Here is a 62,856-nt window from a genome sequence, read left to right on the forward strand (position 1 = left end):
AGAACATTAGTCAGAGAAACTTATATATTAACAAACCATGTGATTATTTCAATGGATATAGAAAAGTTATTAGATGATGTGAATGTTAGTTTTGATGCCTCGACTTGGCTAGGCACAGCACCCAGTTATTTAATCTACACTAATCTAGGTGCAGCTGTGAAAGTATTTTGTAGGTGTGGTTAACATCTACAATCAATTGACTTTAAGTAAAGGAGACTGTCCTTGATAATGTGGGTGGGCCTCGTCGCAACAGTTGAAAGTCCTTCAGACCAAAATTTTCCAAATGAGAAATTCTGCCTCAACACTGCAGCATGAATTTCTGCCTGTGATCTGCCCTACAGATTTTGGATATGCAAGCCCTACAACTGCATGAGGCAATTCCTTGAAACAAATCTCTAGACAGATAGATAATTTATACATATATACATTTATTATTTAGTTAATATATTCATAAACATATATTATTTAAAATACTATAATAAACGTATATTTGTTATTTAAATTCTCTATATATGCAGGACATATATAAAGAGAGAGAGAAACAATCTTAAGTGTAAGTTTTCTGAATTGGTTTGGGATCTCTGGAATATGGTTCTCTAATCAGACTATATTTAAAGGCATTAATGACATCACTTCCAGTGGTAAAAAGCACTGATAGTCTGTGGTGTGATGTGGCAAAAAAATATACAAAATATCATCACTGGATACTCTAATCAAATACTTATAAAAAGCAAGGTGCTGGGTGACTGTATTTGATACCTAGTTTAGTTAAAATAACAAGGATAATGAGATTGGCTGGTTGCTCCTAAGTGCACTGGAGAAAGTAGGAAAAGAAAAGGAAGAGTTCAAGGCCTCAAGTTCCCAGCTCAAACGCAGCGTCAATTAACTGAAAGTGTCTATGCCATCCGTGAAGGAAAACTGCATCTCCTACAGCTGCAGAACTGAGATTTCTGAAAGCCTAACTCAGAGTCTCATCCTACGAGTAGCTGAATTACAAAGCAAACCGAGTTCTCAACTTCACAGGGTATATACTCTGTTAAACAGAGAGCACTGTCTGGGAAGGAACAGGATCCTGAAGATTGGAATGGGGACATAGGGACAGATCCTGATGCAGCTGGGGATACTAAACCCTTAAATCCTGCTGAGTCTTCTTTGCAGCCCTTCTCTCCCCGTCTGAAGAGGTTAGCCCAGCTTTGCCTGAGGAAACTGTAATGACCCGTCCTGAGTAGCTGCCTTGCAATATGCTGCTGGCTCTCCTCGGGGCCCACCCCCCAGGATGACCCATCTTTGTTTCTAGACCTACAGCAGGATTCAAATCCCAGCAGGCCCCCACTGGTGAGACACAAAGTGTGACCTGTTAGGAGGTGTACTACACTCGAAAAGAACTGCATGAGTTTTCCAATTTACACAGACAGAACTCTGGAGAATATGTGTAGTAATAAACATTAAGGGTGTGGGAAAAATGGTAGAACTGGATCAGGTCAAATTTATTGATATGGGCCCACTAAGCAGAGATTCAGGATTCAACGTTATAGGTTCAGGGGTTAGAAAGTTCCCTAACTGCTTGTTTGGTTGATTATCTGAAACACGGACAAAAAGTTCGCCAACACCACGTGAAAATGAAATGCCAGAACTGCTTGGTGTACTGTAGAGGAAAGTATCCAAAGGCTTATTAGGAAGATCAGAATGTTACAATGTATTTATCACATAAGACCTGCTCGCTCTGTGTGAGAGGGTCCAAGTGACATGCCTTTCGCCACAACCAGGGGAAATAAATGGTGAGGGGAGCCCTGGTAACCTTAACTGTGGTCACTCTTCTCTGTAGCCCAGAAACGACAGCAGGATCTACTGTCTCTGAGTAAGATACTTAAATGCAATAGAGATAATTGGATCCCATGGTAGCAGGGGTCACGTGGGGGCACTTAACCGTCAAAGACAAAGTGGGTGTGATTACCATAGGACAGCCAGGTCAAAGCAGTAGTCAGAATAATCTGACTTACAGGGTCCTATGGCACTGGCTAGTTGATCATCATCCCTAGAGGAGAAATAGATGGGCAATCTGCTAAATGAAGCGGAAGAGCTCTAGGTCAAGTGTATAGAAGTCTAACTTGAATCAACAAAACAGAAAGTGATGCCCCTTCAATCAATTCTCAGACCTGAACGTATTTCACCAGCGTGACTGTTCATTAGGTAAAAGGAAAATAATCAGACTGTGGGGGATTACTGAACACAGGTTCTGAACTGTCATTAATTCCAGGAGACCCAAAATGTCACTGTGGCCCATCAGTCAGAGTACGGGCTTGTGGAGGTGAGATGATCAATGGGGTTTTAGTTCAGGTCCATCTCACAGTGGGTCCGATGGGCCCATGAACCCATCCTGTGGTTATTTCCACAGTTCCAGAATGTGAAATTGGAGCAGACATACCGAGCAATTGGCAGGATCCCCACACTGCCTCCCTAGCCTGTAGAGTGAGAGCTATTATCATAGAAAAGGCCAAGTGGAAGCCACTAAAACTGCCTCTTCCTAGGAAAACAGTAAACCAAAAGCAACGCCATGTTCCTGGATGGATCAGAGATTGGCGCCACCATAAAGGACTTGAAGGATGCAGGGCCCGTGACTCCCACCACATCCGTGTTCAACTCCCCTATTTGGTCAGTGCAGAAACCAGATGGATCTTGGAGACTGGCAGTGGATTATCATAAACTTCATCAGGTGGGGACTCCAATTACATCTGCTGTTCCAGATGTAATTTCCAGATGTGATTTCACTGCTTGAACATATTAACACATCCCTCCTACCTGTTATGCAGCTGTTCATCTGGGAAAGGCTTTTTTCTTGATGGCTATTAGTAAAGACCACCAGAAGCAGTTAAGCTGGCAACATGCCTTCACTGTCCAAACTTAGGGGTACCTCCATGCTCCAGCCTTACGTCGTTAAGTTCGTCCACAGAGACTTGGCTGCCTTTACCTTCCACAGAACATCACGCTGTTTCATTCCACTGATAATATTAATGACATTGATGAGGTAGCAGGCTAGAACCGGCAACTATTCTAGACTTATTGGTAAGACATTTGCACATCAGAGGGTGGGAAATAAATACAAGAAAAATTCAGATGCCTTCCACCTCCGTGAAATTTCTAGAAATCCAGTGCTGTTGTGCATGTTGAGATATTCCTGTATATCCCAGGCACAATGCCTAGCGGCCCACTTTGGATTTTAGAGGCAACCTATTCCTCATTTGGGTCGTTACTCTGGCCCACTTCCAAGTGACATGAAAAGCTTCTAGTTTTGACTAGGGCCCAGAACAAGAGAAGGTTCTGCAACCGGTCCAGGCTGAAATGCATGCTGCTCTGCCACTTAGGCCACATGACCCAGCAGATCAATGGTGCTTGAATGTCAGTGATCAATAGGGACGCTGTTTGGAGTCTTCGGCAGCCCCCATAGGCATTTTTCTAAGAGAAATGAAAGGATATCTCCATACAAAGACTTGCACACAAAAGTTCACACCAGCTTCATCTGTAATAGTCATAAACTTCAAACAATCCAATGTCCACCAATAGGTTAATGAATAAACACGTTATCATATATCCATACAGTGGAATACACTTCTCAGGTATAAAAAGGAATAAACAATTGATCCACCTCAAAATAACTATGCTGGGTAAGAGAAGCCAGACACACCAAAATCCATTGTGTATGATTTCATATATGTGAAGTTCTGCAAAATTCAAACTATTCTAAAGTGAAAGAAAGCCTGGGGGAGGGGGCAGGGCAATGCTGACAGGGCAGGAGGGAACTTGTGAAGATGACGGATACGTTATCATGACTGTGGTGGTGGTTTCATAGGTGTATACATATGTCAGAGCTTATCAACTTGTGTGCTATTAGTATGTGCAATTTATTTTATGTCAATTAGACCTCAATAGACCTGTTAACATATTTAAATATAATAACTGCATGGAAAAAATGCTTTTATGTTTCCCATTCAGAATGATATTGTAAGTCAAGGAAATACCTTCCTATCAGGGTTTGCTATGAGGTTTCTTTGTTTTGCTTTTAGTTTAAAGTCATGAATGAATATTGAATATTATTACATGCTTTTTCTGCATCTGCTGAGATAATATGAATTTTCTCTTTTAACTGTTAATGTAGCTAATGACTATGGAATTTAATGGAGTGGGCCAAGACAGTGTACCTTGAACTCATCACATACTTCTCATCCTCTTAGGAGCCCAATGCATGAGAAAGTGTTTTCTATTCAGGACCTAGTTGTTCTGCCATGGGAGAGACTGTTAGAACACCTAGTATTTTGTACAGCCAGACGTAGAATTTAAGCCTAGGTCTCGTTAACTTGCAGGTCATTGTTATTTCCATTTTTATGTGCATGAAAACAAATCTTGAAAACTATTAATATTATCATTGTCGGGCTTCCCTGGTGGTGCAATGGTTGAGAATCTGCCTGCCAATGCAGGGGACACGGGTTCGAGCCTTGGTCTAGGAAGATCCCACATGCCGCGGAGCAACTAGGCCCGTGAGCCACAACTACTGAGCCTGTGCGTCTGGAGCCTGTGCTCCGCAACAAGAGAGGCCGCGATAGTGAGGGGCCCGCGCACCGCGATGAAGAGGGGCCCCCGCTTGCCGCAACTAGAGAAAGCCCTCACACAGAAACGAAGACCCAACACAGCCAAAAATAAATAAATTAATTTTTTAAAAAAAATTATCATTGTCTTTTTCAGTATCTTTATCATCAAAATGTGACCATTCAGAGAACCCACAGATAGAAAGGAACTGTTAGGGACTGAATTGTATCCCCCTAAAATTCCTATGTTGAAGTCCTAACCCCCGGTATACCTCAGAAGTGACCTGTATCTAGAAACAGGGCCTGGTAACAGTTAATTTTATGTTAACATGACTGGCTACAGGGCGCTCAAAGTAAACATGATTTCTGGGTGTGTCTGTGAGGTGTTGCTGGAAGAGATTAACATTTGAATCAGTGGACTCAGTAAAGTAAAGCATCCGCCCAAAAGTGGTGGGCCTCATCCAATCCCTTGAGGGTCTGAACAGAACAAGAGGCAGAGGAAGGAGGAAGAATTTACGCCTTTTCTCCTGCCTCACTGACCAAACTGAGACATCTCATCTCATCTTCTCTGGCTCCTGGACTGGGATTTATACCACAGCTCCCTGGTTCTCAGGTTTTCAGGCTCAGATTAAATTACACCACCAGCTTTCCTGGGCATCCAGCTCACCGATGGTACATCCTGGGACTTCTCAGCCTCACTGGCAACTCCTCGTAATAAATGTGCAGCTACATGTACCTATACGTATATGTGTATATGTTCTGTTTCCCTGGAGAACCCTGACTGATACAGGCCTTTAAAGGGTGACTAAGGTTAAATGAGGTTACATGGGTGGACCCTAATCCTACATGACTGGTGTCCTTAAAAGAGAGGGAGACACCAGGGAGGCACGACAAAGGAAAGGCACATGTGAAGACACAGCAAGACCGCCATCTGCAAGCCAAGGAGAGAGGTCTCCATAGAGGCCAGTCAACAGCTTAACCTTGGACTTCCATCCTCCAGAACTGTGAGACAATACATTTCTGTTGCTGAAGGTCTGTGGTATATATATTGTTATAAGACTCCCAGCAAACTAGTTCGGGAGCTTACTCAGTACTCCTTATTCCTGAAATGACCAGTTCCTCTCATCTTCATGGGAAATTTAGCCATCCTCCAAGGCCCACTCAAATGTCACCTCTTCCATGAAACATCCCCTAATTCTCTGCATTCCCATGTTCTGACACATTTTTTTTATAGAACTTTACACGTTGTGTCAGTGCCTATCACTAGACTGTGAATCCCTTAAGAAAAGCAACTGTATAAAATCCATCTTTAAATTCTCAATATCTGGTTAATGTCTGTTGGATGAATGGATGGATGGATTTATGAATAGAGAGTGAATGAATAAATAATAGGCAATTTTTCCCTGCTGCTTTCTGGTGGCTATTTATTTTTCAACACTGCATCTAAGGCAGGGTGTGAGATGTCACAGCAATGTCCCAGCCCCTGCATAGCTTCTTTCAGATGACTCATTTTCTAATTTATGCAAAATCTCCTCCTCCTTTTTTGGTATTTCCATACTTTACTCTTCTCATTACATCATCCATCAACCTCCTGGCCGTCCTTCTCATTTACTGAGAACATGTGTACCAAGGCCATGGTCCCTCTCCCTAGCTTAGCATTAGTGACTGCCAATCCTGTGTGGATCAGCCTCTAAAAAACAGATTCAGAGTTTCTTCCTCAGCCCTAATACGTTATCCATACCCTACTTCAGGAACCCATTACTTTGCCGCACCCAGACTTCACCATCACAGAAACGTTTTCATCTCTAGATACGAAGGTTCTGTAGAAAGTCAAATAATGGATTCCCAAAGATGTCCTCACCTTAATCCTCAGAACCTGTGACTATGTTACCATACATGGCAAAAGAGATTTTGCAGGTGGATTAAGGTAAGAATCTTGACATGGGAAGACTCTCCTTGGTTGTCTGGAAGGGCTCAATGCAATCACAACGGTCTTTGTAAGAGGAAGACAGGAAGGTCAGAGTGAAAGAGACGTGACAACAGACGCAGAGGATGATGTAACATGAGGCTGTGAGCCAGGGGATGCAGACAGCTGGAAAGGGCAAGAAAGCAGACCCTCCCTTAGAGCCTCCAAAAGGAATGCCGCCCTGCCAACTCAGCCTAGACTTCCGACCTCTCGCACTGTAGGAGAATAAATGTACTGAGTTTGTAGTAATTTGGTAGAGCACCATCAGCACACAAACCCAGGCTCCAAGAGACAAATCTATAACCACAGAACTCCCGTTCTTCTGGCTCGCTCCCTCTCTCCCAGGACCCCTAACCCTGTTCTCACAACTCATTTCCCTCTCCTATTGCATTTCCTTCCCTGGACACCCAGACACCGTTAATTTAAATCTGAACAGCTCTCTCCTCAGGATGTCAAGGTCTGAACACCTCATCCTTTCACTTCCTCTACCCAGACACCTCAAATATCACAGCAAACCAGCCTCCTTCCTTCTTCTCTCCTATACTGAGAGTGCTAAACACCTCGGGAGAAAATAGCTCAATAACACATACTGGCACCACTACAAAGTCGTGATATTTAACCTCAGCTTGGTCCTTGGTCCCCCTTCCTTTTTCTCCATGACCTTCATTACTTCCTTCTAATTCTTGTAGCAATAATTCCAAACTATCAACTCTTCCCAAGTCACCTGACCCGTCACTACCCCTCTTTTCCCTGCATTACCATGACTCCTCTTTTTGAGAGAAAATCGAGGTGGGACATGAGCTGCCTCCATCCTGTCCTCTTGCTACAGCACCCCTGCCTTGTCCCTGCTTATTTCTCACGGCTGCCTCTGCCTAAAAGACCCCCCCCATTCCCCTTGCTCTCTGTACCCTCCATTCACCTAAAATAACTTACTTCTTTTTCTTTTTCCAACTGAAGAGTAAACTTTCTATGAAGACTTTAATGACACCATCCAATTCTCCAGTTGACCACCCTCCTCTGAGTTCCCAGGTTATTGTACTTCTACTGCAACTAGCATACCCCACGGGATAACATTTAGTTATATTTATCTACTTACATGTCTGTTTTGTTTGGGGGGCAAAATTAAGCTCAGAGACTGAGCTTGTCTTTGCCAATAGTTTATTGAGCACAGGTTCACTGTGGGAATTGCACAAGCAAAGAGCACACGGGGTAATGTCTCTTAATAAGCCCATAAAGAAATAACAGACACCAAACAAATGATCAATTTCACTCTTGTTCCAGGCAAGGGGACATGAAAGAAATAAAGACCAAATGTAGTTCAAGCTGTACCTTTATACGAGCTGGTACCTGGGAAAGCCACCGAGAGATGACTTCCAGCTGCCAGCTCACAACTAGAGTTCGTTGTTGCTAGCGTACGTTGCTAGGGAACGAGGTGTGGGTGCTGGTGCCACTGCCCAGAGGAGCACCCCTCTGGCAGGAATGCTGTCCCCTCTCTGCCTGAGACCACTGTCCCCCCTTTGCCTGAGACCACTGCACAGTTTCCCACCACTGCCGGCCCAGAGCAGCCTGGCCACGGCAGGAGCAGGTGTCTCAGGATCTTCAGAGACCTAGATCAGCAAACGGTGGCTTTTGCCCACGCAGAAACTCTCAGATATTCCTCACAAACTCTCAGTATTTAGAGTCTCAGTGTCCCCTCCCAAGGGTTGCTTCCCCACATGTTCTTATCGATAAGCACCCAGGGGTCCCTCAGCAGCCGAGCTGCTAAGTGCTTATCAAGGTCAACTGATGAGATGACATCACAACATACTTTATTCTTATATCAAAACAACTTTACTTCTAAAAACAACTTTTTTGGGTCTTTTGTCATAAAGAAGTGGATTAAGTCAACTTAAGTCACAAACAAGTGGATTCGAAACCATACCAAAACAATACACATGAAAATGACTATACTACCCAAAGCAATCTACAGATTCAAAACAATCCCTATCAAATTACTAATGGCATTTTTCACAGAACTAGAACCAAAAATTTTCAATTGTATGGAAACACAAAAGACCCTGAATAGCCCAAGCAATTTGGGAAAGAAAAATGGAGCTGGAGGAATCAAACTCCTTGACTTCGGACTATACTACAAAGCTACAGTAATCAAGACGGCATGGTACTGGTACAAAAACAGAAATATAGATCAATGGAACAGGATAGAAAGCCCAGAGATAAACCCACACACATATGGTCACCTTATCTTTGACAAAGGAGGCAAGAATATACAATGGAGGAAAGTCAGCCTCTTCAATAAGTGGTGCTGGGAAAACTGGACAGATATACATAAAAGAATGAAATTAGAACACTCCCTAACACCATACACAAAAATAAACTCAAAATGGATTAGAGACCTAAATGTAAGGCCAGACACTATCAAACTCTTAGTGGAAAACATAGGCAGAACACTCTATGACATACATCACAGCAAGATCCTTTTTTACCAACCTCCCAAAGTAATGGAAATAAAAATGAAAATAAACAAATGGGACCTAATGAAACTTAAAAGCTTTTGCACAGCAAAGGAAACCATAAACAAGACAAAAAGACAACCCTCAGAATGGGAGAAAACATTTGCAAATGAAGCAACTGACAAAGGATAAATCTCCAAATTAATCTCCAAAATATACAAGCAGTTCATGCAGCTCAATATCAAAGAAACAAACAACCCAATCCAAAAATGGGCAGAAGACCTAATAGACATTTCTCCAAAGAAGACATACAGATTGCCAACAAACACATGAAAACATGCTCAACATCTCTAATCATTAGATCAAATCAAAACCACAATGAGATATCACCTCACACCAGTCAGAATGGCCATCATCAAAAACTCTACACACAATAAATGCTGGAGAGGGTGTGGAGAAAAGGGAACCCTCTTACACTGTTGGTGGGAATGTAAATTGATACAGCCACTAGGGAGAACAGTAAGGAGGTTCCTTAAAAAACTAACAATAGAACTACCATATGACCCATCAATCCCACTACTGGGCATATACCCTGAGAAAACCATAATTCAAAAAGAGTCATGTACCACAATGTTCATTGCAGCTCTATTTACAATAGCCAGGACATGGAAGCAATCTAAATGTCCATCGACAAAGGAATGGATAAAGAAGATATGGCACATATATACAATGGAATATTACTCAGCCATAAAAAGGAATGAAATTGAGTTATTTGTAGTGAGGTGGATAGACCTAGAGTTTGTCATACAGAGTGAAGTAAGTCAGAAAGAGAAAAACAAATACCATATGCTAAAGCATATATAGGAATCTAGAAAACAGTACTGATGAACCTAGTGGCAGGGCAGGAATAAAGACACAGATGTAGAGAATGGACTTAAGGACACCGGGGGGGGGGTGCTTCCCTGGTGGCACAGTGGTTGGGAGTCTGCCTGCCAATGCGGGGGACACGGGTTCGTGCCCCAGTCCGGGAGGATCCCACATGCCGTGGAGCGGCTGGGCCCGTGAGCCATGGCCGCTGAGCCTGTGCTCCGCGATGGGAGAGGCCACAGCAGTGAGAGGCCCGTGTATCAAAAAAAAAAAAAGGACACCAGGGGGGTGGAAGGGGAGGCTGGGATAAAGTGAGAGAGTGGCATTGACATACATACACTACCAAATGTAAAACAGCTAGTGGGAAGCTGCCGCATAGCACAGGGAGAGCAGCTCGGTGCTTTGTGACAACCTAGAGGGGTGGGATAAGGAGGGTGGGAGGGAGTCTCAAGAGGGAGGGGATATGGGGATATGTATATATGTATACATATCACTTTGTTGTACAGCAGAAACTAACACAACATTGTAAAGCAATTATACTCCAATAAAGGTGTAAGAAAAACAGAAAAACAATACACAACAGGGTCTTTCTGGCGGTCCAGTGGTTAGAACTCCGTGCTTCCACCATAGTGGGCATGGTTCAATCCCTGGTCAGGGAACTAAGATACCACATGCCACATGGCCAAAATGTAAAAAAACAAAAACAAAAACAAACTCACAACAACAGTGTCTCTGTCCTGTAACTAGACTGAGTCCCCTTAGGTGAATTACAGTGTCTTATGTGTCCTGTTATCCCCAGCACTCTGGCAAGACGCCTACAATATTTTGAGAAATGATAAGAAGGAAAGAAAGAAGGATCTCAGAGATAGTGAATGATATGGCCAAACAGCCAGCCTCCCCCGCCATGTCCACACACCGTCACCACCACCAGACACCAGTCCTGCTCCCACCTCCCCCCAGTGATTAATCCGTTTGGAGACTGAGGCCCTTCGCCCCAGACCCCCAGGCAGCAGCTCACACCAGTCAAAATGACAAGTGCGCTGCCAAGTCCATCGGCAGATGCTGCTTCATCGTATCCACTTCAGAAGCAGGGAGGCACTCGCGGCTACCTCAGTGCTCCAGACCATCTGGTCAGGTGGCACAGCGCCCACTTACAAGGTCAGTTTCTTCCTGCCCAGAGCATTCCAGATTCTGCTGCAGAGTAAACTTCCTCTCTGAACCATCTTGGGGAATTCCTCAGACTCGTCCTCAGTCCCTCCAACATCCACTTCTTTTTTTTATATATATAAGTTTATTTATTTATTTATTGGCTGTGTTGGGTCTTTGTTGCTGCGGGCAGGCTTTCTCTAGTTGCAGCGAGCGGGGTCTACTCGTTGCAGTGCACAGGCTTCTCATTGCGGTGGCTTCTCTTGTTGTGGAGCACGAGCTCTAGGCACACGGGCTTCAGTAGTTGTGGCACGCAGGCTCAGTAGTTGTGGCTTGCAGACTCTAGAGCACAGGCTCAGCAGTTGTGGCACATGGGCTTAGTTGCTCCATGGCATGTGGGATCTTCCCGGCGCAGGGCCCGAACCCATGTCCCCTGCACAGGCAGGCGGATTCTTCACTGCACCAACAGGGAAGTCCTCGTCATCCAGTTCTTATTTTAGTTCTTGGCTCGGTGGCAGGGACATTTCTCTGTGATCTTCTAACTGCCCCTGAGGACAATGGAATGGTCTGGGAGGACAAAGACAGCAGCACTCACTTCTGAGGCTCCTTTTCTGTGAGAAGCAGAGCACCAGTGAAGTGGCCAGCGTTCTGGGAGCTCAGGAATGTGCCCAGTTCGCTTTGTGGGCACTTTGATGCTAAATCCAACTTTTGCTTTAGAAGTGATAGTCATGAACTATGCCCCACATCTAAACAATGGTTCCCTTTGCATTCAAATGAGATCTTTACCCCAATAGCTGAAAAGGAGATGAGAGGAGAAGCCACGATATGCTTCCTGTTGGCACAATTTTGGGTTGGAGTTTGCCTGAAGATTCCTCTAAATATGTGGGGACTAAGGCCATCATGATGAAAAGCTGCTAACAGCACAGAGAGTGCTGAAGACAACCATGAACAGCCCTGTACAAATGATACACGTCCCGTGCCAAAATAAAAAGGAAAGCCACATGCACACAGAGCTCCTGGGGGCCAAAATGCAGAAGGAAGCCGGCTTCACATGAAACTGGCACCAACACTCTTACACCTGGTCAGTGCTACTGTCGAATACTTAATTTTCCTACAGGTAATTCCGTCTGTGTGGACAACTAAAGGCAAAAAACCCAAAACCAATCAAACGGAGCACATTCCCAAGCAAATCTATCAGAAGACTGTCTGAACGTACATCTCTCTCTCTGCTTTCTTTTCCTATATATTTGGGGAGGAAAAGGGAAGAAGAGATGGAGGGGAATAGAAAGGCAGCAGAAAGGCTCCCTTCTCTTTGAGGTCTCCCTTAACCACTACAACCCACGGTGACCTTTCCTTCCCCTCATACATATAATAATTTGCATTTGACCATATCCCATACTGACGTGCATTATTAAATATGCACTCATGACCCAAGAACTCGTCTCCGCAATTATCTGCAAGGTCCTTGAGGACAAGGACCGCTTTTACTCCTCCACACTACCTATCACAGGGATTGAACCTAGCAGATGCTCAAAAGATTTAATTGCTCGGGCAATGCCACCAGCAAATAACCCCAAATCACAAAAAAAGATTTTATTATACGGTATTATGAAATTTTAGGAATAAATCTATCTCTGTGTTAATGTTTTATGCCTTGTATTCAGCAATTCCTGAGCACAAGTTCGCTGAGCTGAGCTGGGTGTTGGGAGAGGGGCGCTGGGGAGTGGGGGGTGAATGTTAAAATGTATCACCAGGCCAACTAAAATATGCCCAAATGAGATTAAAGTAATTGGACTACTGAGTTTGCTTAAACGGTACCCGGTGTTTGCAAACTTCATTTAATCCCTGGAGCGGGAAGTGAGTCTCGGAGGGTCCTTACCTGCAAGCCTGCTCGCAGGTCCCCATCTCTGGGAAGTGGGCGCACGCTTGGCTGGCTCGCGCTGTGCGGTCACGGAGGCTCCTCACCACCAGGGGGAGCCGGGCCGCGCCGGGCCGCGCCGGGCCGCGGGGCGCGCGGCGCTCTCCCGACATGCCTCGCTCCCGCCGACCCGGAAGTGGTCGCCGGTGCCGGGCCAGACGGCCGCTTAGAGAGGAGACGGGCTGCGGAGCGCAGGTGCCCGGCGGTTCCAGCCCGGCGAGGGATCTTGTGAGGCCGCGGAGGAGACGCCGCTAAGTTCACTGCAGGTGGGACTCAGCGGGGCGGGGCGCAGCGCGAGCCGTTCCCGGGCGCCCCGGTCCTCGGCGTCCGTGAGTGTTCTATGGGCCCACGGCCCTGCCCACCCTCTGAGGCCGCGGGCCGCCGCCCTGGCACCATGAAGGCCGAAGGGTTTTCCTCGAGGGCCGCGCCCCGGCCGGAGGGGGCTGCGGAGAGGCCGAGCCGCTGAGCCACCCCTGTCGCCGGGCCCTGCCTGTAGGACGTCGGGGCCCGCCGCCCGACTCTCGTGTCCGCGCCGCAGTAGGCGCCCTATCGCCGGCTCTGACATGGAGGAGGGGGCAGCTGGTCCGGGGAGCCCCCTCCCGCCCGCCATGAAGGCAGAGACCGCGACCGCGGCGCAGGAGCCCCCGGTCGGGCCCAGCCTCAGTCACCTGCTGAGTAGCCGGAAGCTGGTAGCCCTGGGGGCCGTGCTCGGCTGGCTTCTGGTCATCCACCTCCTGGTCAACGTGTGGCTCCTGTGCCTTCTGTCTGCGCTGCTGCTGGTGCTGGGAGGATGGCTGGGCGCCGACGCCATCGTGGGGCCTTCGGGTCGGCTGCACCTGGAGCGCTTCATCCCCATTGCTGTCTGCCCCCCAAACCCCGAGGCCGAGAGGCAGCTGGAGCAGGAGATCGACCGCACCATCCGGATGGTCATGCGGGACTTCGTGTCGTCCTGGTATCGCACGGTGAGCCAGGAGCCCGCCTTCGAGGAGGAAATGGAGGCAGCCATGCGAGGGTTGGTCCAGGAGCTCCGGAGGAGGATGGCCAGGGTGGACAGCCATGCTCTTGCCCAGAGGGTTCTCACTCTCTGTGGTTGTCACTTGCAGAGCTATCTTCAGGCAAAGGAGGCCACGACGGGGAAGCAGAGTGGCACAGATGAGCCCTCCCAGCTCTGGGAGGCTTACTGCCAGGCCACCGCCCCACATCCTGCAGTACAGAGTCCCAGGGCTGAGGTCGCCTACACACGTGGCATTGTGAACGTGTTGCTTCAAGGCCTAGTGCCAAAGCCCCACTTGGAGACCCGGACCGGCCGCCATGTAGTGGTGGAACTCATTACTTGCAATGTCATGTTACCACTGATCAGCAAGCTCTCAGATCCGGACTGGATCCACCTTGTGCTAGTGGGCATCTTTTCCAAGGCCAGAACTAGCCCAGAAGGAGTGGGTAAACCACTCTGCCCAGCCAGTGCCCTGGAACAGCCCTCAGTGCCCACATCTCTGCCACTGATTGTGGAGGTCCAGAGTCTAGCAGATGCGAGAGCCCCTTCTCCAGCCCCAGTGCTCCTAAACTATAGTGAGCCTTCACACCCCTCCCCAGAAGTCGAAGAAGGCCGTGAAGCACTGGAGGGAGATTTGGGGGGAGTGCTAGAAGAGAGAGAAGTAGGAAACAACTCTTCTCACTTCTTGCAGCCTCTGTTCTTGTCCGAAGATGCAGAGCTGGAGTCTCCGTTGTCTGAACTGGGCAAAGAAACCATCATGCTCGTGAACCCAGGCACCTTCCTCTCTGCCAGGATTCAGGACTCCCTGTGTGCCCTAGGGGGTTCCCAGGCTCTGGAGTCTAAGGATGAAGAGGGATCTGAAGGAATTGAAGGGGCAGAAGCTGAGGAGGGTCCAGGAACAGAAACAGAGACCGGCCTGCTTGTCTCCATGCTGAATTCCTGCCCAGAGATCCAGATTGACACAGTAGACAAGGACGAAGAGCAGGGAGATGTCACCTCTCTTACAACTTTGCTGGCCAGTCCAGAAAGGATGTGTCCCCCACGACCCTCATGCTTAGAGAAAGATCTCACCGATGGTGTGAGCTCCCTAGATCCTAGTCTCCCACAGGTACTGCTCTCCTCCTCTCCACCTGGTCCCTTCAGCTCAGCCACCTTCAGCTTTGAGCCCCTGAGCAGTCCAGATGGCCCCGTTATCATCCAGAACCTTCGTATTACCGGCACCATTACTGCTCGAGAGCACAGTGGCACCGGATTCCACCCATACACGCTCTACACGGTGAAGGTAACAGGGTTAGAACTGTGGTCATCCACTCTGGTCTGGGATTGAGTCGGAAAGCAGAGTCAGTGTTTTGAGAGGGAGAGGCTACTCTTACTTAGTTTGCTATGGTTAATTCAGCTAGCATCTATATGTGAATGGTCTGAAGCTCATTTGTGAAGCAGAGTAGGCCTCTATCTGATACCCTCACAAACAATCCTAGAATCTTGGTATACTGAGAGTCATATTTTTCAGTGGTTCCCAACGGATACAGTCTTGTCCAGAGATTCTTTCCAAACTTCTTCCCTGCTAATTTCTTTCTTTTTTTAAGCACCGGTATCTTTCATACTTTTTGTTTTAGGAAGGAAGGTTATTTACCTATATATACATCGAAAGGTAGCAAGTTCTTCATTCCTAGAGATGTTTAAGAGCAGTAGTAGGAACTGCTTGGCAGAAATGATATGAAGGGGGTTCATGGATCAGGTGGTTGGTTTGATTAGAGCAGCAGCTCCCTAAAGCTGGTTTGGGGATAAGCTGCCTCCAAGTCAACTGGAGAGTTGTATTTTTAAAAAATACGAATCTTGGGGCCCATTCTTGGGAAATTCTCATTCAGAATCCGTCAGCGCCTATCAGAATCCGTATTCTGACAGCAGAGTTTGTAGCCCAAGTGATTTTGAGGTGCAGCCAAGCTTGGGACCGTGTCAGTATCAAATAGTGTCCCTCAAGGAGCAGACTGTTACACAGAGAGCATCATAACTCCCAGGTGCTCCAAGTCTGAGAGCTCTAACCTGAATTCCACCTGCATGTCTTACCTAGACCCTTTCTTCTCAGTACTGGTCTCAGGGACTACTTTGCTCATTTCAGCTCATAAGGAATACCTCTCTCTGCCTCTAGAAAAATTTTAAACACCAGCCTCAAGTCCCACCAACAAGGAGATCATTTCTTCCATCACTTGCCACAGTATAATACCTTAACCAAACAATAACAGTAACCTACTCTTAATGAGAACAAGCACATACATTGTTCTTGCACAGAATTTATTATATCTTAACTACTCTGTCAAAAAGTCTCCCCCTGTAGGTATGAAGTTGCAGCTTTCATGCTGTTCAGGGTGCTCGCTCTGGGGGAACTTTCAGCACCGTTGTCATTTCCCACATACCAGCTCTCCAAGCCTATGAAGACAGCAGACTCTGACCCCTTAAAACATCTCTAGTCTCCACATGACTTCTCATCATACAGATGACCTGTGCTCGGGAAGAAAAATTCAGCGTCACTCCCAAGAATAATTAATTTGCCCAAAGCAAAACAAAAACACATGTTCCTTTAATGCATTCCAGGCAAACAAATGATTTTTGTTCATTGGCTGTTTGGGATTATTTGTTCTTCCCCCAACTAATATAGATAATCACTGCTTGCGTGTAATGACAAGATGGTTATCCCCTTATAACATCCAACCCCATAATTAGGGATGAAAGAGGCAGTGTCATTTTTATCAGTGTTGTACCTTCTTTTTTATCCTGTGTCTTTGGGATTTGAAAATAGTTATAAGTAAAGAGAGTGTTTGCAGGGAGAGCTTTGAGATGGAAGAAGGAGTGGAGGGCAGTAAAACTCATTTTTCACTTCCTAGGCCACGTCTGTTGGGAAATGCATCTCGTTCCGTAATTCACTCAGTTTGAGTTACTCATTACAACTTAGAGCAACAGTCAGATCTAATACGTTCAGGAACAGAATAGGAGCATCTTGCTCCCTTTACCCCTACTCTACTCTTATTGTGTGGCCAGTAAGCTGATACAGTAAACAAATTTGTTCACCCGACAGTATGAGACCGCCCTTGACTGCGAGAGCAGCAGTGGCCTGCAGCAGCTGGCCTACCACACCGTGAACCGCCGTTACCGTGAGTTCCTGAATCTGCAGACCCGTCTGGAGGAGAAATCCGATCTACGAAAGTTCATCAAAAGTCAGGAGTTACCCCAGCCCCAGAATGCCTGCTTGCTGTTCACATCGAGCCACCCTGATCTGAGAGGCTGGAGGCCTGTTGGTTTGTGGGGAGGGTGGAGGGGGAGAGTGCAGCCTCAGGGATCCTGTGCTCCCCCAGTTTGCTTTTGGGTATTTTGGGTTTTAATGCTGGACGGTGCTAATGACATTCTTTCCGAGGTGCTTCTTTGCCACCGAATGCTTTGTTCTGGGGCCCCATCTAGTTTAAGCTTAGGAAGGAAACCTCCACAGTCCACCTGTGCCTGTGAGGTAGTGTAAGGTGTAAAATTAACTTTTCCAAATTCATAGGTCGATTGCTCTTAGATATTAAAATATCATCTAGAAATCCTTGCCAGCTTTCCTTTAACAACAGGCTTTTTGGTGTGCTGTTTGGTACTTGTGAGGCACAGGAACAATAAGAAAACATAAAATTTTACTCGAAAAATAAGCTAGTAAGCAGCTGCTTTGTTTTTTAAAAAAACTCAAACATTTTCATAAGTTTTGGCATAAATTGTGTATTTCAGTTGCACATTTTCTTTCTTAATAACAATAACTGATACCGAAAATATATGCCCAGTTCTCTACTAAGCACTTTATACTTATTAGCTTTTTTAGTTCTCATAACAGTCTATAAGATAGATACTATCATTATCCCCATTTTACAGAAAAGAAACAAAGAAAGATTAAGCAAGTTGCCTAAGGTCATTATTATAGTAGGGCTTGGAGCCAAAATTTAAACTTCCGGGCCCTTATTCATAACCACTATAGTGTTTGGCCTCTTATACCTTAATATTATCATTAATAAGGAAAGTAGGTTGTCTGTATTATATCCCTGCGGTATATTTGGAACTCCTGAAGTAAAAAAAATCCGAAGGAGGGGAGGACCCAGGGGAGGGACTCTGAAGGGATGAGCCCCAGGCCTTGGGACCCAGCACCCTCGCCAGCCTCGGGCCGCCTCTCAGCTGCAGCCGGCAGGCGAGGGAACACAAATCCCCGTGGAAATGCATTCGACAGTTCTATTTCCTTTACCTACAGGACGCTTTTTATATGGAATGGCTCGTAGTGAATGTTAATGAATTAACTTCACGTTTTTTTTAAGATGTGAAGGGTCCTAAGAAGCTCTTTCCAGATCTTCCATTTGGAAACATGGATAGTGACAGAGTGGAAGCCCGCAAGAGCCTCTTGGAATCATTCCTGAAGGTCAGCACCCTCTGCCCTCGTTCTAGCCACCAGGCAGACACCCAAGCCAAGGTGGAGAGAGCTGGGGACCAGAATTTCTCTTTGAAGTCCTTCTTGTGTCTCTTGCAGCAACTCTGTGCCATTCCTGAGATCGCTAACAGTGAGGAGATGCAGGAGTTCCTTGCTCTGAACACAGATGCTCGTATTGCCTTTGTCAAGAAACCGTTCGTGGTCTCCAGAATAGACAAGGTACGAGCGGGGCCGCCGTGCTCAGCCTTAGTTTCTCATCAGTGTGGAGGTGGGGGTGGGAGACGCAGCACCCAGCAGTAAGTGGAACACGCACTGGAATTTTCAAGACCTGTTGCCAATATTGGTTAGGTCGTCTACTTGCCGGACGACAGTGAACAGCTAATGAGGATACGATACCCCGCCACAGTCGGTGTACACACGTCTCCCAGGGATGTCATGGCGTTGCGATTCCAGGGGAGGGATGAAAGGGTGCTTCTGCATCTCCACAGATAGGTGGGGCAGCAAGGTCTCTCCCAGAGACGAAGGTCATTCCCAGGGTCACTCAGGAAAGAGCCCTAAGACAGGACACCGAGCTGGACTTAGGTTTGTGTAGTGATTCTCTGCTGGAGAACAGAGTGTGAGAGAACTGTACCTTCTTCAAGATGGTAACTCAGAACCTTTGGAGACGGTAGGAGAAGGACATTTCAGCACCACACTGGAGCCTGTGAGCAGAAGTTGCCAACTGATTTTAGCACCTCCAGGGCAGAAGGCTGAGGTTTCTGCTTATCAAAAAATGCATATGTTTTAAGAGGTCAGAAAACACTGACTTTTGTGGCAGAAGAGGCCTCTCCCTCTTCTCATCTAGACTTCAGGGGATAAAGTGACACAGTGGAACTTCACGTGGTGGGAGTTAGGAGACATTCACTGCTGTGAGGAAAAAACTGCAAATCAGAAAGGGATAGACGAGGTAAAATCCCCAGAGTTCCCTGCAGGTGTGTTCATCCATGCTGACGTGTTCCTTCATTGATTTTTTTCAACATCTGCCCCCTGCATGCGTACTTAAAGCCACGTACTGTATGCGTTGCTGATGATACAGGAGTGAACAAGACAGGTATGCACCCTCACCACAGACTCGTCCTGTGAGCCGAGAGAGCGAGTTGTATTTTCTCAGCTACGTTATCCGCATTCATGCGGTTCTCTGTGTTCTTTCCCTGGGTTGCTGTCCCCCGGTCTTTACTGTGGTCCTGCTTGACCATTTCAGCCTTGCCTCGGCTGTGCTGGCTGTGCTCGTGGAGGACTAGCAGGGAAGAAGGTCAGGCAGGTGCTGCGCTGCTCTGAGCCGGCGGTGTTCATTAATGAGCCAGAGGCACCGAAGGAGAAGTAAACGTCTCCTTCCATTTGGATATTTTAGGGTTTCATTTGCTTGTTCTTTTTTCTTTTTAGCAAATGTCTGTATGTCATTTTCCCATTCTGAGAAATAGAAATAATTCTTACTCTTCAGTGAGGATTGTTTCATTTCGTCCTTATGAGTAGAGAAGTTTATATCAATTCCAGATTCCTTAACTTTAACCTGAGTGATTTTTGTTATTCTTTCTCTAGTTAAAGAAGAGAAATTGTTCAGATTAACTGAAAAACCAGATTTTTTACTCTGTGTGAATTGCTCTGAGCATTTTTATATCACATATGTTTCTAGAGGGTATTTCTTAATCTTTATCACTCTTTCTTTTCTCCGTATATTCCTGTCTGTATTCCTTCCACTTAGTCACATCTTGGTGAAAGTATTATCAGTTTGGAAATGAAAAATCATTCTTCTGTATGAGGACTTCCCTGGTGGGTCAGTGGTTGAGAATCCACCTGCCATTGCAGGGGACACAGGTTCCAGCCCTGGTCTGGGAAGATCCCACATGCCGGGGAGCAACTAATCCCGTGTGCCACAACTACTGAGCCTCCGCTCTAGAGCCCGCGAGCCACAACTACTGAACCCTCGTGCTGCAACTGCTGAAGCCTGCACGCCTAGAGCCCGTGCTCCGCGACAAGAGAAGCCACCACAATGAGAAGCCCGTGCACCACAACGAAGAGTAGCCCCTGCTCGCCGCAACTAGAGAAAGCCCACACACAGCAACAAAGACCCAACGTGGCAAAAAAAAAAAAAAAATTCTTCTGTATGAAAAGAAAAAAATTGAAAATGAAAAGTATTTCACCAGCCTGTAGAACTTCCAGATTATTATTTATCCCATTGTTTTGGCTTCTTTTCCCATGACATTGTTTGTCTTAACTCTGTGAGGAAGAAGATTTTTATGGCCAGAGAGAAAAGGGGAGAGAGTTTCCACTAAGTCATTAGCTAGTGTCTGTGTGGATAGATAAGGCTCTGCTAGATAGGCCAGCCGTCTACTTGTCCTGGGTGCAGAAAGCACCTTTGTGGTTTCTGTCTGACCCTGCATCTCTGACTCCTGCAGGTGGTGGTGAGCGCTATCGTGGACACCTTGAAGACAGCATTTCCTCGCTCTGAGCCCCAGAGCCCCACAGAGGAGCTGAGTGAGGCCGAGACAGAAAGCAAGCCCCAGCCAGAAGGCAAGAAGGCTACCAAGTGAGAAACCATTCCCAGTTCTCAGGTTGATCCGCAGTTTTCAGCCAAAGCCCATTCCTACACTTAGGCCCTAGAAGAGAGGAGATGGGTCATACCTACCAATTTTTATACAAAACCAGACCACAGACTGAGCCTGAGATCCTGCACAGGCACACTTGCTGAATGTTTGTCTTGCCATGAGAACCCAGGGCCCCAACTGACCAGGGAATTTTGATTAGAAGGAAAATTCTGGAATATGGATATTCTCCTTTTTTATTCCCCTGGAAAATTGAGATGTTTCTTTCCCTTTAAGGATTAAGGCTTATGACTGATCTCGGTTTATCTTCGTTTCTGGAAATCTTGGCTCAGAAGTTGAGTGCACTAGCGGTAAACAGAAATGGGCTAGAGTGGACACCTACAGGGCCGATTTCAGTCCGTGGCTATTGCTGCTCCCTCCTGCACTAGGGTCCCAGGTGCTCTCTGGCAGCACTCAGAGCCGGCACGTGGAGAGGAAGGGCACCACACCTTCCTTCCTGGACACTTCGTATCTGTATCTGGGCCATTACGAAGGGAGAGAGAGAATAGGGGATGGGGGGTTGTAGAATGTGTGTGTGTGTGTCTGTCTGTCTGTCATGTGTCATGTTTCATGGGCCGGCAATAACACTCACAATTCTTAGCCTTTTGTTTTTACTGGGCCCATATTTGAAGGGTAACCATGGTGCCTGTGCTTATAAGAACACTGTTCCTTGAAACATTGAGGTTAGCACTTGTGGTTCTTTCGCTGGTTTTATTTGGAACACAAGGGGAATAGTGGATGTGCAAAAAGGTGTGAACAACAGGGACAACCTTGGTCCGTGCCACTTGTCTGTTTAATCTTCAACAAATTTTTAATGAGTGCATAGTATGTGCTAGCCACTCTTCTAGCCTATGGGAATACAACCGTGACAGACTGGTCCTTATTTTACATTAGCAAAAGTCCTTTCACAAATGCAGGGTAGGCATAGCTTAGTGCAAGTGTTGCACTGTATATTAGGAATTGCAAGAGTATATAGTGTTTGGGGGCTTTCAGGGCTAGGCCTCTCTGGCCCTGAACCATAGTAAGCTCCTAAGAATAAGTATGGGTGTTCTTGTCTTGAGGTATTAATACCTGTCAGCCCTTTTGTATGGGGATCAAGCCCATGAATTACATACTGTTTCTGCTCTTCGTTTCTATACCAGGTCCAGACTGAGGTTCTCATCCAGTAAAATTGCTCCAGCACTGAATATAACTGAGGCACACGAGAAGATTCTCTATTGTCTCCGGGAGGGCAGTGTGGTAAGAAGTCCCTGGAGAATTCTTGGACTTAATAGCTGGGATGTTGAACCTGCAGTTATAGGCAGCTGAGACAGTCTCCAAAATCAGAAAGGACTTAGGTGCCTTCCTAAAGGACTTAACCAACATCTGGGTCTCTGATTTTTATTCTAGGAGTATTTTCTCAGAGTGGTTTGGAATTCCTACTAGTTCTGGGTTGGCAGGTTGGCTTCTCAAGAGTTGTGGGCTTGGAATAATGGATGAGAGAATGAGAAAGCCAGTTCCTGGAAGAAAACCCAAAGTTTTTGTGGCAAGTGAGACTACAGAGGCATGGTTTTCCTTGCAATTTAGGTTAAAAAAAAAAAAACTTAGGTGGTCACAGAGTCAGTGGGTCCTCTACTTATGACACTTGCAGGGAAGGAACAGAGGAACCACAAGTGCTGCAGTTGGCCTGATGCTTTCTGCATTCTTCATGTGACATGCCACTGGCTCTTTCTTCAGGAGTCAGAGATCCTCTCCATGTCTGGGATGGAATCCTTTATTGAAAAGCAGACAAAGTTACTAGAAACGCAGCCAGCAGAAGCCCCAGGAAAAGATTCTGAACAAATCTCCAAGGGATGTGTGGATGACTGCGTGTCAGGTGCAGCCTTGCCAGCCCAAGACCTCAGCAACAGTGATCCAGGTAAGTGACAGAGAAGGGAGCCAGGGTACAGTCCACCTGGGACCTGGGACTGTTGGGATTCATTGCTTCAGTTTCTCATCTGTTCAGGTAAGCAAGCCAGGTGTTAAACACTAATGTTTGAGGTACTCTGCTGGGATACGGAGAGGAATACGACACAGTCCCAGAGCTGAGTCGAGCAGAGGAGCGTGGCTCGTAAACAGGGAGTTCCAGCAAGATAAGATCTACGGTTATAATACCATCATTATTTATTTTTGGCATGCTTTGGCATATCTTTGGACGACTCCCTTTATTTAGAACTTTTCTTCCCTTGATGTCTGTGGTGCCACTTCCCTGGTTCTCTTTCTGCCCCTCTTGTGGCCCTGCCTCAGTCCCCTTTGCTGGCTTCTCAGCCTTCCAGAGCTTTATTTTTGCCTCTCTGTTCTTACTCTCTGCATTCCTGGGTGATCTCATCTGTTGGTTGGTTTCAGCCCTAACACATATGCTGGTGATGCCTCAATACTGGAGGTGTATTTCCAGCTGCCTACTGGAAGTCTACACGTAGATGTACTATAGGGCAGCTGAAATACAGCATTCACAGAATGGAATTTATCTTTTCCCCTGGATCTGTTCCTTCTGGTTTACTTACTGCTGTGGCAAATGACACCACCAAGTTACCCAAGGTAGAGCAGAGAGGAGGAGGTGAGGACACCACTCTCGCCTCATAAGCATTTGAGGCAGGGCAGGTTTACTTCCCAGCAGTGCAGATGTTTTCTACAGAGGAAAAATTGGGAGCCCTGGATATTAGTAGGTTTGCAGAACTAGAACTTTTTATAAGAAGAAAGTTTTTCAAATCCCCCAAAACAAAGGCTCCCGCTGAAAATAAAAGATCACAAAATCTTGGGTTCAGAAAAGGAAAAAGGACTGATTTCACCATTGTTTCTCAGGTGCCCACAGTCACCTGACCTCTGCTCTACGGACCTCAGCTTAACTCTGTGAAAAATGGAGTTTACAACCCCATCTCTGTTCACAGAGCTTACATCTCACTGGTTAAGTAAATGAAGTGTTACGACAGCAGAATCATCAGAGAGCTCTAAGAAATTATAAATAAGATGGGATGGGTAAAATAATATAATTCTAGCCAAAATCAAGTCTTTAAATTTTGAACGTTATATCTCTAAAGGGATAATTTATGCCTGAGCCCTTCTACCAGCCCTGAGAGACTCAACATGCTCACGTGGTAGATAATTTACCACTTTTATCAAGAGGACCTGGTGCCTTGTTTGCTTTCGCTTATTTTTTACTGCTATGACTAATTGTCACCACGTGATGGCAGCTCTGGGTAAATGCTAAACCTGAGAAAATGATAGAATTGAAGAGGGTGAATAAGGAATGCTATTTTCCAAGGAACTGAATATCCCATTTTGAGCAAATGACTAGAAAGCAGACACATCAGCTCCCATGCCCCCTTGAAATACAGCACAGAAAAAAGAAAAGATATAATGGATGGGATTAAGAAGAAAGTAAGGTTCAGTTCTAGCAGATTTATCCAAATTTGAAATCATTCATGTTCTAAAGAACCCTTAAGCAAGGAATGCTGGGGCAAGCTGGTGCAGAGAATACCCTTTGGTCCTAGGCTAATAAAATGATTGTTGGTGATTAATTATAACATTAATCACAGCTGTAGCTGTGGTTATAGCTGAGGTTTATTCAGGAACAGTATGTATTTCTGGGGCAGTTTCCTGTGAAGCAAATCAGAAGTGACATGGGACCCCATGAACAGGGTTAGGGAACAGTGCTTGCATCCATAAAATACATCTATTTAAGAGAGTTCAGCTCAGCATGGGTATGAGCGTATTTGTGGTCCTTCCAGTCTTTGAAACAGGAAAGAAATGAGTAATTGTCATAGCATTTTACCAAAGGTATAGTGTTTTTCCTACAACCACGTATTATCTCAAAATGGAACTGAAGTCTGGATCCTAACCCGTCAGCTCTGTGTAATGGAGATGCTTTCAAAGCAACTTTTTTTACAGAAAAGTGAATCCCAGATCTGCTCACAACATTTCCTTGCTACTTTGTGGAGGCTGGTGGAATACAAGGATGGAAGGGAGTGGACCTTGCTGGTTCCCGTTAGGCACCAGTTGTGAGCACTTCCTTGGAACAAAATGTGTTCAGCTTCCTGGGGGAAGTACAAAAGAAACAGAAGTTGGGAGGCAAAATAATTATATGCAAAATCTTTTTAAAGATAAACAATACTTACTAAGTGACTAAGGAACATAAAAGAATTGTAAAGAAATACAGAGCCTATTACTGAACTTGGTAGAAATGAAGTAAACATCTCTTGAAAACAGATAGATTACAAAAATTTAAGACGACTGATACAAAGATGGAGAAGACCCAGTGCACTGAAATGTGTTCCTCAAGTATGGGTCTCTTCTGAGTTACTCTCGATGCCTTTTCATTCCCCAGGAACAGAGACAGAGCTGGCTGACACGGCCCTGGATCTGCTTCTCTTGCTGCTGATGGAGCAGTGGAGATGGCTGTGTACGGAGAACGTGCAGAAAGTTCTTCGTCTCATCTTTGGGACCCTGATTCAGAGGTAGGACTGCTGCACATTAGAGTCTCAGGTTGGACAGGGCTTGGATGTGATGCCCAATTCTCCACTAGAAAGGGAAAGTATAGAGTCCAGGAAACCTGTGGCCATAAGAGAAGATAAAATCTCTGTTCTAGGGGTACAGGGATGAAGAGTGCCTGGAGAGTATCACCTTGTTGTCTAAAGTGTGAATGGGTCTGCTTCTGTAAGACTTCTGGCATCATCCACTGAATGACAGGCACTACCTGTGATCTCAGATACTTCAGCTGAACTCTTCCTCCTCTAGGATCAGTTCTCCACCCAGCTTTACCCCCGGGCCCTATACCTTTCACCTTGTTACAGTGGCTGTGTCTCTTAACTAACAGTGTATAGTCACTGTGACGATAAGCAACAAGAAAGACAAGGAGAAAACTGGTCAGTGCTCAAAATAAAGATTATTTTCTCCGGGAGGGGTGTACATATTCACTACTGAAGAAGCACTTACTGACACAGGATGGTAAGGAATAGAAAGATACTTAGATTTAAAACTTAGATTTTATAATTCAGGCTTTGTGATCCTAACACCACTTGAATCTCCTTAAAGATTTGAACATAGATGGAGTTTTTAGCTACTGACTTCCTAACCATGAAACTGATGCAAGCTTTGCTGAACTGAAGGCCAGAGACAGTGTCTCTGAACCAGACAGACACAGTAGTGCTTGAGCTTTGGCCACTGTTGCATGAGACATCCTGGCAGATCCCAGAGTAAGAAGAAGCCAAATCCTGAACTCTTCTGTTAGCATGTGGCTCATGCTAATAGGCCGCTCAAAAAATAAAAATAAAAACTTAAGAATTATGTATCTATCCTGCAACAAGTAGGAAAGCCATTAACAGCAAGCAGTGAAATTGCCCCTTCCACACTTAAAGTTACACAGGATCAGGGGGTCTCAATAAGGTTTCATCGTTAGGAAACTAAGTGAAAGAAGAGGATGCACGTTTATATTTGCTGAGTGTGTATCATTTCCAGCACCTGACCTCTGTTGGCATATATTTTCTTACAGCAGCCAAGTGAGGTAGGTAGCCCCATTTCACAGAATAAGAAAGTAGAGCTTGGCAAGGTCGGGCAACATACCCAAGGTCATAGTTAATGACACAGTGGAATTTGAAACTGGATGTGCACAACTCCAAAGCCAATGTGCTTCTTCCTATGTATCGCAGCCTGAAGACCAGTCTCCGTGTGAAGCCCACGTATAAAATGCTGACTGGTCTCTGTGCCTCGCTTTCACCCTTGTCCCTCCTCCATACTCAGCTCTGCCTCAAGGCTGCTTTTTCTGAAAAGCAAATATGAACATATATCCTGCACTTAATATCCATCAGGGTGCTCTGTTGCCTACAAGAGTGATTTTCCCAACATGCTTTCCAGAGTTCTAGGGTTCCACAGAGGTGCTTCAGAAGCCGACTTGGAAGCCACGGGGAAAACCGAGTGGACCATTTTGATCAGTTAAATAGACTGGGGGTCTAGATAAGGTTTTGTTTGAAAAAGGGCTCCACTGTGTTTAAAATATATATTCATTTATTATAGTAAAATTCCAACTCCTTTCTTACGTGATCTGGTCCCAGCCTCACTTCCAGTTCTCCCCATGCACACCATCCACCGTGGCCTCAGTACTCTGTGGATGCTCTTCCTTCAGGCCTCTCTTCATCCTCTTGTCTCTGCCTGATTGTCTTCTCTACTCGTTCTTTTCGGGCTCTCTCCCTGTGTCCTAAACTTCCCGTCTTCTTGTCTTCTTGGCCTACTGCTAAATATTTTTTAAAAATCAACATTCAGTGTCATTTATTCTGTGAAACTTTTTATGGCATCCTCTCCCATTTTTCCCTGGATCTAAGGAGTCTTCTTCTCTAGTCAAAGTTTTGATAATAATACTTAACACAGTATATTAGAGAAATGGTCTACTTTCCCAAAACTAGTGATCCACCCAGCGTATCAGTTTTCCCCCACGGTATTTGGCGGTATCTGGAAATATTTTTGGTTGTCACAACTGGGAAGGGAGGCAGGATGTGGCTAGAGGCCAGGGATGCTGCTAAACATCCTGCACACAAGAGAGCACACTCTCCGCCCCAAGCAACAACGAATTATCCTACCCTGAAGAGGATGTATCTACACCCTCAGTAGTGCAGAGGTTGAGAAACCTTGCCCTAGACCAGTGGCTCTTTAAGGGCCAGAACTGGCTTATGTCCCCAGCAGCTTCCACAGGGCCTGGGACATAGAAGATGCTCATTAAATATTGGACAAAAGAATAAATATTTCCCTTCTCAATACCTTTATACTGGAAAGTAGAGTCTTCGTATGTTTTGTTCAGTCACGTGTGAATGTTGCTGATTGAGGCTTCATTTCTCTTCCTTTGTTAGGCTTATCTTTGCTCACCTTCCCCCAAAATGGGAACATCCTAAACGAGCTAGTGTGTCGTCGTTGACTCCCCACCTCCTGAAGTCATTTACATGATAAATTGGTTTCAGAACACAAGAAATTACTCAGTAGTAACAGAAAAGTACAGATGAATCTGGAGAAATTCAAAAAGGATTGAGATTCATATATAAAAAAGGTAGGAAGGTTACCTGAAGTTTGAATGACTCAGAATATTAAAGAGCTTGGGCCAGAAAGGAGAGAGAAGTGTATTTGGGGAATTATAGGAAGGTCATTGAAGAAATGGTATTTTATGTAGCTAGGGAGCTTTAATACAAGAATTAAATCCGGGGGAATTGCAGGCTGTGAGAATTCCAGGCCGGGCTGCATTACCTCAGTGGGCGATGATCATAAATTGCCTCGTGATAGGGAGGAGACAGTAAGGTGGAGGGTGGGGTGTGAAGTAAATAGACGGTGCTCTCTGGTGTAAGCACTGACTTGACCCGACCGTAGACATGGGTGAGCCTGCATTGTGGCAAACATCCCACTTTACCTTAAAATACTCCTCTCTCTCTCCAGCTGGGTGATTGTTCTGGTCTTATTCCTTTATTCACTGAAAAAATATTAAGAGCTGGTCAGTATAAGACATGATGCCTACTTTTACATATTTTACGGTTTAGCAGGGGTGAGAACTGAGGACCTTATCCGTGATCACAAAATGAATGCTTGGTGAGGGTAGAAATCAAACCCAGGTATTCCAGAGCCCAAGTTCTTATCCACTTTAGTATACTACGACTCTGCTGTCTTTAATCTCTCTGGGCTTCGGAATAGTAATGATGTCTATCAGTAGGTATCTAGGTGCATAGAACATGTCCAGTAAATGTTAGCTCTTCATATTTGCGCTTCAGGAAAAGGAAAGAAGGGTAAAGAGTGCATTCTGTTTCTGATTCCTCCAGCTAGTGGCCCCGAATTCTCTCCCCTGTTCAGGATGCCCCACCCAGATCAGTCTCCTGCTGCAGCATCCCTGCTCCTGCTGCGCCTGTCTCTGCGATTGCACACGGCCCCTGTTCTAAGCAGCACCGCGTGTGAGGCCTGTCAAGGCGACTTTATACCAATGGACTCACTTGCAAAGGCGACAACCAGAGCATCCCCGCGTCTGACAGTAGGCGGCAGACCACTGGTCTCCCTGCAGCACAGACAAGCACAGGTTCTCTACAGGGTGCGGCACTGTTCTCCAGGTTTACTGGTGCTGCTGGAATCAAGTCGCACCTTTCCTCACGAGAAGAACTTGGAGTCAGGCTAAGTTCCTCCCGTTTCCGTCCCCATACCCTGACAGTTCCACTGGAACCACACCTGGTTAGCTGGGTAGATGGCTGTCTGGTGAATGTAGCTCATGCCATAAACAAAATCAGGGAGAGGGCTTGTGGCTGAATTTCCCTTGACTTTCTTCTCTTTTCACTTTTTTTTTTAATTGGGCGGCATCTTTTTTTGTTGTTAAAGGGAGAAAATTCTGAATGTTTATAGTGAATTTGAATGAAGCCACAATGAATACTGTGCAAGAACAGAATTTTGTGGCTAGTTACTTTTGGAAAACTCTGTAACTGTGGTCTGTTAACCTCTGTTCATCCTAGGTATTTCCAAGTGATGATGTTTTGTACTTGTTGACTTGCCCCATATTTCTTCCTGTCAGAAAGTTCTTATAGCTAATAAAACTTTATTCTTAAGTCCATTTTGTTTTGTATGAGCTGCAACAGAAATAGGAACACAGCTGTTGACACCCTCCTTGCCCTGAGCGTCTACAAACTAGAGTTAAATGAAGAGTCTCACTCCTCCATGTTCAAGGCCTTTCACCTTTCTCTATAAATCATTACTCCCAGCTTTTTTAATGATATACTTGGCCCTCTTCTCAACTCTCTTGTGCTGGGTTCGTATTGTTCTTGAAGCTTCCTTAAGATAGCAGTCAAGAAGTCATGGACATCGGAGAAGGAATCCCAGTGCCCCCTCCAGAGGCTCCGAGGATCTGATGCCTGTGGCCCATGGTCTACACCAGCAAGTTCCATGTGCATGGTACACACGGAAAAGCCAGGGCTTAGCTCAGGGTTCAGAGTGTAGACATTAGTAGTCTTGTCAGCTGCAGGATTTACCGTGCAGCAAGCTTTTGCTGAGCGTTGACTTTGTGCAGACGCTGTGCTGAGCACTGCAAGCATGTCACTGCCTGCCCTCAAAAGCCGCGTGAAGACCCATTGTGATCCCATCTCAGAGACGCGCAGGCTCACAAAGAACTGTGCTTGCTCACTCAAGATCACAGAGCTAATCAGTATACGACAGGCGCAGTCTGAACCCAGGTTTGTCTGATGTTCAGCTATAGTGACTGTCTCTCAGGATCAGATGTTTGCCCTATGATTTGGAAGGATAAAAGCCAGCCCCAAAATCTTTGACTCAAAGCAGTATACATTCCCCAAGAGGAGACTGCCAGTCAGTTTGTAAAACAAAAACTGCATTTCCACATACGCCCACTCACATATAACACAGAGGACTCTGCAGCACCCCAAAGCCAGCCCATGTTGCTTGTCCCCTGGACAGCTTGCATTTTTATTTTTAAAAAGAGGTTCATGCAGTGAACATTCTTGGGTGTTATTTGCTTTGGTAAGCAAATATGCTGGAACGTGACACCTCCCCAAAGCCGAAGCACCTGCCCCACCTGTCCTCACTACGCCAGAGAGGTGTGCGTGGTCGCAGCCGATTCAGTGCTGGCCTCCAAGACTGTCCCCTAACGGCTCCTCAGGAGGCAGCATGTTTGTTCTCTCCCTGAAACCACTTGTGTCTGAGCCATATCCTTTCGCAGAATACTTGGAATCTCTTTCTTTAAATTCTAAAGAGAAGGAGAGTTGGTGTTGATGCCACAGGTAGCTACCGCCACTTCTCTGGTTATCCTGAACACACTGCCATCCCTGATGGCATCTAGACTTAGACGCATCTCCTTTTAAAAATGTCATCATTTTCCGACCTCCAGCATTATCATCTCCAAGAAGATAAGTTAATTTCTTCTGCTTCCAGCTTTCCTTATTCTCCCTGCTCCCTTAACAGACCTGTATGCATAACTAACTGCCTGGGATGCCAGGGACTGCTGCCAGATCAGAAGCATGCGCGATCTCACTTTTTCTCTCTCCTGCACAGGCTCAGTCTCTCTCTCTCTCTCTCCCTCGCTCCCCTCCCCTCCCCCCTCCTTCTCTATCTCTGGCCTGCAAGGGAAAAAGAAGAGAGAGAGTAAATTCAACCTTCTGACCCCTCGTTCCAAGCCAAGGTTGGAAGAGTTCTGATTTGAGCCAGGCTCCATAAATCTCCCTTGATTGTTGGTGGTGTGGAGAGAGAGGGGGCAGGGAGCTGAAGAGAAGTTTGATGCCCAAAAAAGGCATCGTTAAGTCAAAGGGAAGTCTTGCACACACGCGCGCCTGACCTCGTGTGTCAGCTTCTGTGCTGGGAACGTCCAATTATGTAAGAAGGAGCACTCCTTATTTGGACTTAGAGTCTAAGGGAGGGGAGAGGAGTGGGGGTAGCAGTCTAAGCCAAGGAGTGAGTGCAGCTTGTGTACACTGCTCATGTCCGAAAACAGGAGAAACTGACAGTATCCCTGCATGCGTGAGAATCAGGTTTAGGGAACTGGACAAGTACTCAGACATTGACTGGGTTGGAGAGAAAGAGGAGAGATGTACTGTGCTCCATTGACGGTAGAAGGTTTGGGGCAGGAAGACCCAGCCAAGGCGAGGGGTGAGATTATTATGGAGTCCTGATGTAGAGTGAAGGAATGAGAAGAAGCTGGCCCGGTCCCCTGCCTGGATGCCCAGAGCAAAGCCACGATAAAAATACGAGCCAGGTTAGCAGCAGAGTGCACGCATGCCACGTCCTGTGGCGCTGCCCTCCCCATGGCCCCGAAGGTGGCATCAGACTCTGTGTCAAAAGGACAGCAGACACATTCCTGGCATCTGTGTGAGGATTTCTTAGTGAGTGTGGGTGAGCATGTGTGTGTGTTGAGGGCACGTGGGACTGGAGTAACATGGCAGAAGAGTTGGGAAAAAAGAGAAAGTTCTGCGATCTATGGGTATAGGAGAGTAGAAAAGTACATGAAGTCAGGAAGCAGACAGAGAGGAAGAAGAAAAATAAAGAATATGTCAGGTTAAGTTGTTCAGCAAGCAGTGGGTCCAGGAGAAAATTAAATGGCAAGCTCTGGACCTTGTGCCAGGCCGTGGAATCGTTTTCTTAGAAAAGAGGTCTCTACAAACCATCTCTCAGGAAAGGTCAGGAGAAGGTTTATGGACAGTGTATGGGACCATTGGAGAGGGCTGTGTTCGCAGGTGGGAACATTCGTTTTCCTTAAGGGCAATTATGAACGGATGACCGTGAGCTCTTCTGCCTCTGCCGTCCTCTTCGGTCACTCCAGAACCTTAGATGCTCTCTGAGTGGAGTCCGTCCAAGGGCCTCTTTCTCGGTGGGCATGTCCAAGTAGTAGATAGTTAAATGGTCTTTCTGACGATGGTTATATTTTACGGGAAGCTCCGGGCGCACCACTAAAAGGTCATGAGCAATTACAACAGAAAAGGAACTGACATTTATTAAATACTAACTCTATCAGGTAAGCAGCTGTGTACTTTATATACTAAGGTGCAGTTCAATTCTCTGAGGTAGACATGTATTTTATAAGTGAGGAAAATAATACTCAGATTAAATAAGCTCCCCAGAATCATAGAGCTAGTAAGGGCTACATCTGAGATTCCACTTAAGTCATCCTGGCCTGCAAGCCTGTGCCCTTCCTACCACTGCATACGGGCCTCCCCACTGAGCAAGCTTTCTCACGAAGCAGTGGCCGCTAGAATTGGCCTCACCTGAAAGTCCCTGTGCACTACTTCCGTCTAATCTCTTACTTTCCATCTGACCGGCCTCAGAGACACATGTATTTGATGGTAGCATATAAATTCATTTCCATCTGTAAAGCACTTCTGGATCAGAAATTATATAGTCTCCCTTTGGTATCTCTTTTCTAAATCCTTCATCCAGTCAGAAAAAGATTATCAGAGTTATGATTCAGAGTTTCTCAGGAAACATGGATTATGGTTTCTTCCTTTGCTCCATAAATTTCTCTTTCAATTCAGCTCTGCGTTTCCTTGGGACTCTTATTTGCTAGGGCAGTCACACGTCTGATGTAGGACATAATGTGTTTACATTGCAGTGGTTTTTTGGCGAGGTCTTTATAGTGAGCTTGCTTTGTGATCTGTTAGTAGCAAAGACCCCGTGAGACAGATGGCCTTTTCTGCATCCTTCAGATCAGGGTCTCTTCCCTCATGTTAGCTATCTCTGAACGCCATCCTGTCCTCCTCACATACTTACTTAACATCTCCCCAAGTCATACCCAGAGCAGAAACTCAGAGCTTCAGAACCAGGGAGCTGCCCCTTAACCCAGGTACTCCCAGCCCTCTTCCTTTACTTTCTAGGAAACTCACTTCATTTGGTTCTTGTATGGTGATCTCTTTACAGATAATTTTTGAAAAGTCTGTGTAAGATTTGATGCCTGTGTCTACTTAAGTACTTGTTGGGAGGTAGCTCTTCAGACCTACTATGGCATCATTTCTATGTTAAGGTCCTTTCAGCCTAAGAGAAGAGATAATCCATAAGAATCAGAAATACTGAACAGTGTGAGGCCAAATGACACAGTATAGACCATAAACACAGTTAAAAAAAAAAAATCATAAGGATTCTTGGGGGTAAATGTTAGAGAGGAAAGTGTTTAAAGCTAGACCTTGCATTATAGGAATCATTTAGACCGGTTTAGGGTAAAGAATGTCCCAGGCACTGAAACATTTTTAAAGAGGGAAAGGGACATTATTTTTACTTTTACAATTAAAAGTAACCTTTAAACATATTTTGAATATTTTCAGCCAGCCCCTTTCTGAGTGTCTGTGTGCAGAGAGAGATCCTTTTGTTTTGTTAAATACGTTATGGAAAGCCCGCCTGCCATTGCTGCTTGGGGGAGTTAGGATGGAATTTCTCCCTGGGCACCAGGTGGCGCTACAGGTTAAACGATACCTATTTACCTTCTTTGAGGGAGCTGTTTATTCTGCAATTTTAGGTCCTTGTCCTGGTGGGGATAGTAATGAAACCACTCGTTGTCCCACTCCATGATTCAGAGGCAGCTTATCTGCCCTCTCCTTCATGCCCTTGACTCTGAGACCAGCCCAGTTTCTCTTATCCTTCCCCCTCCTCCCATTTTGATTGTCCTTCAGCATCTGTGCAGTGTGTGCTGCCAGAAGATGCCCCTTGGGGATTCAGTGCCAGAGCTGCTTCGTTGAGAACAGTTTTGACTCAGGAGCCCAGAGTGAACCAGGGTTTTTATAGCTGATAAAATCAGCTGGACATCTGAGGTTGAAAAATTTTGTCAGTACTCTGTGTGAGCTAGTTGCTCCTATGCTCAAGAAGGCCTTTCTAGGATACCAGAGTCCTAGATACACATGTCACTGAGGTAGAGATTGTCAGGTTGCACTGATACTGGGAACCTTACCAGCCTGTTGCTTTCAGCCATGGGTGGAGATCGTTTGGCTTTTTCCTATCAGCTTTGGTTTGGAGACGGAGCCAATGTTAATGCCTCAGTTTTGACCTTTACCTCTGTCTTGAGACAGAGACTTCACCAAGTGTCCTGCAGCCTGTCTGGTACTGGAGCAGGGGGAGAGTCGAGGTGAACTGGTGGGAAACATACTTTTATCTAACACTGACATAATTATAGGACCAAAGGTTTTCTTGGGGTGATATAACCCCCACAAATATAGAATCTATGTAAGCACAGTGGCTTGCTGTGTAAATGCAGCTTCAAGGTATTCCCTCTGCCACCTCTTCTCTCCCTCTTATTTTCCAACCACAAGTCGGGCCCCCCAAATCTCTGCTGTGTGGAGACTCTGGAGTTGTCACTGCTGTGTCCTGTATTCTTAGTGTCAGGATGGATAGCCTCCTGTTTGGAAAGGTTTTAAAATTCTGCCTGTAGACATTTAACTTAGAACAGATACCTTCGGGTAGTTCTTCTCCAAGGTGATTCTATTCATTATACTCACTTTCCTTCTTCCCCATCTTCTGCCAGTGTTTGTCCTGCTTTCTTAACTTCCACATCTGCTTCTCACGTTCATCCTTTGTTCTCTTCAAGGCTAGTCTTTTCCAGCTTACTCTCGCCGTTTTCACAGCATAATTTGAAACTCTGCCATGTCTGCTTGTTTACATACATCCCTCATTCTTCTCTTCCAAATCATGGCTGAGCATACTCTAAATCTGTGATCTCTAGTATTTGTGGACGTTGGGAGCCGGTGCATCAAGTGGAGCACACACTTCCTCATCATCTCTCCGTCCTCCAGAAATCCCCCTCCTTTCTCCCCTCCTGTAGTGACCGTCTTTGCCCAGAGCAGAGCCTGGAGATCTCCCTGTGAGGTGGAGTCACTGGGAACAACAGAGGTCTGGTTGTCAAGACAACCACTAAATTCCCGCTGCCGCCCTCCTTTGTGTCTTGCCCTTCTTCCCAGTGCTCCAGCTCTAGTGTTTCTCTCCCTCTCCCTGACCTTTACCCTCCACCAGACACAGGATTCTCCTGAATGCGTGGCCATTTTAATCAGCCTTTCCTTTCCCCACCCACCTCCCTACCGTAGGTGCTGAGAAAGGAAAGGGTCAGGATAACTACCTGGTGACTGAGAACCAGCCAGGCTTGCTGTTCACACGGGACCAAGGAAAGAAGGAAGGGGAGTCACTTTGGACCCCGCAATCCCTGTGGTGATTGTTTCATAGTTTAGTGTAGATAGGTCTTGTTTTAGGAAGGATTCTGAAATAGTGTCCTCAAGTTACCCATCACCCCAGGGAGCCCCTCCTCAACCTTTGTAGACAGTACCAAGATGGTTCGCCCTTCTAATATTCACATCCCTGAACCTGCCAGGAGGAGAGTAAGTCTTACAAAAGGAAAACTAAAGCATGAAGTGCCAAGTCCCCTCAGCATCCTGCCATCATTTAGTCCCTTGGATCTGCTAGAATTTTTCAAGAGGATCCAAAGGAGTCTTTCTCTGACACATACACAAACACACAAACACTTTCAAAAATGCTGTCATTTTTCTCCTTTCATCTCGATAACTTTGTGAAGGAAGCAAGGCAAGAATCAGTCTTAATCAGGAATCCAGAACCCAGAGTTGTGTGGCTTTTCAGTGCTGTTTTCACTCATTACAACACGCTGTGTGAATCTTCTGGCTACTGAGGGTTTTTTGCCCTGAAGGGTATGGACCAGTTTTATGAGCAGTATTGGGGTGAAAACTGTGATGGCCTCTTCTGGACAGGAATCTCTCAGACTTGGAGGAGAGACATGGTGGTTCCAGAGACTCGGAGGGAGTCACTGATTGTGAGACAGATGTCCTGCTGCTGCTTTTACTTGGGTCAGATGAAAAACGGGCGGATATCCAAAACGTGTGACTGATTTTGCCCAGCTTTGACGTCTGTCGGTCCCGATTTTTCAGAGCTAGTTTATGGTACGTTTATGGCCACATAGTGTGGGGCTGAGAAAAGTCCTGAAGGCCTTCAGAGGGGCATAGATTTGTGCAATCATCTTTAAAACTGGGATCCTACAAGTGTCACACTGCTCAAGTCGAGAGCACATTTCCAAACATTTCCACTTGCCATCAATCTCGTTTATCCCATGAACACAGAACCCCCAAGCGGCTCCCTCTCATTCTGTATTTGTTACGAAGGTAGGCAGGCCTTTGCTTTTGGCCGTTTGTACCCAGACATTCTGCTACCTTATATTCTTCTTACTAGATTCAAGTAATGGGTTGGAATCAGCCCGATGCTGCCCCATCCATCAGGAGCACTTCCCAAAATACAAGTGTGACTCACAGCCCTCATAACCCCTTTGCTTTTGTTTGACTTTCAGTCTCTTCTGTCCTCTGGGCCTATTTGCCAGGAAAACTAACAAAAACACAGACTGCTGGCAGCTGTCTCTCCTCTCTAGGATTTACAGAGTGTGCCAGACACGAAGCCCAGCTGACCCACTCCCTTGCCTTCCACCTCTCTTCCCTTCCGGGGGAGTACATAACCAGGTGTGAATTGCATGGATTATTCATGACGAATTCATAATTGTAGCTCAGCTGACTTATTACCCAGTATACTTCTTACAATATCCACCCTACAGCTAGTGTATTGGCACACAGTTCAATTTTAATATTAGCCTAAACAAAAAGTTCTTAGGAAAATAAATCTGCCAAATGTTTATGTAAATACATCTCAAATGCCAAATACAAAGGATTTCTAGATTGTCTTTTTTTTTTAATTATTGTCCTCCTCCATAAGCACAAATAATTAAGAGCTCACTATTCTTTTCCTGCTTTAAGTATTGGGAGGTTTGCCTTCTGCACAGCTTAGGTTGAGCTGTGCACCATGCTTTAAGACCAGTGTTTGTCCCATTTACATCATTAATTCACGTAGTAACTAATATTTATTGATTACCTACTATGTGCCAGACACTATGTTAAGTGATTAAAATACAAAAAAAGACCCCAAATTCCTACCCTACAATCTTATAAATAAAGAGGTATAGTATAAAGTTAGGACTTTAAAAAGAACTCTACACATGATTAAGAGAAGGGACTAAGTAAATTATGAGAAGCCCAGGGAAGGCTTAATAGAGGAGATGACATCTGAGATAGGATTTAAAGGATGAAGGGAAATCGAGAGCTGACATTGTAGAAAAGAGCATTGAAGGCAGAGTTGTGAAGCAGTGTGGCCTATTTGTGGTACTCGGAGAAGTCAGGTACGATTGGGAATATACGACATGCAACCAGAGTGGCCAGAGATTACACCGAAGAGTTCAATAGGCACCGACCCATACAGAGCCCTGTGCGCTGTTCAAAGAACGTAGGATTTGACCCCATTTATTAGGAAACCATGTACAGAATTTAAATAGATGATGACATGATCAACTTTGTAACTTAGAAAAAGCACTTAAATAGTGCTGTCGAGGGTTAATGGAAGGAAGAAACGTTAGAGGCGGGGAGACAAACTAGGAAAGAGTTACACTGACAGAAATGAAAGGTGATGGGGTCTGAAACTAAGATGATTGCTACAGCGATAGTAAAGGGGTGATGAATTCATGAGAAACTGAGTACTGAGGAGGTCGCTCAACTAGATTCAGTAATTGTTGCAATAATTATGTGGTCTTGTGTGGGGCACATGGACTAGGGATGGAGGAGAGGAGAAGTCTAGGGTGACTCTGTCTCCTACCGTGTGGATTGAGAAGCATAACAGAACGGCATAGTATCCTCTCAGCAGGATGTCTGACTTGTGATACTGAAAGTTTCTTGTTGCTTATTAAATCAATAAATCAATAGATTATTACCTACCTTTGTGTAAAAAGAAATAATGACACACGAGGAAGCATGGACTAGATCTCTAACAATTTTGAGATTTTTAGTAGGAAACTTCAGGACTTGGAGGCCTAGATTTTCATCCTTTCTTTTAGCCGTAAGCTCTGTCTTTGGAAGAAAAAGGAAAATGTGGAATGAATAGTTAATCGTGTAGCTGGTACAGAGGAAAGGTTTTTAAATTTTCTTCCTCTGGCAAATGATGCTCACCTGGTGGACTCCTGACTGCAGTTAAAACATAACTCAAGGGGAGTAGGAAGAGTATACTTGACAGGAGACCCGTCAACTCAGCAAAGACGAAGAAGCTGCAAGAAAAACTCAGATACAGCTACAAGTGGATGTAATGGAAAACAGCTGACAGAGAGAGGAAAGTAGAGGTAGGTGAGAGGTACTAGAATTCACAGAAGAACATAACAAAGAATCCTGTCTTCTATGCCATAATAACAAGTGAACTTAAGGTTTTAACACTGGAAGTTATCGCTGAGAGTTTTGGAATAAGGTTGATTCATTCAGTATATATTTGATGCCTTATTATGTGAAGGGCACTCTTACAGTAAATGCTGAGGAATATACCAAAATGAATTGAGATCCCTCCCCTCAAAATTTTGCAGTCTTACTCTTTTGGCACTTTTAAGAAGCTCAAACAGTATGTACTGAGTAAATGGAATAAACAAACACATGACTCCAGTAAGAAAGGAAAAGAATCAGCATCAGATGAAACCCGAGTAGTTAACTGAGCATATATAAAAAACAGAGAAAGGAGAAACGTACTGAGTAATGCAGACAACAGAAACGAAAACTGATAAGAATGGCGTCCAAAAAGCTTGACTCAGAAGGAGCTGACATTGTGGATAAATGTTAGTGGAAAAGATTTTTTTTAAAAAAAGGCACATGTTAAAAACAAGAATAAAGAAAATACAGGTAAATTGTTTGGAACAGATGCTGTAGTATTACCTGGTTACATTGAGAAATCATTTATTCATTTATTCAACAATGAATTGGTATACTTTTTGCCTAGGGTATTTAATTTCTGTTTTTTTCTGTAAAGAAAAAGGGTCTAACAAGAAGAACTGAGCAAATGTGATTAAACTAGAATTGAAGACTAAAATAGGAATGAAAATAATGAGAGCATTCAGTCTGCTTTAAAACTCATGTACCTGACCCAGATGAATTCTGTTCCATGGAACTGAAAGAATTTGTATTTATCATTGAAGACCTAAGATCATTAAGAAAATTTCCATATAGAGATGTGTTGTGTTAGAGATGGACAAATATCTGGCCTTATAAAAAATGGATACAGGCTCCTGACCCTGACATTTATCTCTGGAAATTTCTGAAGTAGATTATTAAGTAGATGTTTTGTGAACACTCGGGAAGAGAAACAGCAAGCCCTGGAACCTGGTGTGCATTCAGCGGGAATGCACCCTGCCTGATTAGCGAGGTTTCTTTCTTGGCTTAGGACTATCAGACCATTAAATGAAAGGAATGCACTGGTTGTTATACTGCCTGTGAATTTCCACAAGCTTATGCCATATTTTCCTAATATCCATATGGACGCACATGGTCCGGACTGTGGTACTTTTAAGTGGTCCATGGCTAACTGAGTGTCTTTAGCCCAAGTAGCTAATAGATTGATAGCCTGGAGGGCATTTTCTAGTGACAGAGCATTGAACTTATCCTGTTCATCAGAAATTTGTAAGTAACTCCAATCTTAGAGGTATAATTAATACTCTGGGTGACAGAAGTCAAGATTCAAAAGGATTAAAAGAATTAGAATGATAGTCTAAAGCAAACAAGACGGAATTTAATAGAAATAAATATTATAAATCATAATTTAGATCTTTTTAAAAACTACACAAGTACAAAAGGACAAGTCTAGGCTTAACAGGCGCATGTGATTTTTTGTTAAAGTACATACGTGGACTTAGGGTTCTAATTGACTGCAAACTCAGTATGAGTCAGTGCTTTGATGGGTGTGCCCAAAAAGCCAACACAGTCTTTGACTATATTAATAGAAGTATGGTGTCTGGATCAAGCAAGGCTCTCATCTGCATTTTTTACTGGTCAGGGCACATCTGGAAGTTGTGTTTGGTTCTGGGCACTCTGTTTTAAGAGAATAACAAAGCAGCCCACACCCAGAGGAGGGAACCAGGATAAGGAATGGTTCATTTCTCTCCTTCATTCGTCTGATGTTGAGTGTGTTCTGTGTGCTCAGCCTTGACGTTGGCAGAATCAAAGATGTATACCTTGTGGAGGAGACTTAGCATAATAGCTGAATTTAAAAATGCATAGTGTTGTCTTTTGAAAGAGATTTGACCAAGTAACTTTAATACCTCCTGTTAAACTTCTGAGGGTATAAATAGGAGCAATGACTGGAAGTTACAAGGAGGCAGATTTTGGTGCCAGTATTTAAGAAGCATCCCTAATGAATTGAAATTACCCTCTTCAGGAGTTAAGCAACTTCCCCAAAGTCACATTCCTCATTGGTGGCAGAGCTAAGATGAAAGCCCAACTTTCTGGAGTCAGAGGCCAGAACCCTTGGCTCTGCCACGATATCACACAGGGGATTTCTACTTTGGGAGGAGGTTAGATAGGGTATCCTCTTTCCTTCCAGCTCTAAAGTTGTATGTTTCTATAAGCCTCTTGCTATGAAATGCTTGTTTCTTCGCAGTGTTTTCATTCGTGAATTGGTGAGATTGGAAAAGATAACCTCTAAGGTTCAACAGAGGATTTCTTTAACCTCCTTGGTTAAAAATACTTCAATTATTAAAGCATATTAATTTTGTATCTGCAACTTATATGTTACTAATCAAAAACTTTGTGGCTAGTTATAAAACTAGAGAACTCAGATTCTTAAATCATGATGTTCAGTCAGTAGTCTTCCTTTGAAGCACATGTTTTAAAGATGTGGATCCATGATTTAAACCATGAAAAAGCAAAAATCAAAGAAGAAATTGTGTGAGACTCTTCAGATTTCACAATAGTCACTGGGAGGAAGAAACAGGAGTTTCTTGCCCTTGAAGTTCATTTCCTCCTCATTCTTCTCCCCACACAGGGCAGGAAAGGATGGTGACCTAGATACACAGTCAGAGGGCCTGAACTCTCTCAGGCACAGCCGAGCAACCTGGGTCCGGCTGCTGTAGGACTGGGAAGCCTAGAGCTGAGCACAGACCGGGAGGGACTGTCTGTAAACACACGAAGGGGCCATAGCAGGAAGGCAGAGGCCTGGGAAAGGAATCAGAGGGAAGGGAACTGTTACTTTTATCAGGTGTGAAGTTGGCAAAAACAACTTGTGTAAAATGGGAAATACCTTGGATCCGCACCGTCATCCTCAAGATCTCCTTTCTCTCCACCCAGTAGATTGGGCCTACTGATTTCACGAGCAAATGCTCAGAGCAGTGTGCTAGGACTGTGGTACAGAACACAGTGTTCGGGTTTATGCCATTGTAAACATTTTACAGGGCGCTTGGGGGCGGGTGGAGGTGGGGACTATCTCCAGGAGGCTAAAGATGTGGCTTGAGCTTTTTCCTCCTTCTCTTGGAACTCTTAATTCCTTGTACCATAGCAATGTTTTTCAAACTTTTTTTAAACTTCATCTTACAGTAAAAAATATGTTTTACATCATGACCCACTCTGAACACACACACGCACACACACACACAAATACAGATCTGCTATATCCATATATACATGCATAAGTAAAAGGGTCCCAAAACTTGAGGTGCACTTTTATGTTTTCTGTTCTTACCTATTTACATTTAGGTGTTCTTTTAAACGTTGTCACAAACCACAGAGTAGACGCCATGACCTCTAATGCTGTCCAGCCACAGTCTGAGAAATATCCTGTGCCCAGCAACCCGTTTAGATGACTGCTGACCCTGCTGTAAGGGTGATGGGATGAGTGGACGCTTGCAGTCTGTAGATCTGTGTAAAGTGGCAGGAGCTTTAACGTCATCTTCTTTTCCTCTCTCTTTCTCTTTGACCTTGTGTTGGATACAGAGGCACAGCCCAGTGGGTGAGGAGGCTTCAGGAAGCAGTCTGTTACTGCCTTTCATTTAGACTGCACCAGGCATTTTTGTGAGAATATTGTTATTGCTCTTGTGAATATTTTCTGTTACTATTTCACCGTCCTTCTCCCCCTCCCTCCCCATTAAGCCATACTTATTCAGGGCCTTCCTACTCAGCCATAGCAGCAATCTTAGAAAAGAAGTGAGGGGAATTTGGCTAATTAGATGTGGTCCCTTAAAGCTTTCTCCCCTTACTCTTGAGATTTGATTCTGCTGTTTTGATGGAAAATGACCTTCTGCTAACCTTGAAGTGCCATCTTAAGCCCTAGTATTAAACTGTCTCCTTTATAGCCACTGCTTCATCCCTCTACGTATAGCTGTTTCAGACCAGGTTCCTTTGAGCGTGGACTGGACATGCGCGCCCAGTGGAATGGATGCCCTGATCTCTGCATCCCACGTCTGGCATCATAGAGGCTCTTGCATGTCTCAGTTGCATCTGTTGTTGTTTTTTTCTCATTTTATTGCCTATTCTGGGCCCCCTAGTAAGGCTTCTTGGTGCTCTGAATCATTCAGAGATGGCCAGACGGAACAGATGTGGTTTGGCTTTTTTTCTTCTTCTTTTCTTTGGGAAAAAGGTAGGATGGTAGAAGAAGATATCTAAATCGAGTATCAGAACTAGAATAGTAGTAGAAAATAAAACCAGTGCTGTTTGAGGCTATTCTCTACCTTATTTATTTTAGTGTATTTACCTCATGCATCTTGTATTACGTAAACAATAACATTTGTATTTAGTAGATGATTTCTTATAAATAATTTGTAAATAGTAAATAGTCCAAGGGATATGTGTGTGTATATCCCCCTTGAAACTTGAGCTGTCTGTTAGCTTAATAGTGATAGCAGCAGATTCCAGAAACTGATGCTGGAAAACTGTTGTGACACACTGGACTGCAGACACATAAGTTCCATTCCTTTTGCTTCAAGACACAGATTTCTTTTTAACCTTCCCACTCCTAGGTTAAGAACAGCTTACTCTTAACTTTTTCACACTTTGGTTCTTCTTCCCAATGCCCGCATTTAGAGTTTGATGAGGTACAGTCTAGTATATTTGTATAAGTTTATATTTTGCCACGTGTACACATTTGTTTTGCGTCAAGCATGTGTGCATGAGACACTCAGTCACTGTGGAAGGGAACAAAGAGGACCTGCTTGCCCAAATGCAGCTCGAGGTCCTGTTCCCATCGAGTGAATGACCATTAATTCAAAACCGTGAGACTCATATGTTGTAAAACGTGCCCTGAAGGTGACCGAGGTGCCCAGGTTTGCTGTCGTATGCTATGCTTAGCCGAGGAAGGGTTGAGTGGATGTTAAGATCTCTCTGAAGAGGTGAGTCACAGGTACTACTGGCTCCTGAGGACAAAGGGAAGGGCAAACAGAAGGGCAAGCCAGCCTGTTGTATGCGTCTGTGCATGAGAAGCTGAGCTAGAACTAATGCTGGCTGAAGCCTTCTTGTTGAGGATTCTCCTGGCTCCTTTGGAGGACTTAAATTTTTTGACTCTCAGGTCCTTGCCCCTCTCCCTCAAATCACTTAGGTGAGACGCTGGTGCAGGTCCTTCACCTTAGCTAAAGTCACACAAGTGTATGTGACTTGAGGTGAAGACGAGTTGGGTCACTTGATTCCCTGCAGAGAACCTGATCAGGTCATCGCATCCACCTCCCTTTGGTGACCCTCTTCTATAAACAGGAACAGGAATTCTTGCTACTGGATCCCTTTCATCAGGCGTCTTAGACTCACTGAATGAAAAGCCCTGTAAGAAGGAGATGCGGCCCTAATAATAACAATACAATTGTGGTGGCTATTTTAGGCAGGAGCAGCTTTGTGCCTCTCTTGATGTCCATCGACGTCTGCCATTCTTGCCCTGCCATTACCTTTCAGACTTCCTATTCTTAGAATCATTTGTGAGCCCTGGGCTTGGGGGATTGCAGCCCCCAAAGCTGGAATGCCTAGCTTGAGTGGAATGCAGACTGTCTGGCAGAGTGGAGGTTAAATAAAGTTTGCGTTGGCAGCCCCCTCTGCTCTTGGATGGGCGACAAGTAGCTCGGGTTGAGAGTGATGGCATGAGCTGCATGTGGTGCGGTACCAAATAGAGTCTTCTGTGCGTGAGTAACGTGGCTCATGGTTCATTCATCACAGCCACAGCCATGCCAGTCTCAAAATGGGACCTGCTAAGGAGGCCTCTGCAGTCTTAAACCCCAGCTAGTGACCGTATCACTCTGAAGAAATGCAGAGACAAACAGAGAATTAACATTGAAACGCCTTGCAGGAACTGCAGGTTTGGTATACCTGCCCCCTCAGAGTTACTGACTCGTTTTTGAAAGCAAGACAGAGGGGTAAATTGTCATTGTAATAAGAACAATTGCCAGTCAGTCAACCACTATTTCACCTGGGAAGTTTCTGTTATGGGGACTCTCGTGGAGCTTACAGTTCAGCTGGAAAAGTCAAGCTGTGCATACATGAGAAGAGAATTCATGTTCCAAAGTGAAGTTCTGGTGCCAAATCTGTGTTCTAGAACTGAGTGCCAGAGGAGGCCTGAGGAGAGAGAGCATTTCTGGCTGGAATGCTCAGGAAGGATTTCGTGGAGGAGGTGGAGTTTGAACAGGTTTTGCCAGAGGGACAGATTTCTGTTACTGGAACGCAGAAGGCCTGGTGTGTAAGGAGCAAGGGGCAGACGAAGGGAGTCCTCAGGACAGGTCCTGGGGGCTTGAAGAGCAACTGGATACGGACAGGGTGGCTGGGGAGAGGGATTTGTACAAAATCACCAAACCCTGCACTCTGAAGGCTGTGTGTACACGTTACCGAGAAGTTCTGGTGCTTTCCACTGGAGGACAGTTGGAAAGGTGCAGCCTTCCCCAGAGCCACAGGCCCCTTTAATGTTCTGTTCTAAAGTCCCTAATACTACACGTGCCTCATAGCAGACACTCAGTGAATAATTATGATAGTATATTATTACTCATCTTCAAATTCTGTGATCCCAAGTTGTTGATTGGCTTGGTTTCACCTGTGAGAGTCGGTGCTCACTTGGCTTTGCTCTGTTCTGATTGCTCACATGACTCACACCTCGCTGCATCCTTTCCTCCAGGTTTACCTGACCCTTCTGTCTTCGACCACAGGTGGCTAGAGGTGCAGGTAGCTACTCTGACGTGTCCTCAGCGCTGGGTGCAGTACCTCCAGCTTCTTCAGGAATCCATCTGGCCTGGCGGGCTTTTGCCTGAGTATCCTCGACCCGTAAGGACCCAGGAGCAGAAGGCGGCTGCTGAGAAACAGGCTTTGCAGAGCCTGATGGGAGTCCTGCCAGGTGATTGGACAGTGAGACCGATTATACCAATAACTGTTCCTTCCCCTCCGCTTCACCACCATTAGCCACACCCTTCCCCGTTTTTTACAAGGGCCTTGACTGTGGCTAAACGCAAAAATTTGTTGACCCACCATTTCTGAGGCTAACAGGAAAATGATCGGGACTTCCAGTGATGCTAAGGGAATGGGAAGGCTCACTTTAGGGCAGGTCTCTTCATTTTCCCACCAGATGAAGACTTCTGGGTCTCTGCTTTGGACCAGGGAAGAAAATGATACAGGTCCTGCAGAAGCTGAGCTTGGTAACTTGGGGCCAGTGAGTGAAGTGCATGGTCCTTAGCAGTAGATAAAAACAAACTCTGAAGAAGGCTTTTCCCCTTTGCTTTATATGGTTTTTGGAGGGCGGGGAAGGCAGTTTGTTGCCTCCGGTTGTGCTGGGGGAAGCAGGGTACAGTAGTGAACTCTTAGCCTTGGACAGTGTTATTCACTCTTACTTACCTCTGTTCTCCAACCTAACCTGCTGTATCAGAAGTACCTGCACTTTAGTGACAGGTTACCAAATTGTTTCTTGAGGCCCATTCTAATTTAGATACCTAAAGTTAAGAAACATTTTTCTTGGCTTTTCCCTATTTTCTGACGATTTTAGTTTGGCTGTGTGGTTCAGAGGTGTGCCAGAAGTACCCAATATGATTAAAGACAGCAGATATCTTGAGGAGACGAACCCCTTAGAAGCTAAAGCTTCAGCGGTGACACTAAAACCACATCTGTTTTTCCTCTTCAGATATCGTCGTAGAAATCCTTGGGGCGAACAAATGCCGGCTGAGCTGGAGTCTTGTCTTGGAGTCACTGCAGCAGCCCCTCATCAACCGGTAGGCATGGCTGATGCCGTCTCTGGTCTGAGGCATCTCGGGTTTCTGGGTGAACAGCTTCACTGAGAGGAACGGTGCCGCAGTCTCTCCTTGCCCTGGGCCCTGGCCCCAGAGTGTGATGACCAGGTCCACGCACACTGGGTAAAACCCACTGTGCTGGCTTCTGAGCAGGTGTCAGGTGGTCGGAAGCTGGTGGGACCAGCCACCGTTTGCATTTGGAAGAACTTGATGCAGGCCCCGACGTGAGCTACTGAAAAGGCCCTGTCACCCCCAGGCCTGTTCTTCCTGACACCTGCCTGCCCCTGTGAGCATCTCGAGAGCAGCCCTTGGCCTGGGCAGTACTTTCAGCATGGGTCTTTGCCTGATGTGAGGTAGACAAGATGAGGAGTTGGCCTCTGATAAGGGGACCAGAAATGCTGGTGCACCTCCTTGAATAGTGCAGAGAGGTCAGTGCTTCCCTGGCTGGTGCCTTGGGGTGGAATCTTCTGCACGTGTTGAGTGCTCGCCCACTCCCCTCTCACCCCCGTCCTGCAGCTCACCGTGTCTGCTCACTCTCGCACCTCAAGGCTCCTGGCTTTACCTCATCACAGGTAACCTGAAGATTCTTAGTAAGTTGTTATCACAGGGATTTTTCCCTCCTTTAGAGTTCTTCAGAGCAGTGCCAATGTGCTAATGTAGCTAGCTATAAAGCAATGTGGAATTTCCTAACATCTAGTCTCGAGTACCATCTCCACCTTTACTGGGGTCATAGCCTTTATGAGTTCAACAGACTTTCATTTCATGACAGAGGCTTTGTCCAGCTGTTGATGTTTGGAGTCCACTAAGGATATCAGTAGAGGGGAAAGGGAGAGGGAAGATAAATGTCATAAACAGGATCTGGTGTCCCTAGACCGAGCCAGACCCTGCTCTGAGTTGTTTTGTTCATCTGTTTCAGGCATTTGATTTACTGCCTTTGGGACGTCATCCTGGAATTCTTGGATCTCAGTGCCTCTGCTGAGGTGTCCGCCATAACCAGCTCTGCCGCAGACACCCCAGGCAGCCCCAGGAAGATGGGCATCTCCCCTTAACCAGAGGTTATTTCACCCATTTCTTCGAAGGTTAGGAAGAGAGCATTACTCTGCCACCCAGAGACCAGTCAGGAGGGCTGTGCCTCTGGAACTGGGCTGTGGCTCAGAAGGCCTGGGGTCTCAGTGGCACAGTTCTCCCCCAACTTATACTCCATTTGTAGCAGGCGATGAGGGGGTATATGGACCAGTTGCATGCATACCCATTTCCATGCCTCTTTGGTGGTGTTTGGACTGTTGCTGGTGGGCGGATCCTGCTTCCTTTGGAAAAGGAAGCTGTGAGGTAGAGGAATGAGCCCCTTTTGCCTCTCCTTTGCCCTCCTCCCTAAGGTTGTTTGCCAACAGCCTGGCCCTGTGCACACGTGTGCCTCACCCACCAGTGCAGGCTCTAGGTAGACCAGGAGAAAAACCATAGCCAGATTTTCTTAGAGAAGACAATCTTCTGAGTTCTCTGTTCCCACCAGGAAACTGAAAATTCATTTGGGACCACTCTTGAAAGCCAGACCCCTCGTCCTACCTAGCTTCCCAACAGCCCCGCAAGAGGGAGGGAAACCTTTCTCAAGGCGTGCTTCCAGCACATCGGCCCCGTAGAGGGTGTCACTGCAGGCTTTCTCCCTGGGTGGCTGTACTCTTCCTGTCCCAAAGACCTCAGCACAGACTGACAACACTTCTGGTAGATCCACCCGACCCTCCGTACCCTCTCCTGAAAGACAGCTGCACCGCAGGTTTTCTTTACTAGCTTTCTAACCCCCTCCCCAAGAGCGAAGTGAGTTTTGACCTTTGTGGCCTCCTCAGTCTTTCTTCAACCCAATCGAATGGCAAGTTGCATATTCAGCCCAGAGCTGCCCGAGGGAAGGGAAGCACTTGCTTCTTGGCTGAGAATGCCCAGAGGAGTGAGGGTTCTCTCTCTGCAGGTCTCTGGCAGGGAACTTTAACTCTAAGCCAAGAACATTAGCAGCTTACCCAGAAACAGCTTTTTACTTCCTGTTCCTTCAGGATCTAATTAGTCTTGAAGAGCACCAGTGGTGAAAGCAAAGGCATGGCGTCCATTAGAAAGACGGACAATTCGTAGAAATTGGTGGAAGGAAAGGAGGGACGGAGAGCCAGGAGGTAGGCGCTGCACGTAGGTCTCACCGCGGGGGGTTCGCTCACCCTCGTCCCTTTAGCTTGCGCTTGCTGGGGCATGCCTGATGCCACTGAACTGGGACCCTTCCACGTGGAGGAGGGTCTTGGGGTTGGACTGGCGAGAACAGGGTGGGTCTAGGACAAGTGTCAAAGTTCTCTTAGATTAAAACGGCTCACGGGAGAAAGCTGTGAAATCTTTCTGCTTCCCCGCACCCCACCCCGGAAGGCTTTTAACCATCAAACATGTAGTGAGGTGATTGGGGGCTTTAGTGGTACTGTTAGTGCCTAAAGGCAAGGGGATGAATAAGGTCATGTCACTTGGTTCCTTCTGCCTTAAAAGTTGATTGTTGGGCTTCCCTGGTGGCGCAGTGGTTGAGAGTCCACCTGCCGATGCAGGGGACGCGGGTTCGTGCCCCGGTCCGGGAAGATCCCACATGCCGCAGAGCGGCTGGGCCCGTGAGCCATGGCCGCTGAGCCTGCGCGTCCGGAGCCTGTGCTCCGCAACGGGAGAGGCCACAACAGTGAGAGGCCCGCGTACGGCAAAAGAAAACCAAAAACAAAACAAAACAAAAAGTTCATTGTTTCACTTTGTGGCTCCAGAGTTCTCAGAGCGTCTCCCACCCGGGGCACTCACAGGAGAAGCCGCTCAGCATTTCTCCCTGTGGTAAGTGTCTGCAGGGTGAGGGACTGCAGGGGGCCCAGCGACACCGTGCTGCCCCTCCCTCCCACCGCCAGGGCCAGGGTGCTCTCCAGGAGAGGTGGGGGCGGCCCCGTGCTCCGCTGCCCTTCTCTCCCCATGCTTTGCTCTCATGTGTACTTGCCACCTATGTTGCTTTGAATCTCTGCTACTAGTTCTGGCTCAGATATGACACAAAACCAGTACACAAGCTGACAACACCGTTAAACCCCTATAATGGTAAATTCTAAGCAATCTTTTGATACTTCCAGCCCAAAGAACACTTCCTTGTATTTCGTGTTCTATAAGAGACCCCACCTCCATACTCTCTGCCCCAAAAAGATCAGCTGTCTGCAGACCCTCCTCCTACCCAGAAGGGAAATAATGGATATCGTCAAGGAAATAATCAAACCCCATCTGGCTCTGAAACGACCTCCCATGTTTAGGTAGTAGGTTCAGACAACAAGGGAGATAAGCATTTGGGAGCGAGCCACAGGTCTCAGGAAAAGATACTCCACCTGAGAGAGCGATGAATGAAGAATTGGACCTACACTAACCTGGAACATTCGTGATTCTCCTTTTGCCCTACCCAGCCCATTCATTTCCAACTTCCACTCTTCCTTTGCTCATGGCACCCAACAACAGTTGTTAGGTCCTGGGCGGAGTAAAAATATGTGTCAACATGGTCCCTGGCTATATGAGTTAGGTGGCTTTAGCCTGAAATTAAATTACTAGAAACATTTATTGTCTTCCCTCAGATCAGTACCTGAGTGGGTGAGGCCCGGGGGTTGATGGATTCAACAACTCTGACCTCATAGAGGGCCCAGATTCTTCCCATCTTTTTGCTTTGCCCTTGTAAACATGTTAGCTCGTCCTCAGACCGCCTATCTTCATAGTTGCTGCGCTTCAGGGCATCACATTCACATATAACAAATATCCATGAAAGAACGGGGGCATCTCTCCCACGTTTTCTTCTAAAGAATGAGGAAACCGTTTTCCAGAAGCCCTCCAAGATTCCTCTTCTCCTGACTCGTTGGCCAGAACTGCCCGCCCCTAAGCCAGTCCACTGACATTGAGGATGCATGACCACGACTGGCTCGTAGTCGTGTTTGTCGCCCAGGGAGGAGGTCACTCTCCCGGAAGATTAGATACCTGAAAAAATAATTAGATGTTAGCAAGGAAGAAGCAGAGAATGGGCGTTGATAAACAGTGTCAGGTGCAGGGGCCATCCTGCCAACATCACCAAAGTCCCCGGTGCTCTAAAAATAGCGAACCAGCTAAGGGTAACGTTTGCGGAAGGTGCCATGTGAAGCCCTTCACGTCCATTACCTTACGTAACCCACACATCAGCCCTGTGAGGTAGTTCTACTCTCTGTCCCCACTTTATAAGGGAACATGAGGCACAGAGACGGTGACCTGCCAGTCACTTGAGGGAAATGGCAGAGCTGAGATAGAAATCTTGTCAGTCTGCCCTCAGGCCCACACACATAACCATTGTGCTAATTACAAAGCAAAATAAGACGGGTTCTCACTTTGAAGGAGCCTATGGTCTAGTAGACGTCTGTGGTAAAGGGCCAGGGAACACATGTTTTAGGCTGTGTGGCCACATGATGGTCTCTCTTGCAGCCGCTCAGCCCTTCCACTGTGGTGTGAAAGCAGCCACAGGCAATGTGTATTCAGATGACCGGCTGTTGGCATAAAGCTTTGTTCACACAGAGGGCAGCCGGTTGGGTTTAGCCCAGGAGTAGTTTTTGCAGCCCCCTCGTCCAGTGAGAACAGTGCTTACTGAACTGGAGTGTGTGCCTGAGTGACCTGGCGCCCTGGTAAAGGCCTAGCGAACTGCATTCTCTCAAGCTCCCAGGGGTAGCCAGTGAGAATGCAGGCCCGCAACCGCGCCTCAAGTATCAGGGGCTTAGGACTCGGTCGCCACCTCCAACTGGGTGCAGCTAATGCACCACTAAATGTACAGGAGGGGCACTTAATTGAGGCTGGGGAGCCAGGGAGAGCCTGAGGTGATAACATCGGAATCGACTCCTAAAGGATTAACGGGAATTAGCCGGTGAAGCAATGGGGAGGTGTCCAGGTGGAGAGCACAGTGAACCAGGTGGGTAGAGTTACGGGGAGTCCCCGGCATACACATCCCGTCTGGCCTCTTATCTGAGGTGCCCCGAGCGGCCAGGCCCACAGGACAGATGGAATGGCGGTCGAGGGCCAGGGGTGGCCGTGTAGCGGGTGCGGAGGTTCCGCCTCACGGGAGAGGAAGCAGTCCTGAAGACCCGTCTACACCAGTGTGAGTGTCTGTAACCCTGCTTAACTGCACACTTCGAAGTGGCTGAGACGGCACATTTTGGTGTATGTCACAGCAATCCAGACTTTAAAGACAGCTGCGTGCGGCCCAGCACAGGGCGAGCCCTGTGGGTGGGGAGGGAGGGGCGAGAGCCGAGGCGGGAGCCCCGGGGGGGTCAGGCGGAGGGGGCCTGTGGGCACGAGGGCCCGGCGGGTGAGGGACCTCGGTGGGTTCCCTCTGCACGGCGGGGGTCAAGGAAGAGTCCCCCTGAGAGCGTCTGTCATCTGCAGGCCTGCTACCGGGAACGGGGGGGCTCGACCACACGCGCGCAAACCGCCTGGCCTGGTCCTGCCCCTGGGACTCGGCTCCTGCCTCAGCCCCTCCTGACCCCCTTGCTCCCTCCCGGCCTGTTCCCGCCGCTGCCTGCATATGAGGTGGCGGAGTCCTCGCCCTGCCACCTAGTCGGCTCTGAGGACGCCACGTGGTTGGGTAACTCACCTGCACCGAGACTCAGGTCTCTCGTAGAAAAAGGGGCGAAAACGTTACAACCCTTTTGAGAGGCAATCGAGATCACGTGTAAGAGCGGGTTTGTCAAGCGTCGGCGCCCTGCTGGGACGCAGCGGTGCCATTACTGGCCCCTCCTCAGCTCCTGGACGGAGCCGTGGAGCAGCCTGGCTCCGGACACCCGGCGGCCGCGCTCTGGCCAGACCCCGCCGCCGCGGCCCGGGAGCCTGCAGTTGCTCCTCGCCCTGCAGACGGGAGCAGGAGCCGTAACGGGGGAGAAGGGAAAGCATGATGCTGCGCTCCTTGAAGCCCCGCTGGGCGGGCTCCGCCATAACGCGGGTCCTCTGTCCCCTTTCTCCACCGGGAGAGCCGGAAGTCACAGGCCAGCGCTCGCTTGCACTGCCTTGGTGGGCCAGAGAACAAAGCGCTGAAGGCGGAAGGGTTTCCAGCCAGCAAGCCTCCGTCGCTCCTCTGTGGCGTAAAGGGTGAGGAGGCCGCTACACACGGAACACTGGCAGCTACCCCAAAGCCCCTCCCGCACCCTGAGACTGGTCTGCTACTTCGTAGTGCACAGAGACGGCAGGGTCTGGTTTTCTTAAAAACAAGCAGGAAAACACGAACTCGGAAGAATGTGTCAAGCAAGAAACAAGTGAAAATCATCATAACATTTCCCGGCCGTGAGCCAGGAGCAGCGGGGTTGAAGCAGAGGCAGCACGAAGCGGTCGGTGGAGGAAGTTCGGGCGCCAGCAGCCCCCGTGGCACGTGCACTGCGCTCTTCTCAGATTCGCTGAGCCCTCCTGCCGCGTCCCGCGCACTCCCACCTGTCTCTGGTCTGAAAGTACCTGTGAACTCGGCTTTTCTGGAAGTGCACACAAGCAAGTGATAGGATACAGAGAACTACTCCTGGCTTTGACGTCTTCACCAGCAGGACAGAGTCTGGTTTCCCCACACATCTTGATCCTGCAGACCTCACCCACAGGTGCTTCTCTAGGCGCCACTGGCACACTGCTTCTGGGTGTGGAGGGCTGGAGGGGAATGAAAGAAAAGTAATAGAATCAAGATCCAAACTTAGAAAACGTTTCCTAAGTGACATTATCTACTCATTTTAATCCCAGATAGGCCTCTTTCTCACCAATGTTCGTTTAGGAAATGCAAGCTAATTTTGGTATTAAAGTGCAATAAAGGTTAAGGAGGTAAATCTGCGGCTTATATATAAATAATCCACACTTTGACTTTTTCTCAATTGAAGTGTAGTTGATTTACAATGTGTTAGTTTCAGGTGTACAGCAAAGTGATTTGGTTATACGTATATATGTGTATATCCATTTTTTATGTTTCGATTATTTTCATTATAGTTTATTACAAGATATTTAATATAGTTCCCTGTGCTATACAGGAAATCCTTGTTGTTTATTTTACATGTGGTCACGTGCACACTTCGACCTTTTTTTCTTCTCCATATGTTCCCTGTTACTGTTGCACTATATTATTATGACCAATGGAGAGTGGGTCATACTTACTTCCAGACACTTGGATTAATCAGTGGGAGATAAAGACCAAGACAGATAAACACAAAAGTCTGAGATTGCAGATAAAGGCACTATCGTGACCACAGAAGCTGTGACTTCTCTGTGCTGGGTATAGCATTGTGTGGTGATCTATAAGCTTGGGGCATCAGCCCTTTTGTCTGTGCCCCTTGATAAAGAATCATTCTGCCCCTGTAGCTGTCAGAAAGATTTGCCATGATTTAGCAAAATGCCTGCATTTCATTTCATATCTTGCTGTTAGGGGGAACAGACCTTATTGAGGAAGAAAACCAGCCCTGTCTTTAGAGTTTATATCCTTTACAAATACACAGAGTCCAAATTCAACAAAGTGATGGCAAACCAGATTCTTTCAAGAACAGTGAGGGCACCGTTCATTAAGGTTTCATGTGTCTCTAGGAGAATCATGTGGGCTTGGTTGGCAGTAGGACTTTTACTTGGGGACAGAATGTATTATGGAGTTGGTTTAGCCAGGAAGTTGGATGAGATAGTTTCACAGAAGTCTAGGGGCCAGTGTTCTGCTCTCTCCTGCTTCTGTCCTTTGGCCCATGCCCTTTCTCCAGGTAGATTCCCTTCCTTCCTCCAGCTGTGCGTGGGTGGGCACCCTCTGTCTGTCAGAGCCATTCAAGTTCCACCTTCTCCTTAAAGCTTTACCTGATTGTGCCACTCAGAGTTACCTATCAACACGCTGCCTCTCAGGTCCTTGTGCATACCTGTGGGGTCTTCAGCAAGAGGTTATAATTCTTCAAGGGCAACGAACATTGTATCTGTTCTACTCCCGTTATATCCCGGTGCCTTCGCAACCATTTTATCTACCTAGTGCAAAATAAATACTGAAGCTCGTTTAATTAAAGACTATTATGCTTATCAACTCTTAGGAGGTAAAGTATGTGAATAAGTTGAATGAAAGAAGAATTTGCTGGGGACAAAAGATGGAGAAAGGGATGAGGCGAAGCCAAGTTTTCCTTTTTAGGAGCTTATATCTTTATTCTAAAGCAAATATCAAGTGAAAGAAGTTCATTTTTCTATCGCCAAAACCCACACAGTCTTATAAGAGTGCTGTTTGCCATCTAAGTATGTAGGCCGTAAGGTTCTAAAACTATACGCTTTTTAAAGAAAATTGGTCCTGATTTGAAAATGGTTTCTAAAATGATCCAGCCACAAAAACACCCAGCGTGCCCTGTTTACTTTCCAAGTCCCCCACCTTCACCTACTCTTTACCGCACTGGGATCAGAAGACAAAACAAAAATCTGCCTGCAAGAAATATTCTCAACTTCTTCCTGCCCCAGACACAAATTTGTAAGGAATGCAGTTTCCATGAAGAGAAAGACAACTTTCTCTCCCATTTGCTTTCTGGAAATCCTTTGGTCCCAGATCCAAAATTCTCTATTTCACACCTTCTCTAATAGTTTAAGTCATGTCTAAGATACGGCAAGGAAAACTCTTCAAAGACACAGTAATAACCATGAAGAAAAGGAAGCCTAGCATAAAGGCCACTTCACTCTCACAGGTGTTTGCTATCTTCCCCACCAAGTTTGCTGCTGCAACTATTTGCCCAAACACAGATCAAAACTGGGCAGCTGCCATCAGAATGAAAACTTAGGAATCTAAGACATCCAAATTAGCTGCAGGTCAACATGAAAGTCGCCTGCTGTTCCTGGGCCCCAGAAGGAGCCTCCAGGCCATGACTTGAAAGAGGGCAAGTGCAGGTAAAGGAGGAAGAAGTTCAGTCTGAGAATTAAGACAGTGATGCATTTCGTGAAAAGTAGGAAGCTCTAGACAATGTAGTGCTTGGGTCATATATTATCTTAGAGTCGCCCCGCGGAAGAAGGATCCCATCTGCTGAGGAACGAAGTCCATTCCTGTGCCAGTGCACATTTGCACAACACATGATGTGGAATAGTCTCTGGAGCCAAGATTGGTTGTGTATCCAACCCAGGGCAGGTTGGTCAGTCTCCAGTGTAAACCTCCTTGGGATTAAGCACTTATTCCAGTGTAGAGCACTAGGTAATTAATACCAGATCTGTTCCAGACAGCTTTGTATATCCTGCATATGGGTGAGGACCCAGAAAATTTCCTTTTCGCCGATCTGTTTGGATGAGATAGAAGCTGTTGTTTTAATGTTTGAAACAGAATTCTCCCCCGTGTACAGGTGTGTGCCTTGCACAGATATGGGCTTGTGAGTGCCATACGGCATTTGCTTACAAGGCGAGAGCTTGTCTGGACGGATAAGAGGGGAGATAAGTATGCATGTGTGGAGACGGCAGTAATACTCATGGCCTCAATGCTTGGAGAGCAGGGCTGTGCACCTCCTTCTAGCAGTCTGGAGAGGATTGAGGTGAGTGAGAGCTTGTGTTTCAGCAGGCTCCGCGTCCTGAGGTTTGGGATGTGGAGAATGCCCACTGCTGGAGTGGAGTGACCTGAGATCTATATAAGATTAGGGTTTCTGTAGATGTTTCCCAAGTGATAGAAATTTTCCTCATCTAGTCTTGTTCATAGCAGGCAGCCTTGGACCAATAGTTTGCTTCACCCAATCCTTTCCTGTGTTTATTTCTGAAACCCTTTTCTTAAAAACCAAACTAAGTAAATAATAACAGGAAAAAAATATTTTATAAAGATTTCATAGCTCTGTCATTTTTCCTTTCTTATGCAACTCAAAAATTGCTCTCTCTTTATTCCTTAAATTTTTCTCCTGTATTAGCTTACCAGTCTTTGTGGGTTGACTCGGCTGTCCCACTAGTCTAATTGTCTCTATGATAAATTAATATGGACATCAACTTAAGATTACAGGTAAACCTTAAATGTATGATATTTCTTTTTTTTTTTTTTTTTTATAAATTTATTTATTTATTTTTGGCTGTGTTGGGTCTTCGTTTCTGTGTGAGGGCTTTCTCTAGTTGCGGCGAGCGGGGGCCACTCTTCCTCGCGGTGCGCGGGCCTCTCACTACCTCGGCCTCTCTTGCTGCAGAGCACAGGCTCCAGACGCGCAGGCTCAGTAGTTGTGGCTCACGGGCCCAGTTGCTCCGCGGCATGTGGGATCTTCCCAGACCAGGGCTCGAACCCGTGTCCCCTGCATTGGCAGGCAGACTCTCAACCACTGTGCCACCAGGGAAGCCCCTATGATATTTCTTATACTTGACTCCATATTTGATATTCTATGAAGAAGAGTGCCCTAGTATTCCCTTCTGTGAAATCAGAATAACCATCGACCCTAAGATTAAACATTTTCATAAATGCTTTACATGTTCCAAACTATTCGCACAATGTTGTAGACAAAATGCTTGTGTCCCTCCCACCGCAGAATTTTTATGTTGAAGCCCTAGCCCCCAGTGTGATGGTATCAGGAGGTGAGCCAGGGGGAGGTAGTTAGGTTTAGACGAGGTCATGAGGGTGGAAGCCCCCATGATGAAATTAGTGCCCTTGCACGAAGAGACACCAGAGCTTCCTCTCCTCACGCACATGAAGAGGTCACGTGGGCCCCCAGTGAGAAGGTGGCCACCTACAAACCAAGAGAAACGGCCTCAGGATGAAACCTACCTTGCCAGCATCTTGATCTTGGACTTCTCAGCCTCCAGAACCACGAGAAATAAATTTCTGTTGAAGCCACCCAGCCTGTGGGATTTTGTTATGGCAGTCCAAACTGACAGGACGGATGACTAGAAAGGTTAGCCATGGGAATCTCTTCCCCTGACTTTAAGTCTGGGTTCTGAGACTCAGAGAGTTTAGTGACTTGTTGAGTTTTCCATGGAAAACTTGTTGTAAAAACTTCAGACATTAGAAAATGCAAAACAGCCTCTGGAGATACTGCTGAAGCTTTCCTCTCCCTTAAATCTTCTCTGTAAGTTCAACCTCCTAGAGAAAACTTTCTGAAAAGCAGGGAGAAAATGCCAAATAATTAATGCTCAAGTGGGAAAGATGCCATGTAAAAGCAGAAGTGGTTGCTGATTGTATCTGTTCATAGTTCTGTGTGCCTTTTACCTGCTGCCCTGAGAAGCAATGTGTAATGAAGAGGTTCCTTCTTAAGAACTGAAACGTAATGAAACAGAAGTTTCCCTTGAATTGGCTGGGCTCAGCACACCTTGCTTGGACTGTATCCAGCTGTGCTCATGGAGCTGCACCTGGAGTAGGTCTGTCCTGACCTGCCCCTGAGGACGTGCCCGTCTGTCCTCTCCAGCAGCTGTAGAGCCCTTGGGGGCAGATTGTCTTGCGTACTGTGATTTCTCCAACTACTACACCGTGGCATCTCCCTAGTTTCCCCTTAAATATTCTGTCATCTCACAAATTCTCAGAGGCCATGGCTGGTTCCTTCGTCCTCTCACACGGGCTCGGGACAGACTTTGCCTGCACACAAAGGCTTGATCTGTAAGTGGAGTTGGCAGCCTTCTTGTGTCAGTGAGTAATGTCTTTCTTTCTCTTCTGGTAGACTTGGAATCCTCAACACCATCTGGCAATTTTCTCTCCATCTTCCTGCCCACAATGGAGCCACACCCCTGCAACCCCCCTTAAAAGCCAGATGACAGCAGGAACCTTCCACTGAGCAGAGGTGAAGCCTTAGACGTCTGTCAGCACCCCCGCTGTAAAGATCTGCCAGCTTCTCAGATCAGTGTGGGAGGAGGCTGTCTGAGTAGGTTTCATAGCTGCAGCAGTAACACCGGGCCCCACCTCCCATGCCTCTCAGGCTGACCATCTCATTGGAGGTGCCGACGTCCCCAGAAGCAGGCCCCAGACTGGTGGCCCTTAGCCAGGACCCATCTCAGAAGCACATGCCCAGCTGGAGCCTCCTGGTTGCTGGGGTGAAAGGACCTCTCTATCACCATAGGAGGAATCTGATGAATTCTGGACTAAAAAGGGGTGTTGTTTTCCCCCAATGACAGACGTACTCTCTAGTCCCCAGCCCAGCCCCTGGTGAAAGGTATTTTTGTTTGTCTTTTTTACCTTTTTATTACATTTTGTCTTGTTTATAATGCTGAGCTGAAGTGGGAGGGAGCGGTAACACCAGAGGATGTGAATTATCTTGCAGTCAGTGGGGGAGATTCGGCCACCAGCACGTGATAAGGGAAGGTGAGATGGGAGAGGAGCGGAGAGTCAGCTCCACGGGGACTGGTTAGGTGTTCAGTGGCCGTAACTGACTGTTTCATCTCACAGGAACACACAACTCCGTGTACATGGGTGCTGATCTCAGTCTTACAGGGAAGCACTCCTTGATACGGGAAAGCAGGCGATCGATAGTCCATGAGACCCCTATGTAGATTGTTCCTATTTAACTCTTCAGGCGTATACAGGCAGAGAAAGAACCATTTCAAAGGTGAGCTTTAAAAAAATCACCTGGCATTCTTTGGAATTGTTGTCACAGGGCAGTATATGGATTGTGAACGAATTCCCCCTCCCTCACCCCAAATCCACCCAGAAGGGAATGTCTGAAACGGGGAGGAAACACACATTTGCCTGGGCACGGTGACCTTGAACAAATCTCTTCACTTCCCTGGACTTTTCTTTCTTTCTTTCCATACAGAGGATGGGCTGGATATTGGATGAAACCCTGTCCAGCTCTGTCATCAGTTAGAGAGCAAAGACTGTGCCTTCCAGTTCCTGGCCAGTTTCTGGAACAGTGATGATGCTTTCTGAATGTTTGTCATCAAAACGAATGAATGATTATATTTCATCTTGACTCTTATCTCAGTAGAGATTTTCTTCCACTTCATTTGGGTCTCAGTTTGAGGAAAGAAGGAAGGAAGGAACGAAGCATGATGAAAGTGAGGGAGGAAAGAATGTAGCTTTGACTCTGAAGGACTGTCTTGACTTTCTCTGGGCTCCTAGAGTAAAAGTCCCTATCCTCCATTCTCCCTCTTTAAGCCTTCCAAAATCACATGGATTAAGGCTACCATACAGCTTTGAGGAATAAGCCACACCCCCAGACTTCCATGGAGTCCAAGGACCTATTCATCCCCAATTAGCCTGTCTCGGGTTGATAATCAAAGTACACACTTTTGGTTTTCATTTTTCTAGAGTCTTTTCCATCAGCTCTTCTTCCATTTTATCTTTTCATTGTTGCTCTGAGGAATGTAATACTTTACACATGTGTAGGACTTTCTAAATTATGAAGTATTTCATATCCAATGTTTTATTTAGATCTTGACAAACACTTTTTAAGGTAATTTGGGGGAGTTATTAGTGTCTTCATTTTACTGAAAAAGAAACTTTTGCCCAAGATCAGTCACCCATTTTTTTCAAGAGGCAGCAGCACAGGGATTAAGAAATAGTTCTGCCGACCGACAACCAGGTGTGAATCCCAGCTCCCCCACTGATTAGCTCTGTGTCCTTCGGTAGGTGATTTAAAGTCTCCGTGCCTTAGCTTTTTCATTCAGTAAATGGGGATAACATGGAACTCCCCTCACAGAGAACAGGCGGGAGACGGGGTTATACTTAGGATCCTTAGCACAAGCCCTAGCACACAGTGCGTAATAAATGTTTGTCGTTTTCATTGCCGAAGCCAAGACTAGAACCCGAGTCCCCCAACTTCCAGCTCAGGGCTATTTCCAGTGCCCCCAGCTGTCATCCTGAGCGTGCAGACCAGAACCTAAGGCCATCCACGTTTCAGTGAAAAGCTCATCCAAGTCTCCGTTTATTGGGTCCAGAGCTAACATCTCCTGGAACTCCATTAAACAAAGCTGCTTCCCGTTGCTCTGGGCAGGGTGTCAACCCTCTAAAGTTTCAAAAGTGTATAAACCAAGCTCTCTCATCCAGTATTACTGACTCCCACTGTCCTGGGGAAAGGCCTTCTTCCTTCAGTCTTAAGAGACAAGGCTCAGGGTGACTTGTTGCTATGGTGATTCTCCCTCCTACCTCCCAGCATTCGCTCAGGCCAAGTGTCCACTGGAAAAGTCTCTCTTCTCTTCCTTCCTCTTGCCATTTTCATTGGTGCCAGACTAGTTGATTCTGGACCATTGGTTTCTGACTCTCTGCGTACAAGTTTTGTCTTTTGCACTTGTATTATGTACCTCTTGCGAGTACGGCCTATGTTGTTTGTGGCTTTGCACTCTCCGTTGCACGTAGCAAATGCTCAGGACTCAGCAGGGACACAAACAGTGCTTAATTCATGAATGGACTGACTGTCTGAGGGATTGGTGGTGGACTCCCCGAGTAGGTGACAATCATCCCTACCCCTTGGTTGCAAGTTCAGGTGGTCAGAGAACTTGCCCAGATGGCGTTCAACACCACAGTGCTTGAAAAGGGGAGAAGTTTCAGGAGTTGTCTTGGGGGAGGGAAGAGAGTTCTCTGTATACTCACACCAGGCCGGCTGCCACTGAGCCTCAGAACCTGGGCTGTGCCACCGTCTGAGAGCAAGGTGTGTGCACGGAAAACGCAGACGGAACCACAACTCGGGGAGCGCACCCAGCCAGACGTGACCTTATTCTTCAGTTAACAACAAGGGAAAGTCATCTGGCCCAGGGTCACTCGGCACCAAAGTCCCGCAACAGAAGGGGCTCCACTTAAAGGGCAGCACAAATCCAGGGCATTAAAATAACCTGAATGGTGTTGTTTTCTGATCAAGTGCCTTTCCCTCTCGGGTTTGTGATTTTTGAGCCTAAGAATGTCTCCTCACAGCTCAGGTTTCTCTGCTGCCACCCTGGTCTCAGGCCTGGAATGTGCGCACTGGCCATTGAGGTCTGATGTAACTATGTCACAGTCCCAAAATGGAGAGACATTATCTCATGGCCGGTGGCAGCGGTCAGGCACCGGCGTGCTGCTGGCAGCCCCGGCTCAAGGCGGCTGGTCCCGGGAGTGTTGCACGTCCCAACTCTCAGTGGACAGACGGCCGGAGGCCCTAGGCTCCAATCTGTGCCCAGTAAGTTGGGGTCCTGCAACTCTTCCCGCCCAGAAGCAGACACGGGGAAACACAGGCCTAGGTGCAGACAGGCTCACTTTTGGACAATCACATTGGTTCGCAGAAAGGCGGGCCCTGGTCGGGAGGCCCTTGAGCATCTGGAGGGCTCAGTCAGATGCAGGGAGCGGCCAGTCACACGACGAAACGCGTGGGCTCACGGCCGCGCTGAGCTGCTATCCTTCCTTAGCTGGGCCCCTGGGGGCGACGGCTTCACCCGCAGGGCAGGTGGGGCCTGGTGGCCTACGAGGAACCATCCCTTTCAGCACTTGGAGGGGCCGAGGCCTCAAGGGGGACCATGCACCGCTTGTGCACAAGAGAGGGCAGCAGGGCCTGGCCGCTCAGTCGTGATGACATTCTGGGTGGGGATCTGCCCCTTCCCGTGCAGCTCGGGGAGGAGTGCGGGCGGGCCCTGGCCTCCTTGGCCAGCCTGCTCACTCACTCACTCCGCCACCTTTGCCGTGAGAACCGCTGTGGCAGCCCAGCCATTGCCCACACGGGTTCCTCCCACTCCTGCCTCTGCCCCACTGACTCCTTCCAGACGGCTGCTCGAGCCGCTTCTCGGTGGTCCGGGCCATGCCTCCTGATGGGCACAGCACGGAGCTCCCAGCCTCCAGGCCCTAGGCGGAGCTCCTCGAGGGCGGGAGCCTGCACCGCTGCTTCCATCCCGCTGCTTCCATCCCGCACACAGTTCCTGCCACCGCCCGTTACCGCCACATGTGGGCACCCGGGCACCTTCGAGGCCCTTGCACGCGGAGACTGTAGTTTACCTCTCGGCGCCCCCAGTGCCGGGAGGCATGCTCACAACACTGACTCAAGAACACACCAGCTCCAATGGCATCCATCACACTTGGTATCAAAACCCAAGACGGGATCCAGGGATGCAGCCTCCTTTCCCACGTGCAGCCTCCTTATCTCCCCCCCGCCAGGCCCAGCACGCTCGCGTCCAGCCTCTGTGCGGCCCTCCTGCCCGCGTGCCTGCCCGGACGTGCAGTTCTCACGCCCTCATCCGTCTTCTCTTGCCAAATGCCACCTTCTCTTCTCAGAGAGGACTTTCCTGATCACGCTGTCTAGAAAACAGCTTTCCTCATCCCACGACCCCTGTCTGCTTTGTCTTCCTAGCACTTATTACCAGCTGACTGTCATTACGTTATCTCACGCTGTAGGACAGTACACGACGCCACACATTTTTAGATTTTTTTTTTATTGTGTGTGACTGACCCGCACAAGACTGCAAGCTCCAGGTGAGCCAGGACCTCGCTTTATTCCCAGCTTGTCCTTGGTGCCCACAGCAG

At 46.7% G+C, this 62,856-nt stretch overlaps 1 protein-coding gene across 15 annotated transcripts; it reads left to right on the forward strand.

Moving 5' to 3' along the window:
• Nucleotides 1-13,076: 13,076 nt before the first annotated feature.
• Nucleotides 13,077-58,115, forward strand: SNX19 (sorting nexin 19). Of its 15 annotated transcripts, none has more exons than XM_029207407.1 (12): nt 13,077-15,203; nt 16,995-17,133; nt 18,250-18,350; nt 18,459-18,578; nt 20,795-20,925; nt 22,123-22,219; nt 22,697-22,877; nt 25,323-25,452; nt 45,429-45,613; nt 46,391-46,478; nt 47,413-47,551; nt 58,103-58,115. In XM_029207407.1, the coding sequence occupies exons 1-11, from the start codon at nt 13,491-13,493 to the stop codon at nt 47,543-47,545; spliced, it is 3,018 nt and encodes a 1,005-aa protein (XP_029063240.1). In that variant the 5' UTR covers nt 13,077-13,490; the 3' UTR covers nt 47,546-47,551; nt 58,103-58,115. The 15 variants fall into 15 exon arrangements, 12 of the variants coding, with proteins under 12 accessions (XP_029063240.1, XP_029063236.1, XP_029063239.1 ...); XM_029207403.1 differs by lacking the exon at nt 58,103-58,115 and adding an exon at nt 48,539-51,745 and having other exon boundaries at nt 47,413-47,575; XM_029207406.1 differs by lacking the exon at nt 58,103-58,115 and adding an exon at nt 48,539-51,745.
• The last annotated feature ends 4,741 nt before the right edge of the window (nt 58,116-62,856 follow it).

This window comes from Monodon monoceros, unplaced genomic scaffold (genome assembly GCF_005190385.1).
Source record: "Monodon monoceros isolate NGI ecotype Baffin Bay Population unplaced genomic scaffold, NGI_Narwhal_1 Super_Scaffold_7, whole genome shotgun sequence".
NCBI lineage: Eukaryota > Metazoa > Chordata > Mammalia > Artiodactyla > Monodontidae > Monodon > Monodon monoceros.

What these genes read in the sequence shown, in the direction of transcription:
- SNX19 (XM_029207407.1), top strand. Translation starts at nt 13,491, where the DNA reads ATGGAGGAGGGGGCAGCTGGTCCGGGGAGCCCCCTCCCGCCCGCCATG. An exon ending in TGGTCTCCAGAATAGACAAG is followed by an intron (nt 18,579 to 20,794) that starts GTACGAGCGGGG and finishes TGACTCCTGCAG; the next exon opens with GTGGTGGTGAGCGCTATCGT. An exon ending in CCTCAGCAACAGTGATCCAG is followed by an intron (nt 22,878 to 25,322) that starts GTAAGTGACAGA and finishes TTCATTCCCCAG; the next exon opens with GAACAGAGACAGAGCTGGCT.